Genomic DNA, 72,089 nt, shown 5'->3' with positions numbered 1-72,089 from the left:
ACAACATGTAGCTGGACCTGTCTGGCTCCTGAGTCTCCCCTGGCTGCTGAGGGGAAATGTCCTGTTTTTCACACACCCCTCCAGCCAGATATTCTGTGCAATTCACTGACTGTTCTATTTTTCTGGATTCTACTCCTCCCCTGCTTTTTCCCTTCAAGCTGGGAGTCATCGCGGTGATGGAATTTCAAATGGCTTCAGGAAGGGCAGAGACTGATTAATAATGTTTATTCATTCTGGAGGGAGGAGAGGCCTTTAGAGCCATCATTTCGAGCAGAGGTCAGCGAGCGCGTCCTATAAAGGGCCAGAGAGTGAATCCTTTAGGATTCTTGGGCCACAGAGTTTCTGAGCAGTGGGTTATTCAACTCTGCTGCTGTAGCAGCCACAGGCAATATGTCAATGAGGAATGCCCACTGTGTCCCAATAAAACTTTATTTACAAAATCAGGCAACACAGGGGACTTGGCTTGCAGACTAATGTACAGAGCCTGGACTCAAGGGTGAGGGGCGGGGGGAAGAAAGAATCTTCAAGGAGGTGTGTTTGCAGGTAGTGTAGAGGAGTCACCTTGGAGGGGAGGGTGATGATCATCAAGCAAACATGGGTGCAAGACCGTTGTAGTGAATTGACATCCACATGCCCCCCACAGGGAGGAGAAGGGCCACGTAATGGTGGAGTCAACAGCCTGCTGCATTTTCTTCTTTGAGACCATCCACTGTGTCACGCTAGACTGTCAGCTCCTTGGGGAGGAGGAAGGAAGGAAAGCCCATGTGTGCTCTGTGTTGGGATATGTGCTCCTTCCGAGATGCATGTTGCTAACCCATTTCACATGAGAGTAAATGGAGGCTCCCAGAGGTAGAATAGACTGCCCACAGGTGCTCTCTTCAGGCTCTTTCCATGGCAAGGTCACCTTGAACTCTTCATGCACCTAGTGGAGCTCTTGACTTGCATGGAGGGCCTTGTAGCTGCCTGTGGGAGCTGGATCTTTCCCTGTGCTGCAGACGCCTTCTGATGGGGAGCCCCTAGAACCATGGCTTGCTCTCCCCAGTGCTGCTGTGTGTCTGTAGGCTTCAGGTTTGGCCCAGGGGAGGATGGGGTGGGGGTGCAGTGGTTGGAAGAGCAGAAGTAGGGGAGGGAAAGGCCTGGGCATGTGTTCCACTCTCTGCCTTGAGCTGGGTCTCCTCTGGGGGTGCAATTCTCTGGGGGAGAAGCCTCTGTGGTAACTCCAACCTGGGCTTGGGAAATACCCATCTTCCCCTTCCCCCCAGCCCTCTGAGGTTACAGCTTTCTGCTCTTGCAAATTTCTAGGCTGCCTCGATATCCCCTCTTCGGCTTTTACTTACTGACTGACCCTGGTTGGACTCTGTCTGATGTAGGGCCTGTTATTTTAAGGCTCCACGTATTTGTAAGTATAACACCTCTTCTAGGTAAAATTTGCCTTTTAGGTCTAAACCTTGATCCAGGGAAGTCAGTTTAACAAAACCACGTGTGGTTTGTTTTTGGATAAGGCTGTGGAGAGGACGTGTGCCAGCAGAGACGCTCTTCAAGCCTGGGCACCCATAAACCATACCGACCTTTGAAAATATCACAGGGCCATGCCCCGTGGCACCTCACATTAATTGTCTATGGTCTTCTTAGTCAATTAAAATTGTAAAAAATCCCCTCCTTCTCTCCAAGAAATAAAAATTGTACGGCTGTCATTAAAAAAACAAACGACCCATGAAGAATATGAACCTGAGGAATTGTTTATTCTGCTTCTGATTTCGCTATCATTTGACTTCTCGTCTATAGGAGGGGAAACTTTTTTAGGTTGTCATTACAACAACCTAAAAATGTCCAAAAACTTTTCCCCCATTTTTGCTTTTTAATATCTGTGAATTGAAAAAGAACATTCCAGTGCAGGGAAAAATGTGACCTAAAACTTCTTGGCGTTGTGATATGGCTCATTCCACCCCTTCTGTGTATTTCCTTCTGAGTTGGAACCCAAAGAGAAGCAGAGACATCACGGGCCCATAATTATAGAGCCCTGGGGACAGCCTGTCCTTCTTGTATTCGGAGTGTGCTTCAGCTGGAGTAGGCCAGACAATGCCTGTCGTGCCGGCCAACCCTATCATTTGAAAGACATCCACACTGTGGTAGACAATGAAGAAGCTGGGCTCTTAGGTGCCTGGGATCGTCGTGACTTTCCCCGAAGGCCCTTCTGTCGCTGTGGCCTGCCTAAGTGGCCGGTGCTCATGTGCACATGCACTGGAGCGTGGTGCGAACTTGGGCCCAGACACGTGTGTGCGTGTGTGTCCACTCCCGATCGAGACTAGAGGGCTGCTCTCTGTTTGCTGCTCCTGGCAGACAAAATAAAGCCCAGGAAAGGCTGCATGAACTTCCGAGATTTTTGGTGCTGGCGAAACTCAGAGTTAAAGAGAGTGTGAGAGAGAAACAAGAAGCAGGAGGAGGAACAGACCCGGCGCTGGGGAGAGGGGCTGCCTTTTTTTTTTTTTCTTGAGATAGTGAATAATGTCATCGTTGATTTAATTAGCAAATTCTAGATGTGCTGACAAAGGAGATTTTCTTGGGAGATGCACTGGGTTGTGTCAATGCTCTAAATGAATAGGCAGGGCCGAGTTCCTGGTAATAACAGATGAACAACACAACTCGCCAAACCTCAAACAGTGCATAAATCAATTTGCTGGGAATTAACCACTCGCTTCAAAATTAGGGGTTACTTGACAGGGTTTCAGTGATTAGGTTGTCAGGGACCTGTATTTCTAGCTGGGATTTATCTCTCATTGATATAAGTGCATCTCCTCCTGGGCTGCAGACTGACTCCCGTCGCCGCTCGCAGGCCCAGCCCGGGAGGTGAAGACGTGGCCGCCTCCCGCGGGACAGAGGTGGATGGCCGGGGAGAGCCCGCGTCTCCAAGGGAAGTCGGTGGCTTCTCCAGCTCTTCATGAAGGCCCTGGCATTCGCAGGACGGCTGCAAAGGAGGGGACGTATTTTAGAGTCCTTCCCACGTCACCCGACCCCTCGGACAGCAAGCAGAGCACAGCGGTTTGTGGAACAAGACCCCACAAATGCGTGCAGTTGCCCAGAGAAACACCCGGAAGGCAGGGAGGTGTCAGAAGGTCACTCAGGTCAGGGTGGAGGGCCAGGATCGGGGTGTCCCCTTGGGGGGCAGGTAGGAGGAAAGGAGGTGGCCCAGGCCTCACCTTAGAGGCAGATGCCCCAGTCCACTGGAGGTAGGTCAGTACTCTCCTGCCCCTGAGGACCACGCATCCCCACCTGACAAACCCCTGCCCCAGAAGAACAATCTAGAAATTCTCTCATGTTCAATCTGTTCCACTCTTTGCTCCTCACCAAGCTGGGCCCAGCACCACCGGGAGAGGTGAGAGGTGGTGTCTGGTCCCCCTGCCCCTGCCGTGGTGACCTGGGCCAGGACTCCCGTCAACCCCAAGTTGCTTCCACTCTTCCCTGCGTCCCCTCAGCTCTGGGATGCCCTCCAGTTCCCAACTGGGGCATCTGAAAGCAGTTTGGCAAGTTCAGTCTGTCCTCCTCAGGCAGGTGACACCCCTGGGGGAACTGGGCCCTTCCCTCTGCTTACCTGATGGCAGCGCCTCGCAGCCACGGTGCTGGAAGCTTCTGAGATGGGCTTCCCTGGGTTCTCAGATGCCCCGCCGGCAAGCGTCAATGTCACCCGACAGGGGGTGACTTCACCTTTCTGGGGGTAGAATAAAATATCCCTCCCTCAATCACTAGAACATTTTGCCGCGGTCGCTGCTGCAGACTCAGTATCTCCTCTTAGGGATTGGTTCTCACGTTAACCAGTTCTCAGATCTCTTCCTCTTCATCTGCTGCCCATTAATTTATCACCGAAGCCATCCTCAGTCGCCCCGAGCCCTCAGCTTACTTACTCTGATGTCCTCCCCAGGCGGATGTTTGTGACCTTGTCCTTCTTCCTCTTCCCTTACGAAACAAATGGAGCCATCAATTTCTGTGTGTTGTCCCCCAGGCTCCCCAAAGTCCTCCTCACTTTGGCCACATCCATGCTCTACTGGGGAAAACGCTTTCAAATCTAAACTCTTTTTTAAGAAGAGATGTATTAAAGTCTAATTTATATTTTATGAAATTTACCTGTTTCAAGTATACAACTCAGTGAATTTTTGTAAATTTATAGGCTTGTGCAGCCATCACCATAATCTAACCTCAGAACGTCTCTGTCACCCGCCTCCTCCACAAGAAACTCCACACCCAGTCCTCCCCATTTCCATCCCGCACTTCCAGTAGCCCCCGGCAACTGGGACTGTACTTCCTTCCTTTACAGATTTGCCCATCCTGAACATTCTGTATAAATTGGATCATACAATCTGTGGTCTTTCATTACTGGCTTCCTTCACTTAGTAGAAGGTTCGGGAGGTTCATCTGTGTTATAGCCTGTATCACACTTCATTATTTTTCGTAACTGAGTAGTATTCTCTCTCTCTCTCTCGTATTCTATAAGCTGCCTTTGTTTATCTACTCCCCTGTTGACAGACATTTGGGTTTTCCCAATCTAAGCTACAATTTTTTACCTGGGCCCGACTATCCAAACAGGTCCATGTTAAGGATCCTTCTTTCTCTGTCAATTTCCAAGCAGCCCAGAGGTCCTTAACATATTTACTCAATATGTTATCCTCCCTGATCCAAATATCCTTTACATAATCCTCTTCCTGTCTTCAGTTTGTGGCCTATCATTAATTCAGTCAACCAATTGATGTATTTTATATAGAAAGGCAAGCAAATAAAAATTGTTTCCTTGATTTGAATTTGGTCCAAGAAAGGGACAGAAACAGTTGAGGCAACCCTAAGCTCAACTCCTATTTTCTCGCTGGAACATCTTTGCCCACTGACCAAGTGGACCTTCTTAAGTTCTAAATACCAGCACATCTGTAGTGTGGCAGGCTCCTCAAAGCTCAGGACAGTGACTCTCTTGAAACTTTGGACCTGTGTTATTTTGGGCCTACCCCACTTCGCCTTCAGACACGTAGCCTTCCGCTCAGTTTTTAAAGAAGATGGCCCTGTGTCCTGTCTTATAGTTTGGGTTTATTAGGACCTGAATATTTTTCCAATAAAGGAAACAACATATTCTGGGGTAGCTATGTATTTTGGAGAGTTGAATGTTTGAGAAACATTTGTGTGGTGTCTTCTCACATCTAACAAGAAAGTTGCTCCTAGGATGAACAGGTTTCACTTGCTGCTTCGGGAGACAGAGTCCTGTCAAAGTTCCTCCTTCTGAGCCTCCAGCCCCTCTGTCTAAGGGAACTTGCTTTCTGCTGTACGCTTCCCCTTCTGGATCACCTGTTTGCTCCCTTCTGGAATTCCTCTGGGGCCAATCTAGAATGTTCTCTGTCCCACAGGAGGACATAATGCAAGCAACAGTAACGGAAGATGGGATTTCGCTTTTTGTTCTCCTCAATCACATCAAGGTCACAAAAATTGCAACAGAAAATTCCTCATGAAAAAAAAAAAAAAAAAAAAAAAAAAGAAAATTCCTCATGAGAAGGGAACTGCTCTCTGCCCGCCTCCCCGTGAGACACGCATGAGGACTCACTGCTTGAAGATCCGCAGCTGAGGTGGTGTCTCTTCCTTCCCATGGAGGAGTCTCTTCTCTCGTGCTGAAAATGGCCACAGGAACAAAAATGGCTCGAAATGAAGCCATTCTCATGACAAAGACTGTAATGAGGACAAAAATGGCACAAAATCAATTTATTCTCGTGACAACCTCAAGATTGTAATGAGGACAAGAAAAACAGTCTGAAATTTATCAATTCTTGTGACAATCTTGAGACAGTAATGAAAGCAGCAAATGGTAAGAAATTGGCCTCCTCTCCTGACAGACAGTGAAACAAAACCGGAAAACAGCACCATGTTTATCTACCTCCTTGACAACCCAGGGGCTGCATTGAGAACAGAAAAGGTGACACGATTAACCCATTCCTGTCAACAGTAATCTTGAAAGGGTGGTCTCCACGTGTCTTTTAAAGATGACACCTCCCCCCCGCCCCAAGTGAGTTCCATGTGTGAACATCGCATCTTGCTGTGGGATGGCATTCTTTCTGCCTTCACTTCTCAAGTCATGGTCATGCATCCTTCTGGAACACAAAATGAATGTGTGCTAATCCTGCAGACCAGGCAAGGGGGACATCGTTTCTCCATCAGCTTTTATCTGGTGGTCTCAGAGTGCTCTGGCCATGGGGGCTTATTAAAAAACAGCTTGCAAGGTGCATATGCATTAAAATGGTGGTATCAACTCTCATTCTGGAAACATCCATGAGGCCTTCAAGCGGCCTCAACGAAACACACTGTGGTAGCTTATTTCTTAGAAGAATAGAGTTTTTTGGCTTGTGATCACTGAACCCATCTCTAGGGTCCCCCATCTGCATGTGACCTCCCCGATGTTGTTGAGCATGTCACTGAAGGAGAAGAAAATGTGGGCAGAATGAGGGCTCGCTGCAGTGTTTCTCAGCTGCTTGGAATCACCTGGGTGCTGACTGATAAATCAGAGGTATCTTCAGTAGGTCTGGAAGTGGGGGCTGGGAATGTGCATTTCAACAAGGGAGGGTCACGCCTGCACACACGAAAGTTTGAGAAGCATTGATTTACTGTGTGCAGAGGTGGTGGTTTGAAGAACCTGGATTTATGATCCCAAATCAAAGGCCCCCCCTTACTAATTCCTTCCTGCTAAAACTGCCATGTTCCATCCTTGACATCACTGATGAATAAGCAGTGGAGGGCCAAGTTTTGATGTCAATGCAGGTGCCAGTCTTTCACTGGGCTTCTAATAATTATTGATGACTGATGAATGACAATGACTAGGAATAATGGTTTGCTCTGCTTGGCTGGCAACTCTCAGATAATAAAGGGACAGAAGCCCCTCCAGTGTGATTGGTGGTTCTCATGAGGAATGCGAGGCTCCCCGGTCTTCCTCTTTGTCTTTCTATTGACATCTCCAGTTGATGTGCCAGGTGCCAAGTGATAGGGAAGGAGAACATTTTCTGTTTGCCTTTTGCGAGTAGGTCAGTTTCTTCAGGATCTCATTTATTAAATCCTTGGATACTAAGCTGAATTTGAGCATTTCTAGTGGAGTTTCTACATTTTCTCCCAGCTCTTTTGGTGGTGGCAGGCCTCTTGTATTTTTTGCAGAGCTCAGAGGGTTGGATTTCAATTATAAGGTTTTGTCTGATGCTCTGGATTCAACGTCTTTCATCCTCACCTTGTTTTAGAATGAGCCGGTCGCATGATCACTGTGCTAGCATTTCACATTATTTCCCAACGTCCCCTCCCTGGATTCCTCTCTCTCTGTATCAGTGGCCTTAAGGGTCTGAATATTCTCAGTCAAGGTCAAGTCAGGCCATTGCTGGAGGAGCCACTACAGAAGTGGGTAAAAAGGAATATATAGGGATGGCTTTTAGGTTAACACGAATTTTGTCATCTGACAACTTTGCACGATTCTGTATTTTACTCTCGCAATTCCAGGTGGCCCTGGGAGCCAGGAAATTGGATACAAGGTTGGGGATTTTCAGATCAATGTCAGCAGACATGCAAGAGGTTGAAGGGAGTTTAAGGTGGTGGAAGAGGCAACTTGCCAGTAGGTAACCTCAATTTGGGGTCCAGCAAAGTCATGAGGCTAATAGTTTGGTTGAGTTGGGAGGGGTTGAGTGATAGGTAAGGACAGTGTCTTGTTTGCTGGGGTGGGAGAGGCGGGCAGCGCACTAGCATGCCAGCAAGTAAGAGGAAGAGAAAGAGACAGGGACCAAGATCCACACACAAATACCATCATAAATTGAAGACAACAATTAAGTCACTCTTCGGTGTTCTCTTTTTTTAGTCTAAATTATCTCGAGTGTCTTTTAGCCTTTGTTCAAGGAACCCGGCTTCTTCTTAATCATTTTTGTCATGCTTTTCCAAGTGCTCTCCAGGTTTCCCATGAGTTCACGAGTGTTATCTCATTTCTTTTCACGTCTTACCCGCGAGGTAACTAAGGGTCATTGCCAAACTCAGATTCACAGATTGAGTGAAAGGGAGGCATGCGGTGAGTGGGCAATTTCTCAAGGTCAGACTGCAAGGAGGTGTCAGGGCCAGACTTGGAGCAGGGCCTCAGATTCTCCCCCACCTGCTCCTGGGAGCCATCACGCTCAATTTCAGAACTCCTTGTAAGGGACTTTGGGTTTGTTTCATTCAGAATTATATTTGCAAAAAGTTACGGGAAGATGTCAAAAGCACTGACGATGTGGATGCTGGTCCCTGTTTCTTCTGTACACTTACCGAGGCCGTGTTTGCTTTTGCTCGCCCACAGATGCTTGGGAATACAGGTTAGACAAATGGTTAAGTTTCACATTTCTCGGTAGCAAATGATCCCTAATGAATTTGGATGGCCCTGTGATTCTTTTCACACTGGTTTGTGGGTATGTTGTTCAGGAAAGACCGAGACAAGATACCAAGTCTGAGGTGGTGAGGGACGATGTTCCATCTCAGATCTGCACACAATCCAGACACGGAGGAAGGCCCAGTTTCACGTGCATGTTGAACATCTCCTTGTTCCAAAATTCTTCTCTAATGATTTCCAGTCCAGGAGTAATGTCGATGTAGAGAATAACTAGGGAATTGTCCAGATTTTTTTCCTGTAATGAAATGTTGCTGTCTTGGAAACCGTATGGCATGTAGCTAGTTGTCAGGCCCGCATCCTGTGGGGCTTACGGCAGTGATGTGTTGTCAAAATGGGCTTTGCTAAAGCTAAGCGGCCATGTCCAATATAATCCCTAGTACATAGGTGATACTCAATGAACTGTTAAGAAATACTTAGCCCACGTTCATCTGTTGTGTCTAAATGGGCAGAAGACACATACTTTTTTGGGTGTTTGAGTGATTCCTTGTCTAATGTTTCTTTCCCTGAGTATCTAATGAACTCCATCAGGAAGGGAGTATTTCTGTTTTGCCTATCGTTGTATCATTATGCTGAGCATTGAGCTCTGCACATAGTAGATTCTCAACAAATTGTTGTTCAAAGGATTAATTTCTTAATGAAAGAACAAATACATGAGCCTACCTCTCTTCTTCTCCAGATTTGGAGGGAAGAGAGGCAAATCTGATCTTGTTAGGCCCTGCCTAAAAGTCTTTAAGCTTTTTATAGCGTTTGGATACATTACATTCATTCATTCATTCATTCATTCATTCATTCATGGAAAACTTACTAGTTACTATTCACTCATGGTGTGCCCCATGCTAAACCAAAAAGAAGGAGGAAAAGGAAGAAAGACAGAAGAGGAGGAGGGGAGAACAGGCACCCTGTCATTGGTCACCATCTACCAGATGGGACCAGTGCCGCTGAGTGACATGTGGGCAAGGACACAATGGTACATTTAGGGGAGAAATGAGACCAGGCCAGTTCAAAGGGCTCACAACAGATGAGGTTGCATTAATCCTGTAAGCTGGTGGGCAGAGGTGAGTGGGTGTGGGGGGACTGGGGCATAGAGGAAGCACATATTTCAGGAAGGAGGGCAGGCAGAAATGAAGGAGAGGCAGCAGGACCCTCTTGGAGGCACAATCCAACCCATGGTTTGGCTCACACCACCTCTGCAGCTGGGCTTCCACTGGCCTTCCCAGCTCCACCTTGCCTGAAGCTCTCCCTGCCTGGGTCATGCTTTGCTCAAGCCATGGCAAACCACTTATCCTCCCATAGTCCCTGGAGCCCTGAATGCCTGTGCACCTCCTCCTCCTCCCACATGACTGCCCCAGCCCTTCCAGTATCTAGCCAGCTCCTGACAGTCCTTTCAGACTGGTTTATGGGCTCCTCTGAGATGTCCGTTCTGACCCCTCACCCGGTTTATGTTCCCCTTGCTGTATCTCCTGGGCTTTGTGCATGCGTCTTGGAAGTGGTGCCTGTTATCGGTTGACTTGGTGTACTAACCAGGTAATTTTTTAGTGAGTAAATAAATGAGACACCTAGTGTGGGTGGGAAAGTGAACTGCCTTCCAGTTGTGTGCTCCAGTCACAGGTAAGTTCACAGACATTCATCTTCTCAACATGGGAGCACCATCCGCACATTGAGAACCAGGGCAGCTTCTGGAAAGTGAAGGTCATGGCTTAGTCTGTGTGATGTAAGTGATAGACTGGTTGGCCAGCAACAAAACCCACATCACCACGCAAAGGTTGTTCTTTGCCAAGTAATCACCTTGATAAGTATGAAGCTTTCAATGACTGCATTGCCAGGATAGTCCCTGCTGAGGACCTTCAGCCCATTGCCAGCGCCTCCACCTATGAACTCGAGCATGCTTTGCTTTTCTCATCTTAGTGGAAGAATTTCTCTGCTTGGCAGGTTTGCAATATAATGCTGAATCTGAACTGAAATATTCTTTATCCTCTTACAGGAACTGCCTTCAGAATCTGTGACAAGTCCCAAGGAGGATGGATTCTTTTGATTTTTGACAAAGCCAAGCGCGATCTATGGATAATTATTAAATGAGATGAAAGACTAATCTATTATCACATTTTCTCCTTCTGTTCCTCATCTTTTTTTTTTTTTTTCCACAAAGGGTAGGTTCGCACAAATGCAAGCAGGACCAGCCTTGGGCAGTAGCTACATGCCACTGAACTGGGATGCGGGAGACTTGAGGCTCTGGTTGAAGCCCTAGGGCTGATTCCCTCTGTGCCTTACCAGTCACAGGACCATTGATGCCAACCATCTGCCCTCTTGGGACCGACTTGATAATGGACACGGCTGGGTGACAGGTCTAGGCAGCTTCGCATCTCAGCGAATGCACAGGAATGTAATCACGGCAGCAGAGATTGCTGCGGTTTGTTCCCCACTCCTTACTATTCTCAGGTTTTCTCTGATTTTCCGCACGCTGTATACCCAAAGTGCTAGATTGTGTGAAGCTGGGGCCTAGGGGACCGAGGAGTTATTTATAAAACATTTCTTCTGAAAGATCAATAATATTAGTGAGACACAAGAAAAACATCCAACTCCTCTAATGGTTTGGAAGAGCCTAATTCAGTACATAGCACAAAAATGTGTATATTTATTGGTAGTATTCTTTTTCTCTTTTCCTTCAAAATCTCCAAATTGTGAAACTTAAAAAAAAAAATCCCACTGATTGCAGGGTTGAAAATCAGCGGCTGTTAGAAAAACTAGTTGGACGTGAGCATAACTGGTAAGAAGGGGGCTCAAATGAGAGTCTTGTGAGAACCTCGCCTGTGCCTGAGGAGGTCCCTTCCCTTCTTGCCCCAGCAGGGAAAGTGGGCTGGCTGTATTCCCTTTCTGGACAGGGAGTGTGGCCACCAAATGACAAAGGATGGGTGCTGCAGAGGGAGGGCCATGCTTCTGTGGCCCTGTGGTCTCTCATCCTCAGTCCGGAGGCAGCCGTGCTCCTGTGGTAGGATTGCACTTCCAGCTCCTCCCTGCTCCGGCCAACTCCCCCTGTCCTAGACCTGGGCAGTTGGGGCCAGTGTCATGCTTGCCACTGGCCAGTGCTCACCTTGACCCAGCTCTGTTGTCCCCAGAGTTGGACATCTCTACCTAAAAGACCATTTTCAACCGTACGGTTCTACACATCTATGATTTTCTCACACAGGCAGTTCCAAAATAGGAATTCCAATTATATTTTGAGCAAAGACAACAGTGCCGAAACCTGCCAATATGCCTCCTTGGAAGGAAGCAATAGTCACTTAGCAGTGTAGCTCCTGGGATCTGGCAATTACTATATATTCAAAACAATTTGTGACTTTATTTTTTAGGAATGGAATTAGGGAGCATTACCAATTCCAGCTCATAAATAATAAATAAAGACCCCAAAGTTAAATTTCAGTGGCCCACACTTTGTGAACACGCTGATAAATTTTCATAACCCTCCCTAATAAACAATGGCATTTACTCACCAGGGATCGAACGTTGAGTTGTCCCTTTTGCTTCGTGACAAATGTGATTTCTGGGTGTGTGTGTGTGTGGCTGTGTTGTATTTACCCAAGTGAAATCCAGGAAGGATGAGCAAGATAAGAAAATCATTTTAAAGCCTCCTGTTATTGAAGTCAGCATTTCCCAGTGTGAATGAACTGGCCTTTGAGAAGTGTTCATGCTTAACCTCGGTGCAGCAGGGGCACGGGGAGACCCGGGCTGGCTCACAGAGGACCAAGGGGGTCAGAGTGACAGCCCGCATAGAGAGGGCCTTCCTGCACGTGCTTCTCTGAATTTCTCAGCACCTTGCTAGTGGCCTTTCCCAAATTTCTCACTCTCCCTCTGTCTGTCTGGGAGAGAATGGTGGTAGAGCCTCGCTTCTTCTTTTACCAAAAACTTTCCCAAGAGGTGAAAGCGAACGAAGTTAATGTCTAATGTTTAGATGTTTGCATAGAATCATGTGCATGTTTTGAACTATGCAAACAGTTCCAGGGTCCGTGGGTCAAGGTAAGGGACTCTCCTCCTTGCTTTCAGTGCCCAGATTGAAAATCAGATCTCTCAATTCCCTTCCTAACTCAAAGGGGACACTACACACATGAGCAACTAGGAGAGACCTAAACCTGCACTGAGATCCATAGGGTAGCATGTAAATGTAGGCAATTTGTCTTTCCTTTTTTTTCTTTGGATTTTAGCTGCATTTTTTTTTCCTAAGAGAGAAAGAGGAAGAAAAAAAACCCCACCCCAACCCATTGTTGCAATCACCAGGGCCCCGCTCTGCCCCCCGCTAATGTGCTTCTGGAGGAGCAGTTTTTAAATGAGAAGTTACGGGTGCTGTTCTGATTGAAACAAACTAGTGTTGATTGCTGATCAGCCATCTGTAAAGGAGGCCACCTAGAAAGGATATGAGCTAATGAAAAAATGGGCCTGATTTGGGAGTGTGATGGGCTTCATGCCACCGGCCAGTGTGAGTGGCATGAGATTATAGCAGTGCTCGGAGAGGTAGATTGAGAATAAGTAACTTCTGTCTTAAAGATTAAATGGCGAATTTGCTATTAAATGTGAAAGACATAAAATGGAATTATGGCTCCGAGGATGCTAGCTGTGGCCATACACACGCACCCAGCAGACGGCACAGTGTCCTGTGCTCCTGCCGTCAACCACTCATCTTCCTGTTGTGGCTCAATTAATACTGATCCCCAAGTGCCAATTACAGACGCCGAGAGCGGAGTGGTGACCCTTTGCATGAGCCCGCACAGCACCTTCCGTGCTGGGGTGCTTCCCTTGGCTCTCCTCTCTCCGGTGACCTTCGGAACTGGTAAACGTTATTGATGAAGTCATTAGGTGTCCCAGAAAGCCAATTGATAATTCTCAGGGATGTCGATGCTTGCAGGGTGGGGTGTGAGGGGCTGCCTGGGGCCTGGAGACCCAGTCAGGGAGCTCACACTCTATTGAGAGCTGGAAATGTTGGGGCCCAGGCGCCTTGAAGCAGGGCCCATGGGGTCTCCCCTGCACGGTGGAAGGCTTAGGACTTGGGTGAAGGACCCCATGAAAAACTCTTGAAAGAACAGAACAAAAGGCCCACCATGCCCTGAGTTAGACGTAGAGCTGGGCCCTGCCTGCCCAGCTCTTCCCTCCGAGGCCCTCGTGTGCTGGGCCTGCTTGTGCACCAGTTGTAGGCCAAGTGTCCTCTGGTCTGCACACCCTGTATGTAAGTCTACGGGGGTGTGTCTGGAACTTTAGTCTTGTCTCTCTGATAGCTGCCAATTTTCTGCAATATCAGAAAATACAAAGGAGCCAATTCTAACATGTCTGGTTCTGCTTTTCAGCTCAATCCAGGCCCAAACCCCTGTCGTTGAATTGTGCCCCATTCCCTGATGCCCAGAGCCAAAGGCTCCACCGGTGATGGCTGTGACATGCTGCTGGGTCCCTCGTAGCTGGGCAGAGAGCCCCAGTGGCTCTTGGAGGTCAGACCTGAACAGCCTGGTTTCCCTGTCTTGTCCCACCTTGGATGGGGGCTGTATGCTGCCCAGCACCTGCTGAGGTGCGCTCTCCCCAGTCCTGTGTGGGGCTCGGGCTCACCTTCCCAGTCACCTAGATTCACTGCAGACCTTGGTCTATCTGCATTGACTGCAACCCACAGTCTGGCATCCTAGAGCTGTGCTGGCTTCCCAGGGCAACCTTGACACACTTGATGGATGAGCGAATGTGTGAGTGAGAGAGCCCGCTGCCGTTCCTTGTGACCTGTCCGAAGCCCATCCTGAGCCCCCAGCCTCTGGGCCCTGGATTCTGCTCTCAGGGAGCCAGTGTGTGCCTGCAGAGATGGGAAGTGGCACCTGGTCTTTCAATCATGTCTGTGCTCCCGGGAGCACACAGGCCAGCTCGGAGGTGACGGGCTGTACCACGAGGCACTTTATTGTGTAAAGTCTCATGTTCTGCTATATTGCATCATTTTATATGCTTATGTGACTTAAGATTATAGGGCACAATCAATGAAATGAAACACGAGTAGTGAAATAAAGTGGATAGCACTATCTTTTAGATTGGATATGCATCATTAATCCCCCCCCCCCTTTAAAATTTGCCCTAGGAATTTACTGCACACAAAATCAAAGGACTAAAGCCACCAGCCTGTGTCCTTTCTGTAGTGTGGGGACTGCTGTCTGAAATCTTTCCTACCTGCCCCGGTGTGGCCTGGATCTGCCACCATGCCCCGCAGCATCGCGTTTGAGGCTCTCCTGACACGGCCTGGTGGCGATGCCAAATAGGATGATAGTTTTGTGATGACGACAGTGTCAACAGGGATCAGAGTGAGAGAACCAAGCTCATTTTCACTTTTGACCCAAGAAGGGACTCATTCCCAGATTTTCAGATGTGAAGAGCTCATGCACTAATTAGCACTGTCTCTTGCCCTCAGCATCAATTTTGAAAGTCACCAGTTCAAACTGAACATCCAGGAACTTGGCAATATAATCCAGAGGATATCCAAACAGATTTCAAATTAATCAGCTTATGCATCCAATTTGCCAGCTATAATAAGACTTTATATTTACATGACACTTTTTTTTTTCTATTATTGTGCTTACAGCTAATAATGCTGGAATAAATATTGATTAAATATAGTTCTGCACATAACAAAGACACGACTCCCACCCTCAAGATGGAAATGTTTCAGGCTGGCTATCTCATTAATTCTCGAACGTCTCCATTAGGAAGCCACTGAGTGTGCTTGGGACTTCTCTACCACCTGGTGTTGGTTGTTAAAGAGGAAACAATCTCTTGCCCTTCAAACACTGGATTTGCTCCTCTTCCCTAAACTGTTCTCCCTTTGGGACTAGTTTCTACACTGCACCAGGTCTGGGCATCTTCTGTTTCCCTCTTTTGTTTTGGTTGCTGCATCGCACTGTGGTCCTGTTATGTCTAGGTGGTCCCCCTGCACCATGCTCTCCTGACGTGGCCTCATCCACATGCTTCCTGGCCTCTGTTTTGACTCTGTCTTGGGTCCTGGTGCCTGGCTGCCTTTTGTGCTGGCTGGTCGCTGGTGTCCTTCAGGACTCCTCTGTGACCTGAAGGTTCGTGTTCTAAGACTTTGCCTGAGGAACTCACCATGGCCCTGTGGAAGCTTCTAGGGTCCGATCACCCCTCTGTCTTAATCTCTGCCCCAGAGAGGAAGGGGCTCAGACCCTGGTTGGACTGATCCTCCTCCTTATAACGGGAACGTTTTTGCAGTGACACTTCTTACGAAGTTGTTTACGGTGCCCTGTGAGAGATGATTGCACAGACTAGGCCTCCAGATCCTCTGAGCGGGGTCGTGATCTTACTATAGGGACATGAGGACATGGGGAGGCCTGGTAGGGGGGCTGTGATGATGCAGGGGAGGGGATGAGATGGCCAGACGAGGCTGGTGGCCATGGTGGGAGACAGAGTAAAGGCTATGAGAAGATCCACACTAAAGAGCTCTGTTCAACTTTGATTTCTTTTTTAAAGATTTTATTTATTTATTCATGAGAGACCCAGAGAGAATGGCAGAAACATAGCCAGAGGGAGAAGCAGGTTCCTTGCAGGGAGCCTGATGCGAGACTCAATCCCGGACCCTGGGATCACGACCTGAGGCAAAGGCAGACGCTCAACTGCTGAGCCACCCAGGTGTCCCTCAACTTTGATGTCCTCAGCAAGTTCTGAAAGTAGCCAGGCACAACCCTTGCTTTGTGCGCAACCTTCTCTGATGTCCCATGGCTCTGGTGTTTCACAGGACACAGTGGAAAAGACTCACTTTGCATGCATTTTTATAACATTTAAAGCAGAGAATTCTTACTTTTGATATGAGGACTTGCAGAATTGTTGCAAAGCATCCAATTGGAGTACGACCCTGTCCAGACAACAAAGTGCTTCCCTTGGAGGTGGGGGAGGGGGTGCTTGGCCCTGCCCTGCTCTGGCTGGTCCTGCCCTGATCTGATCCTGCCCTGCCCAGGCTCCAGCATAGCCTCAGGCCGGAAGATCTCTGCCTCAGCCCTGGAGTCTGGCTAACCAAGGCTGAGGCCTTACTCCCCATATCCAGTGGTGCTTTTGTCCCAGCTTTGGAGGTAGCTCCCTCACCTCGTTGGCAGGAGCCAAGGACCAGCCTGCTTTAACACCCCCACCCTGAGGCCCTGCACGCCCTATGTTCCTCTCCTCAGCTCTCTGGAGCACTGTCCTGGGGGGTGTTAATGGCTTTGGTCTTGGATCCAGACAGGCCTGGGTTCAAGTCTTTGGCAAGTAGCTGTGGACCACTAAGACCCATCCTCAGGTCTCCAACAAGCATGGTGATAGCCATGGCGCGAAGGCTGCTTGGATAGTTGTTGAATGTCCCAGGGTTTTGGTTTTCACTGAGGTTATTAATGGACTTGAATATTTTCCCAAGCCCATGATTCAGTGTGGGTGGAACACACGTTGCACTTTCTGGACATCGCTATGGTCATTTAGCGCGACGACAACCTTCTGGCAGAGAAACGGGTGTAGATGAGGCCACGGCACTGCTACCTGAGGGTTGGGTGAGCGGCGGCCTTGCACAGAAGGCACTTCCAGGAGGAACAGGGAGAAAGAACAGTGTCCTGCACGGCTCGGTGGCTAATGGAACTGCCACAGCTTCTTTGTGGTTGGGTCTGTTTGGAGTAGTTTTGAAAGCGAGGCTCTTTAATCATGACTTGTGTACACCTCTTGGGTAGGGTGTTTCATTTGTGCGTTCAGCCGTTTGCCGTCTGGGACTCTACTCATTATTCCATAAAACCCATTGTCAGTCAACAGCCATCAATCATGCAAAATTCACGAGTACCACAGATCTGTCAGGAAATCAAAAGACTGTTAGCGTTGTTGTGATTACCCATTCATGAGCCATTTTGACTGGAAACTTCGCAGACCTGCCCTCTTGCTGCAAAGAGGGGGGAAAGTTAAAATCAATCACTTAAACAATTTGTCAGCCAGGTCTAGTGCTCGCTGGGAGGAATCCACCTCTCCCACCACCACTGCCGGGGCTTTGGCCTCAGCCAACGAGTCTTTGCCTCTTCCGAGGACCAGAGCCCTAAGGTCAACGGTCGGCAGGGACACCTGAACGTTGGGGACCTGGGGGCCGGCTCTGTTCACCCTGCCCGCACCCCTGGACCCACAGACTGCCGGAGAGAGGACGGGGGGGGAGGGAGGTGACACGCTTTCCTTGAGGGGCCTCCCTGCTTGCCCAGGTCAGCTTTTTTTTTTTTTTTTTTTTAAGATTTTATTTATATATTCACGAGAGACACAGAGATAGGCAGAGACACAGGCAGAGGGAGAAGCAGGCTCCCTGCAGGACTCGATCCCAGGACCCCGGGATCATAATCTGAGCCGAAGGCAGACAGACACTCAACCACAGAGCCCCCCAGGGGCCCCTGCCCATCAGGTCTGTCTGTGTGACAGGTGCACCTGCCGGCCGTGGGGCGCTGTGAGCGGGTGTGACCTGAGGGGTGCAGAGGGCCCCCCAGCTCCTCACAGGGCTCTGCCATTGCCTGAGCAACACTGCTAAGGGCACATCTGCTTTTCTGAGAATCACTCTGTGTCTCGTGCTTTCCCTTGTCTTTCTTTGAGTCAGGCCAACTCACAGAAATTCTGGAAGAGGAGCAGCTCTGGATCCTGGGACTGTCCTGAGGAGGGCTTCTGGCGCTCAGGGTTGACAAACGTGCCAGGCTGGGTGGCTGGTCGGCACCCTGGGGCCACCTGGTGTCATCTGAGAGCGCACAGGTGCGGCCCTCCAGCACGCAGAGGGAGTGGTGAGGTGTCGGGACCCCCAAACCATGTCCTCACGGGGGAGAGGCAGGTAGGGAGACAGAATGCTGAGCAAATGCAAAGCCGTCGGCCAACCAGCCAACAAATGGGGAGAATCTTCCAAGCGACCAAGAGGAAATGATGGGATTAGAAGGAAACACCATCGAATAAAATGAGCTCAGAAACAGCAAATGATTCTGATCACACGAGTCTCAAGCACTTTCTCTGGGAGGCCCCGGGGTTGGCCGCCGGCGTCTAGAAGCCCCCAACGATGTAGTCCCCGCATCACTGGGAGGAGCCTCGGCCCCGTGCAGCTGATCTCATCCATGCTTTGTCCTCCCGCCGCCCCCGGACACCTGCCACAGTTACCCGATATCTCAACCTGGGTGTCAGGTGGGGGTGTGAGCCCCTCCCCGGGCTGGCGCCCGCACCCTCATGGCCCCTGCCCGCCCCGCCCAGCCCCGGCCCCGGCCCCCAGTGGCCTGCCCTGAGTACCGCAGCCAACTGTAGCTGGGCCTTGCGTGCACCTGCAGCTCGGGAGATGGCCATGTGCCAACCCACGGCTCCCGCCCGCAGTTGGCAATGAATCTCAGAGTGAGGGGGCATCCATGCCCTCGATACCTCCTGACCTGCCTAAAATGCCACTCCCGTCTGCCGACTACTGGAAGCCACCCCTGGATACTTGTGTGTATTTTAAATTCGGGGAAACACACCAGAAGCTGCGGGGAAAAAACACAATTTCTGGAACCTGAGTCTTGCATAGCAAGTGCAGCCAGGCTTGGAGGGAAGAAGAGATTGCTGCAAAGGGCCCTCTGTGGTCCGCCTGACCACATCTGTACCCAAACCGAGGCTGATGTGTCAAGGGCGGGCCAAGAGGAGTCCTGCAAGGCAGAGCATTTGGGGGTGCTGGCCCTGGATTCGGTATCTTCAGTAATCAACAGACGCTTTGCAGAAGCGACCCCATCCCAAGTCAGAAGGGAGGCGATTTAAAAATAAATTAATAAAATAGAAAGGGAGCTGGGTAGGGGGATGGGGTGACTGTGCAATGGGCATGAAGGAAGGCACGTGATGCAATGAGCACTGGGTGTTACCTGCACCTGATGAATCACTAAATTCTACCCCTGAAACTAGTAATAGTAAATTACTAGTAATACTAGTAATTTCGTGTTACCTAAATTGAATTTTAAAACAGGGTTTTTTTTTTTTTAAAAAGAAAAAAGTAAATTAATAAAATAAACTCAAAAGGCCCAGCAGCTAAATAAGAGGAAAATCCTGGGTGGGGTTGGAGCTCTATGACCATGAGCTACCGTCTGAGTCTTCTCCAGGATTCTAAGTACAGACCTTGGTGAAAATAGGAAGTCCTTGCCTGTGCCCTCTGTGTTGCTAAACTCTTGTCTCTGGAAATGGCAGGAACACCCAAAGCGGCCGGCCACACAGACGAGCCTCCAGGTCGTGGTTAGCTGACACCGTGAGCCACTTTCATACATTCAGGGGACACCAGGGCCTTGCTCTTTACTTTGGCAGCATTTGGGCTGGAAATAGTTTGGGTGCCAGTGCTACCAAGCCTGGATCCCATATCACCGTGTAACCTGGGGGAGCTGGGCACCCTGGCCTCATGTGCCGTTTGGGTCCAATTGTGGAGACATCGGGTTCACCCTTGATAAAGAATCAGAAATGTCATTTATAGTTTTCAAAGTGATGCATCCCTGTGGTTCTTGGCAGTGGATGACACAGACTTCCCTGAGCCTCGGGGGCCGGAGTCCTGCTTACTGTCACTTCTCCTCTGTCTTCTTGAGTATTCTCCTCTAGTGAATTAATTCATCAACCACCATTTTGGGTTTTTTTTTGTATTGAAAAGCTCATTATTTCAGAGGAAGTGCTCTGTGGATGAAAAAAAAACCAGTTATAATTAGATCTCTGGGATGGGAGAGGGCCTCTTGGTGTTAAAATTTTTTGTAATATTAGTAGGAAGGGAAGAGAAATTCTCTCTCCTTCCCTGCATTAAAATCTGGAGATGCTGCTCAAGGAATCATGCTGAAAGACTCTCATGCTGAGTTGTGAATAAAGCCGGTGCTGCATCAAGTTTGAAGACTGCACTTTTAGGTAAGGGTTGCTATGTGACCAATGTGATTTTGTCTTCGTGGCTCGCTGTAGAAACTCTCCCAGGATGTCACCCACTGAAGGAGGCTGATGTGGGGTGCAGTGTGAGCTGCTGCTCACCGGTGCCCGGGTCAGTGCAGCCACCCTGACCCGTCTCCCACGTTACGCCAGCTGGGCTCTGGTGAGCAACACCAGGAGAGGAGTGGGGGAGAGCCTGGCAGCTGGCCTCCCCTGCCCGCATCCGACGGGATCTCGAAATGCGTTTGCAGAGAGAATTTAATGAACCGTTGATCGATCCGGAAGTGTCTGTGAATGGACCAGTGAGATCTCCTGCTCCCTTCTGGGTTAGATGATCCTGAGAAGGACACTGTGCATCATCGGTGAACCACACACTTTTCTTATTTAAAAATGAGTAGAACGAAACCTCACGCAGGACAGAGCAGTGTTTCTCAAACTAACGTGTCCTCAGTAACTAGCCACTTGCTCATCAGTTATATGGTTCGTGGGTCTAGAGTGGGGTCTGGGGCTCCCAGGAGATGCAGATGAGGCCGGGGGGTGGGGGTGGACCACTCCCTGGGACAAGGTCCTCCAGGGGATGCAGGTTTGGTCCTTTCAGCTGCGCATCTCCAAGTGTGACTCCATGCAGCTCTCCCCTCGCAGGGCTGAGACGCTACCAGGGATTCTTTACAATTCAATTTTGGAATATGGTCTATGAATACCATGTGTTTCTGAATGCTTGACTTTTTTTTTAATCTTCGTGAAACTCCCTTTACATAAATACTATTTATGCTACTCATTTGCACAGAAAACCTGTGCAATAGATAATGCTGATGTAAATTCTATCTCAACCTCAAACAAATCCTTCAAAAATTCTTAATTTTTTTAAATTTTAATCCCATTCATTATAGGGGGTGTTGCAGTCAAAGATGTTTAGGTCCTGGGCAGCCCAGGTGGTTCAGTGGTTTAGCGCCTGCCTTCGGCCTGGGGCGTGATCCTGGAGACCTGGGGTCGAGTCCCACATGGAGCTCCCTGCATGGAGCCTGCTTCTCCCTCTGCCTGTGTCTCTTCCTGCATCTCTCTCTCTCTCTCTCTCTCTCTCTCTGTATAAATAAATATAAATAATGAATATTTATAGGAATGAATAAATAAATAACATATTTAAAAACAAAAGATGTTTAGGTCCTGAAAGGGCACATCCACGTAGACCTGGCAGGTACCCTGAGGTGGAGTCTTTTACAACTTGTAAGACTCCTCCTCTTCTCACACAGCTTGGAAGATGGGGAATAGGGATGCAGTCTACTTGCATGGGGGAAAAATGTTTTTGTCTTATGTATTTCCATGGTGGTTTTAACTGAATTATCTCATGGTACTGTATTGTTTTAAAATAAAAAAGGGGAGAAAACCTAAATACTTTCTTTGGATTGCTTTATCTCTCCATCAGCAACCAAAATACTTGTAGACACACTTAGAATAAGTTATGTTGAACATTCTGCCCTTGATATACTAAAAAAAAACCAAACATTTATGGTGGTATGGTTAATATCTAAAAAGCCATACATATTTAATGTATGAGCTTGGAAATAACAACACACATGTGAAGCCACCACCACACCATGAATGCCATACACCTATCACCTCCAAAAAATTTCCTTTGCTCCTATTATTTTAATTTTTATGATAAGAACATTTAACATAAGATCTGCCTCTTAGCAAATTTTAAGTCCTTGACACAGAGTACTGTGACCTATAGATGCATTATGCTGTATAGCAGATTCATCTTGTATAACTAAAACTCTGTAACCTGGGACCAAGACCATCCTATTTCGTCTCCCCCAGCCTCTAGCAAACATGAGCCTCCTCGGCTTCAGAGTTTTGGATTCCTCGTATAAGTGTGATAATGCTGTAGTTTAAATACCAACTTAATTGCACTGAAACCAAAGAGCGTGTCTTAGTGAGGCCGGGAGGGTTCAGTGACTCAAGTTGGATAGGAAGCCAAGTTCGCCTTCCCTGCCTCTCTCGTTCCTTCTTACTAAGTCTAGGAAGAACACAGAAATAACTGCATTAGAGCATATGGAAACAAATAATTTCTTTAGTATCTTGTGCCCCATAAACGCTGAAACAAGTGATGACTATTATTAATCATTTTGATATCATATAGGTCTACTCAAGTGAAAAGTTCACCTATGGTACACATGTATGACTCAACACTATGACAATCTACAAAAGGCAAAACTATGGAGACAGTGGTAAAAGGATCAGTGGTTGTCAGGGGTTGGGGGCAGGAGAGATGAACAGGCGGAGGACAGAGGGTTTATAGGGTAGTGAAACTACTCTGTGTGATACCATAATGGTGGATGTGTGCCATTACAAATTTGTCCAAACCCATAGAGTGTACGGCCCCAAGAGTGAGCCCTAATGCAAAGTGTGGACTTTGGGAGATAATGTGTCAATGTAGGTTCATCACTTTTAATAAATGGACCCCTCTGGTGGGGATGTCAGTAGCGGGAAGGCCATACATGCATGGGGACAGGGAGTGCATGGGAACTCTCTGTTCTTTCCTCTTGGTTTTGCTGTGAATCTAAAATTGCCTAAAGAAATACTCTTATAATAATAATAATAATAATAATAATAATAATAATTCACTGATGTAGCTTGTGTGGCTCTCATCTGGTGTGTGTGTGTATTTAAAAAAAAATCTCCCTGTTTCAGAGGTCAAGTGTTTGATCAAAGTTCTTTTATATAGAAGCTATTAGATATGGAAAGATAAAATCAGTAGGAGTTGGTTATCTACAATGTTCTGGAAACTGTAGCGAGTGTTTCTCAGGATGTAGTAGATACCCTGTAAGTTCCTAGTGAATGTCTTTGCTTATCTAGTAGATTCCCTTTTCAGGGAACTTGGTCCATGGAATCTTTCACTAGAGAAATCTTTCAGTGGCCTATACTCTGGTGTGTGAACAGACCAGTAAACAACTAGCCGTGTGAGCAGATGGACCCAACTAAATGATGTACTGGAAGGGCAGGTGCTGGGCTGGGAATGCAGAGAAGAGAATCATGGTGGCCAGCAATACTTTGCATTATCTCCCAAAGTCCACACTTTGCATTAGGGCTCACTCTTGGGGCTGTACACTCTATGGGTTTGGACAAATTTGTAATGGCACACATCCACCATTATGGTATCATGCAGAGTAGTTTCTGGGGAGGAGGCACAGGACTGGAGAACCCTCATGAAGGCACTCGATAAGCAGAAGTTTATATGAATATCACATGGCAGGGTGGAAAATGTACTATTGGGTGCCTCTAGCAGGAGTATAGCCTGTAATAGAAGTCCAGGAGTCATGTAACTGCCCCAAATTCTGGGTAGACAGTGTGGACTTTATTCTGTAGGCAAATGGGAGCCATTGATGTTCGTTGAGAAGGAAGTGCCTTCCTTCTTGTCCAGTAATGAGTGAGAAGTCACCAGCAAAGCAAAAATCATGTGCTTATTGCTGGGCTCAAGCTGCTAGCGATCTCAGCTCCTTTTTGTCAGTAAATGGGAAGAGCTGTTGGTCTAGAAATCAGTTCATTAATTCTACATACCCTCTGCGGTATCTTATTTTTCAACAAAATATTTCTGTGGAATCATTATAGCAGAACCAAGCTTACTGGGCAAATGCGGGAGAATTCTGCTGCAGGTCAGCCTCTTCATAGACTGCTCAGTCGATGATACAGGAACTGGTTATTTATTTAAAGTACTCTCAGACTTACATCAAAGTCCCAGGAGGAGTGGTATAAAGTGTCCACGTACTCATTGCTCAGGGGCCCTTTCGGATGTCAACAACAGCCCCACTAGTGCTCGATGCAAGCTCACAAGTTGCATTCAGATGTCTGTCTCTCTAGGGTCCTATGACAGGCGACAGTCTCCTCAGCTTTCATGACCTGGATACTTCTGAAGATTATAGGCTACTTATTTTTGTAGGTCACCCCTCAGTTTGGATTTGTCTCATGTTTCTTCACCGTGAGACCCGAGCCATGCACCCTGGACAGGAATGTCACAGAAGTGATGAACTGTGTTCTCCCTGCCTCTTACCCAGCGGCACAGGTATAAGCGCATCCCATTGCTGCTGACTCCCCTCTGCCAAACTGTGTCACTAAAAAGTCACTTATGTCCTTCATTGTAATTACCAAGCCCTTTCTGGAGAGATACTTGGAGGATCTGTAAAGCCTTTCTTGACCCATGTTCATGCCTTATCTTTAGCACCCAATGATGGTTCTCACCGGAATTTATTAATGTGATGGTTGCCAAATGGTGATATTCTAATTACATCGTTGTGATCCCACATTTATTAGCTGGCTTTTTATTATTAAGAAGAGTTCTTTTCATCTTCCCATTTATTCATTTATTTATCCAGATGGTCACTTAGATTTATCCGCATGGTCACTATTTTATCCAATAGGATATCATCCATTTACAATTAATTTTGGCTTCCTAGTGATTCCAGGTTGGGGTAGTGGTAATACTCTAAAGCTCACTTCTATGTCCCTTTAACATATTCTGATCATTATTTGGGCAGCTTCTTTCCTCTGGCACAATAAATGATTCCAAGCTCATCTTGTTCTTTTCCTACTCTATCTGATATCAGCCATTTCTCCAAAGAAATTTCATTCTTTTTAGAGGAGAATTTCTTTAAAAAAAGAAGAACTAGCTGGTTAGCATAATCATTTCTAGGCAGAATGTTGCCCCTAGGTCCTCAAAGCTAGAAAATAAATGTATTTCTGAAAATATGAAAGCATATATGTAAAATATAGGCATATATACACGCACATTTCTGTCTTTCTATGTCTATGAATCCACCTGCCCATCCATTATCTCTGTGTGTGTGTGTGTGTGTGTGTGTGTGTGTATGTACAATCTATCCATCATCCACCTGTCGAGCTATTTATCTAACAAGGGCTCAGAATGTACGCCCATCACTCTAATTTGAATCCAACACTACAGGGTTCATTATAGCTTCCTCTTTTTTTCACATCTGCACATCTTGTCCAACAGTCCAAGCACTGGCTCCTGTTATGTTGATGTAAATGAGGATACATTAACATAGGTACTCACTCCCCATATGGGTCCAGTCTCCCAGCCCTGCCTGCTGCTTCCTACCCACCTGACATCATCCCAGGTAGCATCCACTGCTGTTGGTCTGTGTCTTCACAGACCCTTCTGAAGCTGTGTAATGGACTTTTACCTGAAACCAAAAGGAGGAAGGGTGGAAGGAAGGAAGGAAGGAAGGAAGGAAGGAAGGAAGGAAGGAGAAGGAAAAAAGGTAGGTAGGTATCCCCAGGAATGTTCATCTCAGAACACCTCCCTTTCCAAGTTAGTAATTTAGTAATCAGGGCAGGTAAACACAGCCTCCTTTACCTGTTGTCATGGTCGTTGCCCGTGGAAGGATCACCCGTCTTGGGACTGACTTTGGTTCTCAACAGAGAGGTAGCCAGTGCCAAGCATGGTTGGCCTATTTGTGTGTCTGTGCCTGGGAGTGCCTATGTGTGTCTTGACAAATGGAAGCAGCAGGTGTGTAGACACCACAGCATAACTCTCCATAGAACGCGCTTCTTTAAATCCAGATTAAATATACAATTTGAAGCCTGACCTTTCCGAGTAATTAAAGATTTCTATTTTATGGTTTTTATAGACATGGTAGGGTGGAGGCAAGAAGAAACCTCTTTAATGATTAAGGTGGATAGAGTGTGGAGGGTTTTTTTTTTCTTTCTTTCTTTCTGCTTGAGATTTAAAGGGACAAATGCTGGGCAGAATGTGGGCAGGTGGCTGTGGTGGTTTTGGTGACTGTGGTCAGGGTGGAAATAGAGCGTGGCTCATGGGAGGAGAGGCCTGAGGGGAGCTCTAGCTGTCCCTGGGTTACAGAAGAGGGGGTTAAGGTGGCCTGGCCAGGGCACAGCATGACGGGATCCTGTGAGGGGTGGCAGGGTGCTGGGGGGCCGGGCGGCGAGATAGAATGGCATCCAGTGGGCACCCTTGCTGAAGCCCACCACCTTCTCTGTCTCTTCCCTCAGTGCCCTGGATGAGCACTGCGGCCGTATTCTTTCCACATTAAAGGTTTGGGAAAGGGTCTGTGAAGCCTCTCACCAGGGCGAGGGGACCCATGCAGAATGATGCCACCAGGGCCACGCAGGGACAAGCGCAGCAAATATGCTGCCAACCATGTGTCTTTCTCCCTGTGTGCCTCAGTCACACCAGTAACACCAACTGGTTGGACACCCATCCAGCTCTGACAGTCTGGGATTTTCTGCGCTGGTGTGGATTAGAATTCAGTGGATCCCATCCAGGCAGAGACCTTCCATAAAGAGGAGAGATGCTAGTTTGCTGCTGGGTGGAGGACTTTGGGGACTATGTCCTGGGATTGCATGGGGGCACCTGTAGCTCAGTCCTGTCACCCCTTGCTAGACCCTGCCCACGCTCACTGTCCTAGAAATATGGAGCTGTGTCTGTGCTTCTGCCCAGAAACCCTGAGTGCTGAGGCCACTGGACCCTTCCTTTGGCAGTAATTTTCCATGCAGAGCCACTCTGGTGCCTTCTGCCCCCACAAGTGTCCTGACAGCAGTCACCCAGGAAGGCAGCAATGGATCCCACCTTGGTGGAGCAGTGTTGGGACAGGTCCATCACTTCTGGCTTCCCTTGCTCTTGCCCCACTGGGGGTTATTCTCCCCCTTCCCATCAGTGCTCAAATGTTTCTCCACCTGCCCCAAAACCAAACAACTCTTTCTCAGGTCCAGAAATCAGCATGTTGCCCGGTCGTGTCAGTGGGGTCAATGCATTACCTCTGCTGTGCCCTTTATATCTGACTATCAAATAGAGGGTGAATTTGTTATTTAAAGAGTTAAACTTATTGTCTTGTAGACTTGTGAGGCATCCTCACACAGGCAGAAGTGCTATTTTAAGGACGGTGGTCCTCTTGGCTTCTACAGGGGCACAGGGAACATGTGCCTCCCGCCCCGGGCTGAAGAGCAAGGCCAGAGGAGCCCATGAGAGTAAGATCCAGGATAATCCAGAACAATGCCAAGGCTTCTGGAGCTAGAACCATGTGTTTCTAGAATGCCTTCTACTGGGCTTTTCCTCTTCTTGCTTGGTCTCTGTTCATGAAAGAGAATGTTACGTTTAAAGGGGATGTCATGTCAGGCACCAGAGCCAGAGAGAGGAAGTGGGTAATTGAAGCCCTGTATCTGTTATACCAAGTTCTGTGATGGTTGACATCAGTAATGACAAGAGGCACCGTCATTAAGGAAGGGACAAAGGGGACACAAGCCTCACCATCATTAGCACGTCACAGAAGTGCACCCAAGCCCGATAAATCCTGAAGTTCAGACTATGATCTCCATTTTGCATTTCACAATGACCCTGTTTGGAGGTGACACTCATCAACTCACCTTTAACAAACTACCAATATTAATAGGACCATCATGACTCTGATCTGAAGATGAACTGCATTTTATCTCCACATCCTCCTCAAATCCTTTTTTCTAGAACAATCCTTTAGGAAAGTCAGATTTACTCACCAAGAGAAAAATAGATTGTAAATGAGGTAAATAAGAGAGTGATGATTTAGGATGTGGTCGATCTGCAAATAAGCCAAAAGAAAAATATTGAATCAAACGTCAGGTCATCACAGCTTCCTTCTTAAATTCAAACCAAGTCTTCTTCAGATTCAGGCCCCAGTGTGGGCTAACGGGTCTGTTCAGTGCACACCGTGTCTTAAACTTCATTCTACCATTTTAGGAACTTTTCCCAGGGGAAGGGATTGCTCCCATGCTTCTCATGCCTGAGTACGTTGATCCCTTTGCTGTCAATGACCCTATTTGGTAGCACATTATTTTAAACATCCATTACTATTAACATTAGCTAATGGTTAATTACAACAGAATTCCTATCGAAGTGCATAAGAGAGTCATATGAATGCCAAATGAGTACATTAATGATTGGTGTTATCACAATGAATACGAAATGATTTCATAATGACTGGGGAGGTAATATATAATAAAAAAGGATTGCTCCCACTTTTATACACTTATCACAGATTTAAAACCCATTCTTGGCCTCCATTCAGAAGCCATGAGTTACCTGAGAGCTTTTCTCTGAAGATTTCTAGGAACCTCTACATCTTCAATCAAAATCTAAACACTGTTACTCACCCCGGTGTTCAACTTTGAGGATAAACGTCATTGTGTTTGTCCTTACAAAGAGCTTTAGAAATGCTACCTCATTGTCATAAGTAAATTCAGTTCATTCATGTATTCATCCAATTAGCCTGTAAACATTCTCAAACACATATGATGCTCTTGGCATTGCACTGGGTACAAGGGCTGCAAAGAGAAGAAGAGAGAATTCTTATCATTGACAAACCCAAATGGGAGAAGATGAGCAAGAACATAATTACAACGATGTGTTTCGTGTGTTGTAACAAGAGAGAGAGTGAGTGCGCATAGAGTGCTGGGAGGGGAGGAAGAGCCATCACACACATTGCCAGGGCTTTTGTAGGAAAGTGTCACAGATAAGGAGACCTCTGAAGTGGACTTTAGTGAGACAGTCATATGGGAGCACATTGATAAAGGTTGGGAGCGTTAAAGGTCATTTCTAATAGAAATCACAGTGGGAGCAGAAGCAGAGAGGCATGAACTCATGCACCATACTTGGAGAAGGGAATGCAGGAGACAGGAGATAGGGTGCTTGGAAGTAAAGCCACAGATACAGAATGAAGCCTAAAATATTTGTCATGGCTTTCTAAAAAGTTTTGCAGTCCTCGTGACTCACATTTTGTGAGAAAGTGTCCATTTACAAACCTAAGAAACTCGGCAGACCTCAAGCAGGGTAATCAAAGGAGACGGCACATAGCCACATCAAGGCCAAACTTCTCGAACATCAAGGAAAAGATGAAATGTTGAAGCAGCCTGAGGAAAAGAGGTATCACACTCTGCAGAACAATGATCCAGATGACAGCTGAGTGCTCGTTAAAAGCAACGAGGCTAGAAGGGGACAGAGTGACTTATTTGAAGGGTTAGAAGGGAACACTGCTAGCCAGCATTCTATAGCTAGCACAACTATCCCTCAAAATGAAGATGAAGTAGAAACATCTCAGAGAACTGAAGATGGAGAGAATTTGCTACCAGCAGATTCATACAACAGAGAAAGCTGCTCTTCAGGCTGAAGGAAATGACATCAGACAAAAAGTGGATACTCAGAAAGAAGGAAGAGTGCCAGAAATGGTAAATGTGGGTAAGATACATGCAGTGCATACATATTTGTGTGTGTATACATACATGCATGCATACATGCTTTGTGTTATTTCTTTTCTTAATTCTGTAAGATATAGGATGTTTATTTCTTATCTTTTAAAGATTTAATTTATTTATTCATGAGAGACACAGAGAGAGGCAGAGACACAGGCAGACAGAGAAGCAGGCTCCCTGTGGGGAGGCTGACAGAGGACTGGTCCCAGGACCCCAGGGTCACAATCTGAGCCAAAGGCAGATGCTCAACCACTGGGCCACCCAATGCCTGAGATACAGGATGTTTAAAGCAAGTTATAATATCATATTGTGGGAGTGAGAGCACATATAGATAGAGGGTTATTTGTGGCAACAAGAGCATAAACAACTGGACACTTGGACACTAAATATAATTCTACTGTTGGGAGCTTAGGATTTTTTTGTGCATTTCTGTGCAATATTACCTCTGACTAGACTGGATATGTTCATGGTGCATATGAATTCCTTAGAACTACTCCTAAAAATTCTGCCAGGAGTATAGCTGGAATGCCTAGAGGAACCTCAAGATACCCTGCTAAAAATAATGGATTAACCCAACACAGGACAGAAAAGGAAGAACAGAGGGACCAAAGGAGATGGATAATAGGAAATTAAAAAACAAACAATAAAAACTCAGTAAACCTAAGCAAGATCATATGAATGGGATAGTGGTGGCTTCCTGCCGACATACTGCTGAATTACTTCACTTCCCAGCTCTTACCTCACCTTTGTAACTAATTCCTCGCATTTAATCTGTTTTAAATAGAGTGATCTTAGTTTTCTGTTTTGATCCTTGTTGTTAGATACCCAGTGCAGAGGGGTTGCTTGACTGAATAATGTGCTGATTATAAAATGGAATATCCTGTAGCAAGTGAACCTGATGTAGGGAAAGCATCATGGCAACTGTATAGTTAACAGAACAGCAGGCTCTTTGACGGAAATTTCTAATATTCACCCACATATTAATAGTAGTTAATTCTGGCTGTGAAGATCACAAGGAATATTTGTTCTTGTCTTTGGATTTTCTTTGTGTTGGATTTTTTTCTATTGAAATGAATTACATTTGTAGTTAGAAAAATGAAGTAAAGAGAAGAACTTGGTGAAGACTGATTGGAGGTGATGGTGGGGGGCATGAAGGAGATCCCTGGACCAGAGCTAAGGTGTATCATGAGCCTGAGGACATGGAGAAGGGATGATGAGGTGTCAAGGGTGGTCACTGCCTGGGAAATAGGATGACGGTGTCAGCAGAGGCAAAGGAGGAAGAGTCGAGGTTCATGCCAACTCTACTCTCTGTGCAGATTTCCGAGAGGCAATGGGACAGGGTTCTGGCATTTGGGAAAGAGGTCAAAACCAGAGATACAGAACTCACAGCTATTCGCATCTTGAAATAGCTCACTGAAGCCCAAAGAAGTGAACATACTGTCAGGAGAAGAACACAGGATAGAACAAAAGATGAGAAAGGCACCCCTTCATTTTGTGGTAAAATGCCAATATTTGAAGAGTTGGTGAAGGAGGACAATCCAGCCCAAGAGATGAAATCAGAAGACTCAGAATGATAGAAGAAAGCATAGAATGTCTAAAAGCATCTTTGAATGCTCACATCCAATAACTTTCCAGAACTCTCATATCACGTCTTATGCTGTCTGTGAGATAGGATTTGGGAAGATTGGAGAGTAATCCCCTAAAATGGCATCTATGTTTATCTTTGGGTGTGGGAACACCAAAGAATTTCAGCTATTTTGTGCTCTTTACTATTGTACCAAATATTCTATAATTTACATATACTGCCTGGGCAAGTAGAAGAAAAACAGTCAATGTGATTTTTGAAAGGGATTTGTTGGGGACAAGTCGACAGGACTTAATGAAGTGGTTCACTACTGGGAAGTTTCTTTAAAGTGGGTTACTGGGATCAGAAAGCCATCAGAGCTGAGGACGCCCACTACAGAGGGAGGGGGAGAAAAGCCTCCACGAGGGTGGCAGGTCAGGTGGGCCCAGGGGCTGAGTCTGGTGGGAAGGTTGAGGAAGGCATGTGCCAGGGGACCAGAGGAGCTTGATGGGACGTCTGAGGGAATCAGCTCAGGAGTTGGTGGTCCGCTCTTACTGAATCCTCTCTGTGTGCAGGCTGATGGGGTGGGGGGGGATCCCTAAATCATGTTTTCCATGAATGTGACACTTGCACATGGCCATGGGGCAGAGCTGGACATCTCGGCTTGGGGATGGGGGGTTGTCCATCAGACTTTGGTGACAGTGAAGGTCCCAGACGCGTTGCCCATAGCTTCCTCCTGAAATACCCTGTTTCACAGTAACCAGAGGGCCAGAACTTTCTGGAAGCAGACCTGTTTCAAAGACAGGCCAAGGGGCTTCTTGTTTCTCTGCCAAGATTTACTAGCCTGCTTAAACTTAAAGTAGAACCTTTAAACACTCATCGAAATTTAGATGCGGTCAGGAAGGAATTAGATACAGATAATGTTGTTGCGGATAACCATAGGACTTGACAGACCTCTCCCGGGTATCCACAATCAGGGGTAGTGACCCCACTTGAGCCAGAAAGAAGCTTCTCTTCCTGTTGAGGTTGGGGGGATGGCACAGGCCTTGTGTGGTGGCCATTCTGGAGTTAAACATGCTCCGAAGGAGAAAGGACATCAGAGGGATTTCAAGCACCCGCACGGGCTGTCCTTCAGCCTCCAGAAGAGAGGAAGGAGAGGGTCCCTGAGCGTCCCCTACCCTCCTGCAAACCAGCCTTGAGGCGAGGCCAGGAGAGCAGCCAGGGGAGGAGTGGGTCTAGGCTCCATGGGCGAGGGGGGCTGAATGGGCTGCATCTCCCATCCTGGGCCCTTCACCCTGAGGGCCTTACTCCCACTCCTGGTAAAGCCTCCGTGGAAGGGCGAGCAAAGGTGAGACCCCTGGAGACACGGCCCTCACTTTGAGCACCCGCCACCCGGCCGCAATCGAGCTGTTTGGCTGTCGCCGTTGTGCTTAATAAAGAACCTCTTTTATGGGATGGAGCTAACAGGCTGTTGTTAATGGCTGAGACTTTTTTTTTTTGAAAAACATTCCTGCAGCATTCCCTGGAGTGAGACTCGGGACAATATTAAATCCAATGAATCACCCAGCCTTCAGGAGGGCAGGGCTGCAGCCGCGCAGCCGCCTGGAGTGATGGCTCAGCCGGGTGTCCCCGGGGGCTGCGACGCCTGCCTCTCGTTAGTGAGGGGAGCCGCCTGTGCCAAATCGCCTTGCCTCTCTATCTCATTTTTGGGGGGTCGTGTAATTCTTTCTGGCAGTTCGGGAAGAAGCCGGCTGGACACCACTGTCAGCTTATTATGCAAAGCGTTCGGACAAACTATTGCCAAGCTATTGTCATGGTTGACACTTGACTTTTTATTTCTTTTTTTTGTTTTAGGATCTGGGGTCTATTTTTTAAAGTTTATTATTTATTCATGAGGGACACAGGGAGAGAGGCAGAGACACAGGTAGAGGGAGAAACAGGCTCCATGCAGGGAGCCCGATGTGGGACTTGATCCCGAGACCCCAGGATCATGCCCTGAGCCAAAGGTAGACGCTCACCCATGGAGTCACCCCAGCATCCCAACACCTGACTTTTTGATTTGACGATTACCCTCCTGATTGTACCTTGCTTCCATGTCAGGCTCGACCAACACAATCAGAATTGAGCAGCTGGGGAGGGAGAGGTTCACGGACGGGCCTGCACAAGTTTGCTGTGGGTGAGTGGTGCTTGCCAGGCTCGACCACACCCCACCACCCTTCATCTCCAGGGACCTTCTGCTCTGTGCCTCACCACCCACTGGTCTGCTTCTGTGAGGGCCCCGAAGGCCACTCTCCCAAAAGTGGGCCTGAGTCCTGGGCTGGCTGAGGGGCCTGCTGCTCCAGATCTTTTCTGGAGGATTTTGATTCCATTCACCTCCATTGGGATGGTGCCTCGCTCATAAGACTTAATATGATTGTACTCATAGGATTTAGTTAGTTCGTCCGCCCCATGATAAGGACCCAGGGAGAAGGAATCGAAGTGTTAAGGTTCTGGAGCTGCTCCCAGGGTGCTCCGCAGGCTGGTAGCCAGGAGCACTGCCTGGGACTTGTTAGTCCCACCTAGACCTGGGGATCAGAACCCCCCTTAACTAGGTGACTCCTTTGCACGTTCAAGTCTGAGAAGCGCTACCTTCCGGGACGTGTCCAGGATCGGCCGGGGAATCAAACATCCCTGCCCCTGATTCACGGTGTGCCACCGTAGCAGGGGGCTCTCCTGCTCCCCCAGACACACAGGCTCTCCACAGAGGCACACAGCCCACAGAAACCGTTTCTCAAATGCCCAGTTGTCCAAACACTTTTCCAGCTGTGACTCATGTGCATGCAAGCCTTCCAGCCATGAGTCATCATTTATTCTTCACGAGGTGTCGTCGAAGCCTGCTGATGCCACGTGCAGGGCTGATTCATTGACGATGCAGAGATTAACCCCACTCGTCCCGATGTGAGTGGCACAGGAGCGGTTTCCACAGAGCCCTGTGTCGACAGCGCTGAGCCTTCCCGCTGCACGGTGCCCTAGGACGGGTGCAGGCACGGGGAGATCCAGCCTCCACAGGGGCCCCGGGAGTGACCAGACCTGGCCACCGGATCTAATCTCCCTTCTCTGCCAGCAAAGGAGCCTGCCACATCTGGGTGTGGTGTCCTGGCCACCTCTCTGTGCGTAAGGAGGAGGACATTACAGGGACAAGTGAACTGAAGAAGTGGCTCCCAAGAGTTTAATTTTTAAAAAAAAATGATACCGAGGGCGCCCGGATGGCTCTGCTAGTTAAGCCCTGGACACTCGGTTTTGGCTCAGGTCATGATCTCAGGGTGGGGCCCAGCACTCAGCAAGGAGTCTGCTTGAGATTCTCTCTCCCTCCCCTCCCACTTGCACGTGCAGGCTCTGTCTCTGTCTCTCTGTCTCTGTCTCTCTCTTTCTCTCAAATAAACAGGTAAATCTTTAAAATGAATGGTGCTGAGTGCCTGTCCCTGAGCTAGCAGTTCACCTCTGTGATCATGGGCGATGGTCTCACGGTTGTGCCGGATGTGAGACAGCAGCAGGTGACCGTGACCCCAGGGGATGAAAGACAAAACAAACTGCTTCATCAGTAATGAGAACTTTGTGTGTGTTTAATTAGAATCGTCATTGTAATCTTTTTTTAAATCCAAGGTTCGTGCTTGCGGGCTGCGGAATAGGCAGGCACGCTCCCGTCCCTCCGCCTTGACCTAGAGCCCTGCAGGCGGCTCGCGGGGGCACCTGCCCCGGCGTCGGGACCCTGCTCACCCCGGTGGCTCTTCGGGTTCGCGGCCAGCACGACCACGCCGGACGAGCCACCCCGGCGGCCGAGGGGGGCTGGCCGCAGACTTTGTTGAACTGCCTTAACTTTGAGTGTCCTTGCCTCTGTCAGGAGGTGTCACAACCTTGGACGCAGCTCGTGTGGGTGTTAATTATTTCCTTTTCGTTTCCAGCTGGCGCAGAGCGTTAGCACCTTAAGTGGCTCAATTTGATCCCTGCTCTCGGGAACAAGGTAATTAAGTCAGCTGCGACTTAAGGAGCCGGCCCCGCCTCGACTTGTCGCCCGTCTTCAGACAGCGCTCCATCCTAAATCATTTGATAATGTAAGAGGCTCGGTGCAGTTCTCTACTTGACGGAGGGTGAGTTCATTAGGTCACAAATCAGTAATTGATTCTCAGTGTGTCTCTGCTGGTTTTATTACAGTAATGAGGACTATCTTTTTTTCTCATCTCCTCTAATATGTTACCCAAACCATCAGCTTCTCAGTTTGGTGTCAGGATGACTTTGACAGGTTGTTAGCAACTATATGAAGTACAGAACATCACAGAAATGTCTCAAACTGTGTTGCTGTGTACTGCGCGGAGCCTTAGGTGGTCCCGAAATCAGCAAAGCACTTGCAAGGAAAGAAGTTACAGCAGCGATTGAAAACATGACTACGGGCTTGATGTCCTAATGAAGTTCTTTGCACCATCAGATACGTTTCACTCACAGGGCAGATTTCGCGGGGCCGGGTGGCCTCTGCCACTCTCCTCCAGAATGTTCCCAAGCAGAAACACGGAGGAGCGAAGCTCAAGAGCAGAGCAGACACTCTCGCTGCGAAAGTTACAGGCTCCTCTTTCTCTCCTTGCGGCTCTTTGTAAAAAGTGAGCCACCATTTTTGCTAATGTCTATACAGTCGGATGTCGTTGTGTTGTAGAAAGGGAAAATCCACTGTATGACGTTCACTGGGAGAGAAAGATGGGTGTTATTTACGGTAATTCTCTCGCCGGCCTAGTGACTTCTAACAGGAGTTACACAGACAAAAGGGAGGAAAAGACATTTTCTTTTTGTGTGTGATTTAATCAGAATGTTTGAAGAAAATTGAATATTTATTTTTTTTATCCAATGCACGTGTTTTTGAATTTGCACTTTCCAAGGGCACCTGGGTGGCTCAGCGGTTGAGCGTCTGCCTTCAGCTCAGGGTGTGATCCCAGGGTCCTGGGATCGAGTCCCACGTCAGGCTCCCTGCATGGGGCCTGCTTCTCCCTCTGCCTATGTTTCTGCCTCTCTCTCTGTGTCTCCCATGAATAAATAAATAAAATATTTTAAGAAAAGCTTTCTAGATTTTTCTGTTTTGTTTTTTATTTTTGTTTATTTGTTTATTTTTGAGGTGTTGGATTTTGCTCACAAGAGTTAGCACTGTTTGATGATATCAGGAATTTCAAGTTCAGGATAGCAAGGAGTCTTGGAATCATTCTCTGACAAGGCCAGACCCTGAGACCAAAGGCCACAGAAATAGTGATGTCTAATGGACTGTTTCTTGCAGCCTTTCCCTGTCCTGTAGGAGGAACTACAACTCAAAGTCAATATTTATGAACCATCACAAAGAACCAACACCAAAACAATAGACCAGGCAACGCTCCTTTAAAATCAGAACTCATGAGACCACTGGGTAGGGAACAAACAACCCAGGGGTGTGGCTGTTCAGCCTCAAGGGTGATTTTTGTTACACAGCAAAACATCTTGCTGATTAAGTCACCAATGATGATCCTGGGGAGTTGACACCATGTGATGCATCCCAATTTAAGATTCACAAGCAGTGAAGACACACATTTCTCACTCCATGCTTGACATAGAGGAACTGAGGCCTGATGCCCGGCTTTGCCTCACCGATGTCAAAGGTGACATTGTGAACTGGCTCCAGCCTGTGGCAGCCACTTCTGGAACTGTCCATTTATCCCGTGTTTGCAGCTTGAGATCATGAAAAGCTTTTATCAACACTAAAAATAATATTTAGCAAGGCTCATCGATCCTTCTTTAAATAAAGCACCTATTTTAGGTGAGGTTAGCAATTTTATTCATAGGATTAATTTCATCCCACAAACTGCTGTGCAATGTCTGACAAAGATCTTTTTATAAATTCAACTCTGGAAAATAAGTCATAATCCCATCTGCTCCCTTCATTTCTCTCCACTCTGTAGAAGAAATTCAACAATACAAGGTCTCCTGCAGACTGAGACAGGTGAAACTGATATTAATAAATCACCAGCAAATATATAGATGAAGGTGACAGTGGCTATAAGAAATCGAATCATTACACTTGTCCTGCTGCTCACAGCTGAGTGACTGGTTTTTGGCATAGAGCTCGGACACCAGAGCATCTGAGTTTCCCAATGACCCTGGTCCCCAAGGCCTTCTGAGGTTCCAGTTTCAACACTGCTCTGTCTCTCTCACCTCCGACGCGGGAAGCCCAAATCCCCCAAGAGAGGGAAGTACATCTGAAAACAAACAGTGCTTAGAAGGCTTCTCGGTGTCCTTATTCTGAGTCCCTGCAATAGCTGAGTGCAGGCAACTCCGCTATAAAAAGGAAGGAAGGGAGAGAAAGCACTTGCAAATTAAAAGTAAGCCCTTAAATAAAATAGCAAATTACTATGTAAAACCTAAGTCGAGCAAGATTTCTATTTGCCAGCCTTCAACTGGGTTTTGAAGGAAAGGGAATCCCCGCAGCACATACTAAGAATATTTTGCCGCCTGCTGCTTTTTCTGGCAGGATCTGCTTGGTTTGTGGGAAGACTGCCGGTCTGATATTGGACTCTGCTGGGAATCAGGTGGCAATGTTAGTGTGGTGACCATCATGTGAGAGGGCACCAGGGTTTGGAAGCAACCTTGCACCCGGACATACGGGCCCTCACGCTGCTCTCACATTCGATGCCAACAGACAGTCCTGGCTTCTGTGGGCCACAAAGCTGGTTCCCCAGTGACGTGACACAGAGATGCCCATGGTCCCCAAAGGCCACACTCTGAAGGCCGGGTCTCAGGAACCCCTGGAGATGTCTCACCCAACACACTCGGCAGATTCCTTGTTGATACCTGTTCCCAGATCAGAAATAAGTTTTTTTTTTTTTTGGTCCCTTTTTTTTTTTGCTGTGCTTTCTACCCAGAATGTCCTCTTGCTTCTACTTTTATTCAAATCCCCACTGTTTTTCAAATCCCCACTGTTTTTCAAATCCAGGGCAGTCTAACTGTCTTAGTTGGCTAGGGCCGCTCTAACCAAACACCACAGCCTGGGACGCTTACACAACAGACATTTCTCACAGTTCTGGCGGCTGGAAGCCCAAAATCGAAGTGCTGGCAGATTCGGTTCCCGGTGAGATCCAATTCTTGGCTTGTAGACCACTACCTTCTAGCTGTGTCCTCACATGGCAGAGGGAGGTGGGGGGCGGGGAGAGGAAGCTGGAGTGGGGTGGGAAGACAGATGGGGGGAGAGAGGGAGCGAGCTCTGGTCTATGTCCCCTGTAATAGGGGCATTAACCTCATCGTGGTGTCCACTTTAAGACTTCATCTAAATCCAGTCATCTCCCAAAGGCCCCATCTTCAGACACCATCACATCGGGGGCTAGGGTTCAACATATGAATTTGGGAAGACACATACTCAGTCCATATCACTCACCAAATCCATAAACTTTCTGGTTCAGAGATAGCATCTCCGTTCTCTCCCTCCTGGGCCTCCTCCTGTCTGGACACCAGGACATACTAGGACTGGTAACTGGTGATGCCTGGGCTCCAGTTGGCACTATTTGGCCACTCTGCCTAATGACATGTCCCTCGGGCACCTTGCATCCAGGAAGTATGAGATGGAACCAAGCAGACTTGTCTCTGAAATTCTCCCTCGACTCTCACCTTTGCCTCCAAAATCCCAGCAAGTGAAAGACACTTGTTTGTCCCAACTTTTCTCTTTGCACCAAACCCAATCCATCCCCAGGTCCTGCCACTGCAAACTCAGAATACCTTTGACTCTGCTTTTATCTCTGCTGATGGTCTCCTCTGAAACTACCCTGTTCTCACCGATGCTTTCTGAGTTGTGTGTTAGTTAGAGAAGACACAGGGCTATCAGCCTGCCTCTGATCTTGCCCTTCCAATGACCCTGTGAGTTGCTCCCGAAACTTCTCATAGAGCAGGGATTCAGAGTAGGGATCCATTGTGACTCAGGTATTTAAAACCCTTCAATGTCTCCCCAGTGCTCTCACAATGAGGCCAGACACATAAGGCCATTTATGGTGTGGTGTGATGTGTTTACCCTTGAAACTCATTCCTCAGCATCTCTTGCCTCCTTCCTCCTCCACTGCCCAACCCCTGCTTTGCGATCTACATTCCAGCCAGCTTGAACAGAGCACACTCCACAGTTTCTAGAATATGCCAGGCTCCCTCTGGTTTCAGGATCTTTGTATAAGGTCATTTCTTGATTTAGGATTCCTCCGTTTCCTTGGTCCTATCCTCCAACACTTGCATTACAGCATCCGCATTATGTAGAATGGGGATGGGTAAATTGTAGGCACTTAAAATACATTTAACGAATTAATGAAATTAATTCAACACATAGATATTCAAACAAGTGCTGTACTCTGCAGACTATTTCCTTTAGGAAAAAAAAAATTATTTTGCAAAGAATCAAATTCCTGCCTGAAATCTGCTAAGGATAGCTTCTTAGAGTCTCTCCTCTCCTCCTTTCTCTCTCTCTCTCTCTCTCTCTCTCTCTCTCACACACACACACACACACACACACACACACACACTCAATGAGATTATCTAGTATGGCTATCTGCATTTATTCCCGGATGGGTTCAAGGTTAGTACTGATTATAGAAATAAAATTTATTACCAAACAATGACAAATTTTTAGCAATGAGAAGGTACACACAATGTGCCTTGGTCTCAAAATGTATTTTCTTCAATATTGAGTTATTTTTTTCTTTTTATTGAATAAGCCTATATTGGCTGGGCACTTGCTGTATGCCATGGTCTATGCTGGGGCCTCAGGTGGGGGGCCTTTTCTGACAACATGCTTTGATATGTCTGCTGTCCCCTGGTGCTTCTCTTCAATCAGAGAAAAAAAGGAGAAGAAGGGGGCCCTGGAGACAGAGGTCAAGAGAAGACAACCCAAGTCACCACTGAGGCTGGGGGGGGCAGCAAACTTTTGGGGAACAGAAATGGGTAATGAGAATTTGTTGGGTTGCCTTACAAGTGGTGGGGATGGAGAACCTCTAGCTCACCAGCCTCATGTGCAACCACTCAGCACTAAGACAGCCAAGTGCTCCTTGCTGTCATCCAGTTCCTGTTTTTGAAGGCAGTTAGAACAGGAAGATGAGGAGCCCGTGGCATTCGATGTATACAAATGTGGCATCTTAATGGTTTAAAATCCTAAGCCAACTTCCATGCATAATCACCAGTGTAATGATGACTTCACATTTCCGTAACCATGTCCCTATTGATGGAAACGTGGTTGTTTGCAGATTTTAATGGGGATACGGCATTCCATTTTATGAATCTTTCATAATTCATTAAGCTATTCTCTTACTGATAGATATTTGGGGAGTGGGCAATGTTCCCTATGACAAACAGTACTCGATCAGCATCCTTGTGCATGTCTCTTTATATTTTTATTTTTTATTTTCTGATGGAATCATAAAAGTGAGATTCTCTGGTCAAAGGGCATGCAAATGTCATGTTTTACCAGATAATGCTAAATTGACCCTCAAAAGTTTTTACCGGCTGGTTGTTCCTGCCAGAAATTAGGACAGTGCATATTTCATCCTATCCTTGGTAGCAGTAGGTGCTGGCAATATATTTACAACTGTACAATCTGACTTCAGAAAAGGGTATTTTATTGTCACTTCCACATCCCTTAATCAGAAATGTGTTTGAGCATCTTCTCGTAGACATTTACTGCTCGTACTAATTCCCGCCTGCATGTACTCCTTGTCCCTTTGAGGGACTGGTCATTTCTCTTTGATCTGTTGGATTTACTTGAATATGAGATAGTAATACTTAGATGTCAACGCTTCCCCTCCACGGTCTGTCACTTGTCTTTTAATTTTGTGCAGTCTGGTTTTCATTGGGGAAAAAGGTTATAGGTCATGTTATCCATTTGTTTCATTTTGTTTACTCGCATTGTGAGATCACACAAATATTCTCCTATCTTTTCTTTCAATGCTCCTTTGGTCCTACTTTTTACATTTAGGCCTTTGATTTAACAAGAATATATTTTTGTTTGTGGTATAAAATAGGGGTGTTAATTTTTTTCCAAATGGGTAGTCAATTGTTTCCAGCCTAGTTATTTTTACAAAACTCTTTCTGCACTAATTGGAAGGGCCACCTTGATCATAGATTGCAGACGTAAATATCCTCAAATTGATTTTGGAGCCATCTTTTAGTCCCATGGGTGGATTTGTCTGGTTCGGGACCCGTGTATTTCTGGCATCCTTATTGGTGGTTGGGAGGCCTGTCAACCCAACCCCCTCCTGTTCCCCAGAAGGTAGAGCTCACTGCAGTGCTTTTGTTAAGAGAGACTTCAGATTCTCACATATTCTGGGGGAAATTATTATACTAATTAAGTGAAACTCCAGGTTACCAAATCACTCCTAATGGGGCAGAAAGGTCTCCCAGAATTTAAGTTCTCCTTCATGCACCTCATTTGCGTTTCCATGCAGATAGCATCCTCTTCGGAGAGGGGAAGAAGCCAGTCTTGGAATGGCTTCATTTACTGTTCTGGTTTCTGCTTCCAGAGAAGGGAGTGCCTGTTCCTGTTAAATCTTCAGATCTTACAGGGCAGTGGGAAACTTCACATTCCCGCAGCAGGAGAGCTGAAACTGGAGTGTGGGTGTAAATCTCAGGCTGCTGATTGTTGGAACCCACAAGCTCTACCTTGTAAATAATTCACTTCGGTGCAGGAAATCTGCATATGAGGATGAAATGTCATTTATAACTCATAGGATATCGGCTTGGCTGGGAACGACTTTCCCATTCCTCCAACTCATTAGGCACTGCTAAGGAAGAGAGAACGCAGATGATGTAGAATAAACTCCCCACAGTAAGCCCATGACTGGTACAGACTAGTTAGCAATACTCTACCTGAAAAGAAAACTCGAGGATCTGCCCCATACTCATTCAGCTCTCCATGAACCTGGCACTCAGGGCTTAGCTTGGCTGTCCCTCCCTTTCCCTGGTGCTCCCCAGGCCCACCCTCCACCGAAATTCCTATGCAGACCAGGAGGAGGTCTGGCTGAGGTGTGTCCTGGGGAAGGGTGCATGCTCACTGTCTGCAGAGAGAGTATGTAATGTTCCAATTAAGAACTCAGCTCCCTGAAATTCTGGAATCTCACATTGATGACTTATGGAGAAACAAGAGGGTCTTGGTAATGAGATCCTTTTCTCTCTTTATTAAATATTGATTGAATATGGAAGAAATTCAATTTCCAATGGAGTTGAAATCTTATTTCTAGGGTGTTGGTAATAAGACTTTTATTTTTTCATTTGTTTGTTTGTTTCAAACATCTCCAGAGCCAAAGAAATAAGGGAGACTTGGCTCGGTTCTCACTGCTGGTAGCTGAAATGTGGCTGCCCCTAAGATAGAGTGTTGCTGTGGTGTTTGTTTGTTTGTCGTTGGTTTGTTTTTGAGTGAAGCTAGGTGCATTGAAAAACCCCAAAAGCCTGGCTGTGGGAGGAGGGAGAGGGAGGACTTTTTATCTGTGGAAGAAAAAATAAAATTGATGTTGCCTCCCCACTCCATAAGTTTGACACTAAACCTCTGAAAACATTTCCAGCTAACTGTGCACCTAGCTGATACTCAGAGACCTTAATTACACACGACAGTAATCACTCTAGAAATAAACTCAGAGAAGGGCTGAGGTTTCTTGGCCTTCTTCCCAAGAGACTTATTTACAAAAGGACCAGGAGGGACTCATTATGAAATGGTTTACCTATTAGAAGGTCCCATGTCACTGGCTCTGAGAGGCAATTAGAGCTCTGTGGGCCCTTGTGGAGGATGTGCTGGCTGCCTGGAGGAGAGCTCGGTAGAAGGAGGCCACTGCAGGCCCCATAGTCCATTCTGCTCATCCACATGGCCTCATGCTCCATTAGGAAGGATATTAACTTCTTCTGGCCCAATTCCCCTTTTACAAAATGATTCGGTATCTCAGTATCCCTACTCTACTAGGCGGTTGCAAATTGCTTGATGAATGTTCTAGAATTTTTTTTTGAAATTGCTAAGATTATCCTTTACCGTCTTTCAAAAGGTGTGCAGATGCTACATTTATCCGTTTCTGATCTCCAGAGACCGCCTGTGTTCTCCTGACTCCCCCACAGCCACGCTCCTACGGGAAAGGACTGCGACTGTGAAGAAACACGAATGTGGTGTTCATTTTCAAAACTCGCAAAAGGAAATAATTACGGTTGCTGTTTAAGTGTGGCTTTACAGCTTTGTCGTATAAGAACTCTTTGTTCAAATACATAAGAAGTTGATATATTTAAAGTCATGCTTCAGAAGAAAAAAAAAGTAAAAATAGGATCACTTTTTATTGAGTCGTAAAATAGGTGAGGAAAAGGTAATGCACCTGAGATAGCAGGGACCTAACTTTCAGGGTTTTTTACGTGTCGGTGTCAAGAGGCAGGTTTACCGACAGTTCTATGGGACAAACTCCGTATGATGTTGAGGGCACAGCATCACATTGTTTCTCAGGTTTCTTATCCCTTTACAGTAAAGTCAGTCAAGGCCTAATGAGTTATCAAAGAGAGCTGTGATCCATCTGACTCTCATGCTCCCACAGGATTTCAGCATATAGATCACTGACTGAATTTTTTAGTTTTCAAAAATATTTTTGCCAATGTTCTGGGAAAAGTGTCCCTGATCCTACCATGTGTCATCAGTTTGGCAGAAGTAACAACTCACATATAAGAAGCTTTGTGAATTTTATCCCAAACTTAGGTGTCCTAAGAAACCACATTGACCAACAATTGGTTGGAAGATTGGTAACGAGAGGATTCTACTGGTGGCAGTTGACCTGGTTGGGGAAATGGCCAACGTTGGAGCTGCAGGAGCCCAGAGCAAAGTTTCATTTAGTGGAAAGAGAAAAAGAAACAACAAGCAAGTTTAGGATATGGCTTCAAAAGCAGCTTTCCCTAACTATTCTCTTTCTCTGGCTGAGGAATTTTTTCTACATTTTCGAGAAGTGGGAAAATTAAAGAAAATGATTTTTTAAAATAATAACTTTATTTTTTATTGGTGTTCAATTTGCCAACATACAGAAAAACACCCAGTGCTCATCCTGTCGAGTGCCCCCCTCAGTGCCTGTCACCCATTCCCCCCCACCCCCCGCCCTCCTCCCCTTCCACCACCCCTAGTTGGTTTCCCAGAGTTAGGAGTCTTCATGTTCTGTCTCCCTTTCTGATATTTCCTACCCATTTCTTCTCCCTTCCCTTCTATTCCCTTTCACTATTATTTATTTTCCCCAAATGAATGAGAACATATAATGTTTGTCCTTCTCCAATTGACTTACTTCACTCAGCATAATACCCTCCAGTTCCATCCACGTGGAAGCAAATGGTGGGTATTTGTCGTTTCTAATGGCTGAGGACTATTCCATTGTATACATAGACCACATCTTCTTTATCCATTCATCTTTCGATGGACACCGAGGCTCCTTCCACAGTTTGGCTATTGTGGGCATTGCTATAAAGAACTTATTAAACTCAACACCAAAGAAACAAACAATCCAATCATGAAATGGGCAAAAGACATGAAGAAAAATCTCACAGAGGAAGACATAGACATGGCCAACAAGCACATGAGGAAATGTTCCTCATCACTTGCCATCAGGGAAATACAAATCAAAACCACAATGAGATACCACCTCACCCCAGTGAGAATGGGGAAAATTAACAAGGCAGGAAACCACAAATGTTGGAGAGGATGCGGAGAAAAGGGAACCCTCTTGCACTGTTGGTGGGAATGTGAACTGGTGCAGCCACTCTGGAAAACTGTGTGGAGGTTCCTCAAAGAGTTAAAAATAGACCTGCCCTACGACCCAGCAATTGCACTGTTGGGGATTTACCCCAAAGATACAAATGCAATGAAACGCTGGGACACCGGCACCCCGATGTTTATAGCAGAAAATGATTTTCTTAAAAGGAACTGATGAATGAGAAAATAGTTAATATGGGGTTTTATTCTTCATGTGGCTGATGGCTCTCACTGGTAGCAGGTTATGTGCACAGGGAAGGATATCACTTCCTCAGTGTTATTAGGGGCACCAAGATATGGAAAGGAGGACTCACTATTACCTGCTATTAACTAGATGAAGCTGATGTATCTTATCAGTCATTTGAGAGAGGCCCCCACCCCTGTGTCCACCTGCATGGGGAGGTGGGACTAGGGCATCATGACTAATTTACAGTCTAGCTTCTCCTGAGTGGGAAGCACTCGTCCTTAGGGCCAGAATGACTGCAGCTGGGGGCAACTGCATGGTATGTCCTCAGCCATCTCGTCTCAGGGATGGACCTACCTGGGCCGCCTTTCATTTTCTTCTTTTTTTTATTTATTGATTTTTTAAATTGGAGTTCGATTTGCCAACATATAGCATAACACCCAGTGCTCATCCCATTTTCATTTTATTTTATTTTTTTTTCCATTTTCATTTTAATAGTCCACCTGTTGCTAATTGGCCTCCAGCCTTGAGACAGTCAAGTGTTTACCAAAAGGAAAACGATGGGATTTCTTAACACAGCTGACATTTTTATTATAGTTATAAGAAGGCGGGATTGGTGACTTAATTATTGTTGAAATATATGTCATCGAGTCCATCTAGAGACATTTGGACTCATTGTGGACCCAATTACTATCTAGAGACACAAGATACTAAACATCTGGTAAGGAACACCTTCCAGAAACATAGTTTTTAACAAGGAATTAAATGTGAAGTTCTTTTTTTAAAATATTTTATTTATTTATTCATGAAAGACACAGAGAGAGAGAGAGAGAAGCAGAGACACAGGCAGAGGGAGAAGCTAGCTCCATGCAGGGAGCCGGACGTGGGATTCGGTCCTGGGTCTCCAGGATCAGGCCCTGAGCTGAAGGCGACGCTAAACCACTAAGCCACCCGGGCTACCCCTGAATGTGAAGTTCTGATGTTCTTATTCATTTGGGGAATATAAATAATAGTGAAAGGGAATATAAGGGAAGGGAGAAGAAATGGGTGGGAAATCTCAGAAAGGGAGACAGAAAAAAAAAAAAAAAAAGAAAGGGAGACAGAATGTAAAGACTCCTAACTCTGGGAAACGAACTAGGGGTGGTAGAAGTGGAGGAGGGCAGGGGTGGGAGTGAATGGGTGACGGGCACTGGGGGTTATTCTGTATGTTGGTAAATTGAACACCAATAAAAAATAAATTAAAAAAAATAAAATTGTTCCTGAAATAAATAAATAAATAAATAAATAAATAAATAAATAAATAAATAATAAATAAAAATGGTTCTTGAACCAGTGAGCGCTGGTCAGAAGACAAAAAATAGGAAGTCCTTTTCTCCTGCTTGGAATGTTAGAGGACAGAGTTCACACTAGTTTCACACCCAGGATTGGCTTTCGAGGCACTGTGATGACTGGTGTCTATGCTACATGATCCGTGAAGGGATGGGGTCTGTGCATACCCCAAACATGTTCCCACTGGCTGCCAAGCTTCACCGTCTCTGATTTATTATTAAGTGTTGTTTTACTTGCCAGCATTTTGTGCTTCAATGGCCCACCTGAGTGTGAATTAGTTTATCAACTGGCTTTCTTATGAAAAGACTGATGATGCTACCTGAAAATGCTTAGCACAAGGGTAGGAAGCAGCTGATGAAAACAGAAGAAAGGCTCTGAAGATGAGCTCTTTTGCCTCGGAAACTTTGCCCAGGCTCATCACTCAGCTGATTCAGTAGGTTCCTGATCTAAGCGAGTCTCTTTGTCCTCAGGGTGACCTCAGACTTGAAGAACGACGGGAGAAGTGAGGAGTGTGGGAAGGAAGGACACACACAGGCATGTGCCTGTGAGCCCCCGAATGAGGGGTGCTGCCTCCTTCAGCTCAGGGTCTTCGCCTCCTGTAGCGCCTGGCTGAGCTGGTGCATCTTGGCATGTGACATGAGGTGCCACCTCGAGCCTGTCCCTGATCATGGACCCTTCCCCACCTTCTGCGGCCTGGACCCTAAACTAGTGAGCTTTAGGGGTCACACATGCTCCGCCAGCTTCCACTTGCTCAGATGTTGGCTGATGAAGTTTGTGGTGTGACAGGGACTTCAGTTCCCTTCACCCTCATATGAGGACCAGCTACACTTAGTTTGGGACCCGAGCACTTTAGGTCTTTACCTTTATGATGTGACGAGGGAAAGGAATGGAGGGCAAGACGGAGGAAGGAGAGGAGGCTGCCGGCGACCTTCAGATCTTTCCCTGCTCAGAAACTCTGCACAAAGCCCTTGTGCTGTAGGAGCATGGAGCAGGCACCTGCTCTTTTCGCAGTGAACCAGATAGAGAGGGGATTTTGCAGAAATTTTGTCTTGGGACTTCTATCTTAATTGATAGCTCGCTGGCCATAAGCTTCCCTGCCAGAAACTATTTGTCACCCTCATCACCTCCGCCAATAGGTTGCCCATAGGGTGGTCTGTAGCCAGCACATAGGCTGTTCGTTGATGAATGTGGACAATAAAGGTAGAAATCTGTTGCAACTTTGACTCTGCCCTGTAATGAAGAAGAAACTTTCTTTCAGGATACAGCTTGAGCTCCTCCAAGTCGGTTGATCCTGTAGATGTGACAGCTGCCCCCGGATGGCATCTCGGTTGGGCTCTGCAGAGTTGGACGTGCAAGAGGGGCAGTCCAGAAGGCAGGGGCCCAGGAGGGCTCTGGGGTGGGGGTTGGCTGGCAGACATCTGTGTCATGAGCCAATCTTAAGGCCCAGACACTAAATGTGGTGACCCGTTCACCTCCATGGACGCTTCCTTCGTGTTTATTTCCCTCGGCTACCCAGCCCTTCCTGCGGAGTCCTGTTCAAATACCCCAGCTGCTCTCGGCTGCTCTCAGCTCTGGGCAGTCGGGAGCTGTGTGCACTTGCTAGTCTGTGCGGTGGCCGCAGCAGCGACCAGTGGGACAGCTTCCTGATCTGACTCTGAGGATATAAGAGCTGATGTCACAGCATCTGGTGTCCCATTCCTGTGGCGTTTTCCTCTTTGTTGCCAGCCTCAGAGGATCTGGGTATCATTTTATGAAAGTGATAGAATTTTCTTGTCTTAGTGTGTCTGGGTTGCAGTAACAGAGCAACTTAGCCTGGGTGGCTTATAAACAATCCAACTTTATTTCTCATGGTTCAGGAAACTGTAAGTCTGAGATCAGGGTGCCAGTCTTATGGGGTTCTGGTCACAGCCTTCTTCGAAAAGGGCAAATTTGACTTCTCATGGTGTCACATGGTAGAAGGGTTGAGAGGTCTCTTGGAGCCTCTTTTATAAGCCAGGAATACCATTCCTGAGGGGATCCCTTATGACTGAATGGTCTCCTGAAGGCCCCACCTCCAGATCCATCATATCCATTGTTAGGATTTAACATAGGAATTTTAGGGGACACACACATTCAGACCATAGCACTTCCCAAACACATAGAGTTCTGAGGTTTATCAACCTGTTCTCTGACCCACTGATGCCATGTGAAAATGTCTCCAGAACACAAGCTTTGGGTGTGATGGCAATGCTTTTGTGAACTTCTTCCTGAATAAAAATAAATACTGCAATATATACTTTAATGAAAACGAATAATCTAGTATTCTTCTTTGGCTCTAGGCAGTGCATAAACATTTTCCCGCATCAGACTTTTGAGTGTTCTCCTTAGCCTAATGAAACACTCCATAGGAGTCCAACATTTTGTTCACTGAATTTCAAATGTAGGGTTCCTGGGTTGTTCATTTAACTTAAACTGAGAGAGGTTCTAATGGAAGAAGAAACACACGGAGCTGTGAGGCGCTAGGCTGAATGAGCGAGATTGCTTTAGACCCATCATCTTAGGAGAAAGCCTGAGTGCAAGACTCAGGGAGGGAATGGTAACCATTAGATGCACATGGTGGCCTCTTGGAGTTCTTGTAAAACCTCATGTAAATTTTCACGTGGATTTCATAGAAAATGGGATCTAATGTGTACCCAAAATGCTTGCTACATCATCTTCATAATAAATACATATACATAAATATACATTTCTTCAAGGCACCTGCCAAAGACACATTCACACACAGTCTTGGCCTGTAGAAGCTTATGATGAACATAGAATAGCGTCAGCTGCTGAGAAAAAGTGCCCAGGGAAGTGCTTACTATGCTAGACATGCAGCAGGTGCCTAAGAAAGGATTTGTTATTAAATGAACAGTGAATATGTGTATTAAATAAAAATCAAAAGCTCAATAGCTCAGGGGTGTGGTTTGGCACAAAAACAAGCAACATGGTCTTGCCCTCATCAGGTTTTCTCATCTACTTAGAAGACAAGTCTCATCAACCAGAAAAGAATGAACCATGGTAAGCAGAGTCACATCGATGCTACAGACAAGCAAAGAACAAGGACAGATGGCAGGTGGTGTCCTGAGAAAGAGAAAGAGTGCTGTAGATTCTAAGTTGTGACCGCTGATAGAAGCACATCTATGCAGGATAATATCTAGGATTCTCAACCTTCCCTTTCCAGAGTTGGTGACTCAGAGAAAAGAAAAAACTATCTAAAAATTAATCCTTAATTTCCCATAGATGCTCAAAGCTTGAACTGCTGAAAGATGATGGTAGTTGAATGGACTAGACCCAATTCAGTGAAACACATGGTCCCATCTGTGACAGTTGGGATCGGTGTTGAAAAAGGATGAAGTTGCTCTCTGCTAAGTAGGTTTAAATACTTTTTTTTAAAATTTATTTATTTACGATAGTCACAGAGAGAGAGAGAGAGAGGCAGAGACACAGGCAGAGGGAGAAGCAGGCTCCATGCACCGGGAGCCCGACGTGGGACTCGATCCCGGGTCTCCAGGATCGCGCCCTGGGCCAAAGGCAGGCGCCAAACCGCTGCGCCACCCAGGGATCCCCCTGCCAAGTAGGTTTAGAGGAAGGAAAGACTAAATCATATTTTCTTGAAGATCATAGGCAAATCAGGTCACTAATACAAAAACACAGTAATTCTTTTTTTGTGGAGAAGACAACAGGAAGTTAAAAGTCATGACCAATAGAATGGCTAAAATTAATAAGTCAGAAAATGACAGATGTTGGCGAGGATGTGGAGAAAGGGGAATCCTCTTAAACTTGGTAGGAATACAAGCTGGTACAGCCACTTGTAGGTTTCTCAAAAAGATGAAAATAGAACTACCCTTGACCCACCACTGCACTTCTAGTAATTTACCCCAAAGATACAAATGTGACCTGAACCCCAATGTTTATAGCAGCCATGTCCACAATAACCAAACTATGGAAAGAGCCCAGACGTCCACTGACAGATGAATGGATAAATAAGATGTGGTCTATATATACAATAGAATAGTACTCAGTCATTAAAGAAATGAAATCTTGCCATTTGCAATGACGTGGATGGAATAGAGGGTATTATGCTGACTGAAATAAGTCAATGAGAGAAAAACAATTATCATATGATCTCACTCATCTGTCGAATTTAAGAAAACAGAGGATCATAAGGGAAGGGAGGGAAAAATAAAACCAGATACAATCAGAGAGGGAGACAAACCATAAGAAATTCTTGAGTCTGGGGAACAAACTGATGGTCACTGGAAGGGGATGGGGTAACTGGGTGACAGGCATTAAGTAGGGCATGTGATGCGATGAGTGCTGGGTGTTATGTACAACTAATGAATCACTGACCTCTACCTCTGAAACTAATAATACACTATATGTTAATTAATCAAATTTAAATTAAAAAATAGTGTACAGATAAAGTAAAAAAAAATAGCCTTAAGCAGCAAGATCAAATATTATCTGCTCTTAAATGAGTTTGCTCCTGTGTCCCTTCATGGGTGACCATTAGTACTGTTTGTTCCTTCAAACTGCAGTTCATTTGACTTATTTTGCTGGAATTCTTTTGGGGATGGTAGAACTATAAAATGAGAGTAGCTTTAAAAAAAATCATGAGTAAGAGCCAAAAAAAAAAAAAAAGATATAATTTTCCAGTTTTCCAAAGAGCTTGGAGTTTATGCCAAGACATGTCTGGGATCTGGTATTGCTTTTCTGCCTCTTTGTATACGTCTGCAGTCCTGGGGAAAGAATGTGATGACCCAGAGGCCAGGTGAAGGTGATAGAATTCCACCCCTGAGCAGCTCACCTAACCTTGGACAGCTCACCTAACCTCTCTGGGCCTGAGTTTTCATTCCTACAGTTTGGGCAGGATTGCCAGGAGGCCGAAGTGACATGACAAGATGTGACCTTGCATGGTGAGATAATAAACAGCATTCACTGGGAAAAGATGGGTGTTTCTGAAAGAATCCTTGAGCACGGTTCTCTGTGGATTAACAATGGGAAATGGGGTTTTAATTCCAGAGAGCTTTGTGAATCAAATGGAGCGCAAGACCAGAACAAAGGTGACCAGAAATTTCAGAAAGTTCATTCCAAACAACTAGAAATTGTACAGAGATGTTTGCCCGATGATGTTTAGCACATCTCCCAAAAATTCTTTTTGAAAACTTAGGCCACATCATGTGTTAAGCCAGGCCTGTCCCATTCCGATGTGAAGTCCACTGCTGAGGCCAGGCCCTGGGTCAGATGAGGGCACACAAGGTTTGCTGGGTGATGGTCTCCAGCATTTTCCAGCTTTCTAACCTCCCTTCCCCTCCTCCTTCTCTGCTGGCGTTCCTGGGTTGGATGTCTGTGGTCCTCACACTGTCAGAGTCCTGGGATCTGTGCTGAAGCCTCTGTGACTGGACCAGGCTGGATGAGTTAGGAGAAATTCCTTCACACATGGCGAAGTGAACGTTAAAAAGACCACTCCTCCAGCGCTGGTTGTGCTTAGGAGAGCACCATAACCATATGTAGGTGTTTAAAAATGCCACTTGGTGATTTTTATTATGTCGTGCTACAATCTTCCTATGTCAGTTGGGCTCCTCCCATGCCTATTAGGAGGCATGAGAATGAAAGATCCCACAATTTATGAGCCGAGTAGCAATGGAGGATTAATAATCAGGGGCCTTTCATTAAAGCCTTAGTTAGATTAACCCCTGTTTTGTCCCTGGCTATGCTCTATGGAGAGGATTCATTCTTTTGAAGGAGGTCCAGGTTTTTCTGTTAACCTGCTTGATTGGAGAATATTGCTGCCATATTTAAGGATTAGTGACACCACAAAGGCTTTTGCTTTCCAACTTCCTCTTCTCATTTTTTTAATTCCTTAAAAATAAAGAATGGGGCACGTGGGCAGCTCAGTGGTTGAGTGTCTGCCTTTGGCTCAGGACGTGATCCCAGGGTCCTGAGATCGAGTCCCTCATCGGGCTCTCCACAGGGAGCCTGCTTCTCCCTCTGCCTGTGTCTCTGACTTCTCTGTGTCTCATGAATAAATAAATAAAATCTTATAAAAATAAAATAAAGAATACACCAGGGGCACCTGGATGGCTCAGTCAGTGAAGCGTCTGCCTTTGGCTCAGGTCATGATTTCAGGGTCCTGGGATCGAGCCCCACATCAGGCTCCCTGTTCAACGAGGAGTCTGCTTCTCCCTCTCCCTCTGCCCTTCCCTCCCACTCATGCTCACTCTCAAATAAATAAATGAAATCTTAAAGAACATAAAAAAGAAACCTGGTTTTCTCTCTTCTGTGAAAGAAAAGTTGTTCTCTATACTGCCACAGCAAAGGAGACTTTCCAAGCATGGGGGGATTAGGTCAGTTGGGTGTTGTGAGAGAGCCTGCCGTCACCCTCATCCTCCACCGATGGGTCTGCAACGTCCCAGGCAATCCAGAGAAATGGAAACCACCGCCTGATGTTTCTGAAGGGACGATGGCACGGTCCTCGGAAAGGTAGATCATTGGTTGATGGAGATGATTCATAGACTCTATGGGTGTGTGCATGTCAGAGACCAGTGGTGGTCTTTTAAGGACTGAGCTAAGGAGAGCAGGAGGGTTAGTAGGACAGCTGAGCTGATCCCACCTGGCTAGACGGGGTCTGCTGTGCACACTCTCACTCTGTGTCACTCACTGTTTTCAGGTAAGTTTACTCATGACTCCCTGCTCTCGATTTTTCTTTATAGATTCTCACTGCACTTTGGTTGCCTGGTCTTCCTCCTGTCATCCTTCCAGACTCTGTTTTCTGAGTTTACAGATGCCATTCCAGCCATGGGCCCAAGTCCCTGTGGAGGTCCTGCATGCACACAGAGATGTGTTCACTGCTGGGGAGGCCTTGGCCCCCAGTTCTTCAGCAGCAGCATGGTCTTCCAGAACCTCGCCCACCACATCGGTGTCCTGCACTCCAAAGCTCCTTTACCTGACACCTCCCTCTAGACCATGACCATGGTTATGGGCCACACTTGGTTATTTTAGGTTTGTGTTTCCTTCTCTCACTCCTGAGCACCCCAATCAAGGTAGCCCCTGGAGGTGTCTCTCGCCGCCTACTTCCCCCTGCTTGTTCGCTCACTTCCATCTGACACATGTGGGTTTCCCTGCAGACCACATGCAAAGCTCTTCCTGGTGAGCCATGGAGCCATGTGAGCCTGACCCTCACACCCCACCACCTAGGACGTGCCATTTCCATATTCACCTCCACCTCTACCTTTCTGTGGTTTCTGTGTTTTTATTGATTGCACCTCCAGCGTTCCGGCCAGCTGATTGTTGTTCCTCACCCTTCTTCCTCCCCTCTACTCCCGCCGTTCTAACTTCACAGTGCTCTCTGCATCCTTCCTTATCTGCACCTGCAATTCCACTGTTCTGTCCCACCTGAGACCCTCAATACTGCCTGAAGGATACATGATTGCAATGCCTGCTCAAAAGTCTCTCCATCAAACCAACTACTTCTCCAGCATTACTTGATTCTTGCTTCTAAATCATGTTGTATTTATGCTCAGACAGCCCTCAGACCTTCCAGGGCTGCTCACTGGTTACAAAGCTAAGCCTAAATACCTTAAGTTAAGGGCCGTGCCTTAAATATCTGGTCCAGATCTACTTTGCAGTGATGTCAAACTTCACTCACCGTCATATAACCTCCCTCTGGTCCCTGGGTGCTTCTAGGGTTTCTCCCATTGTGTTATGTGCTTACATGAGTATTTCTGCCTGTAACAACAAACTCTTCTACCTGAATCCCAGCTCAAACACAATTTCCTCCAAGAAGCCTTTCTTGGTCTCTAGAAATACTTTTTCTTTGGGCTTCTCAAGCCCACTGCTGAGCTGTACCTCCTAGAGACATTTGCCAAGGTGTCTAAATGCCCTGAAGCTATTGTTGTTCTTAGATGCCTTGTTTTCTTCTCAACCCAAACACCACGGCATCCAGGACTTTTTCTTCATAATGCATGTATCCCTCTCTTTCTGTATGAACTTCCTTCTCTATGGTGAGCCCTGAAAAATGGTTTGTTTCATTCTCTTGGAAGTAAGAACAGAAGCCTGTCTAGGGACTGCCTAGCTTCCCTAAGGGGCATTTTATGCATCCATGACTCTGTGAAAATCCTTATAAGAATTTTCTCATTTAGGTGAGATTCCAGTCTATGGATTAGAAATTGAGGGGGTAGCATGAAAGATCTGCAAAACGTGAGTCTTCTTTGGGTATAATTTTTTGAGCAATTAAAAAAAATTCCATGTCCATTTCTTTTGATGCTTTCAAACCTTGAACTGGGGTAAACCTTCGGCCCTTTCTTTAAGGAGAAGAAACACCTAAACTTAAGAATTTGTGGTGGCTAAAATGCTTCTAATATGTAAGCTAACAGAATTAGTTCAAGAGCAATTATAAAAACCTTAAATATCCAGTAGTTAAGTGTAATTTGCATAATACCAGAATGGAATATGTTTGAGCTTTCAGGGGGAAAAAGACATAAAAACATCAGCATTTACTTATTTATTTTTAAAGATTTTATTTATTTATTCATGAGACACACACACAGAGACAGAGACAGAGAGAGAGAGAGGCAGAGACACAGGCAGAGGGAGAAGCAGGCTCCATGCAGGGAGCCTGATGCGGGACTCCATCCCGGGACTCCAGGTTCACACCTCAGGCCAAAGGCAAGGCATTAAACCACTGAGCCATCCAGGGATCCCCAAAAGATCAGCATTTATTGTTTCACTTTTTGATTGCTTCTGAAAAATTGTATGGTATTGCTTTGTATGAATAGGTCTCCATGAGTAAATTATGATCAAAATTCAAAGCCATCATAAATTAAATGTGTTTTTTTCCTGCTTTGGTATACAAGACTTTCCATTAAGCTAGCTCCATATAATATACCTTGGATGTGTTCAAGAAAGCCCTGTAAATTATAGTAAGTATTTAAAATGGTAAGTAGACATTGGAAAAGGCCACATTAGGATTAATGAATGAAAGGGTTGATACTGAAAATGCACTTGTAAATAAATAACATGAAAAGTAAAGATGACACATTGTTAGGTTAGAGTTACAAGTAGGGATGACTATAAATTGTAGGGTGGCAAAGAGTGTTCATGGAACTTCAGTTTCTGTGGAGAAGCATGTCTCATTTCTTTCTAGCAACAACTTCTCAGCTTCTTCTGGTCTGTATTCGACCCTGAGGTTTTCCTGTAACTTGTTTTCAGATTTTGGAAGCACCCGAGATTTCTCTCTCCCTTCCCACCAGAATTTGGTGGATTACTCATTCACTAGTTGAAGACAAGTAGGAGTGGAGTTGGCTTTGTGTAGGAAATTGCATTCTCTCAGCACCAGGAGCTAAATGGGCTAGGGAAGGAAGCAGACTCAGGATGCATGCATGCTACTGCTGACAAAAACGGGAACACCAAGTACACTCAGGCGGGGTATGTTTTAAATATACATGCTTGTTTTCCTCAAGGAAGGTTTGGGACAATCAACAGCACTTTGAGGAGAGAGTGAAATAGGACAACGTGTACTTGGAATGGTATTTTTAAAAATTTGTGTGGCTTTCTCCAATTGAGTTATTTCACTCAGCATAATACCCTCCAGTTCCATCCACGTCGAAGCAAATGGTGGGTATTTGTCATTTCTAATGGCTGAGTAATATTCCATTGTATACATAGACCACATCTCTTTATCCATTCATCTTTCGATGGACACCGAGGCTCCTTCCACAGTTTGGCTATTGTGGACATTGCTGCTATAAACATTGGGGTGCAGGTGTCCGGCGTTTCATTGCATCAGTATCTTTGGGGTAAATCCCCAACAGTGCAATTGCTGGGTCGTAGGGCAGATCTATTTTTAACTCTTTGAGGAACCTCCACACAATTTTCCAGAGTGGCTGCACCAGTTCACATTCCCACCAACAGTGCAAAGAGGGTTCCCCTTTCTCCACATCCTCTCCAACATTTGTGGTTTCCTGCCTTGTTAATGTTCCCCATTCTCACTGGTGTGAGGTGGTATCTCATTGTGGTTTTGATTTGTATTTCCCTGATGGCAAGTGATGCAGAGCATTTTCTCATGTGCGTGTTGGCCATGTCTATGTCTTCCTCTGTGAGATTTCTGTTCATGTCTTTTGCCCATTTCATGATTGGATTGTTTGTTTCTTTGCTGTTGAGTTTAATAAGTTCTTTATAGATCTTGGGAACTAGCCCTTTATCTGATACGTCATTTGAAAATATCTTCTCCCATTCTGTAGGTTGTCTTTGAGTTTTGTTGACTGTATCTTTTGCTGTGCAAAAGCGTCTTATCTTGATGAAGTCCCAATAGTTCATTTTTGCTTTTGTTTCTTTTGCCTTCGTGGATGTATCTTGCAAGAAGTTACTGTGGCCAAGTTCAAAAAGGGTGCTGCCTGTGTTCTCCTCTAGGATTTTGATGGAATCTTGTCTCACATTTAGATCTTTCATCCATTTTGAGTTTATCTTTGTATATGGTGCAAGAGTGTGGTCTAGTTTCATTCTTCTGCATGTGGATGTCCAATTTTCCCAGCACCATTTATTGAAGAGACTGTCTTTTTCCGGTGGATAGTCTTTCCTCCTTTGTCGAATATTAGTTTACCATAAAATTGAGGGTCCACTTCTGGATTCTTTATTCTGTCCCATTGATCTATGTGTCTGTTTTTGTGCCAGTACCACACTGTTCATTCATTTGGGGAATATAAAAAATAGTGAAAGGGAATAAAGGGGAAAGGAGAAAAAATAAGTGGGAAATATCAGAAAGGGAGACAGAACATGAAAGACTTCTAACTCTGGGAAACGAATTGGGGGTGGTGGAAGGGGAGGTGGGCGGGGGGTGGGAGTGACTGGGTGACGGGCACTGAGGTGGGCACTTGACAGGATGAGCACTGGGTGTTATTCTATATGTTGACAAATGAACACCAATAAAAAATAAATTTATTAAAAAATTTGTGTGGCTTTGATGGAATAGAGTGGAGACGCTTGGAAAAGTATCTTGAGTATATTAAAGTTATGGCACAAACTTTTAACAGTCTCCTTTGGTGCATGATCTTGAAGCTTATTTGAACTCTGGTTTCCTAAATTATCCATACATATACATGAATATGCATATATGATGAAAGGAGAGAGATTTCCTCCTGAGAAGTTCATTTGCTCCAGCACCCAAGTCTGCATAGCTCCAATTATGTGATTTGCATACTTATTAGATTTCTCATTTGCTAAAGAAGTAACTTGAACTTGAACCAATAGAAATACTCTTTTAAGAATTTATGCCCAGGTGCTTCACTCAAGAGAGTCATAAGCATAAGTAGAAGAGTGAAGGCTGGACTGTGTATCATAGAGAGAATAATAAATGTAGATGGAAAGTGTAGAGTGTCATGAAAAGAACTGACTGGAAGCCTAAAGTTCTAAGGGATGATGAGAATTTCTAGATTTAAAATGATTATCAGAGAAATTCAATTTCTGACAGTGATGGCATAGCTTACACCAGAATAACTCTTCTACAGGTAATGAAATATAAAAACACTTTCACGGCACTGGAGAATGATGGAAAGCTGGCAGAAATGGGAGGACACTCAACCTACGAATGAGAGAAACTCAATGGACATTATTTGCACATATTTTGTTTGTTTATTTATTTTGACAGAGGGTACTCCCAAATCTGCATGGGGCAACATGGCTAGAACTCAGGGAGAAATTCATACCCTAGTTGGCTTAAGAAGTCATCAGGCATAGTTTGGGTATGGTAATGGTTGGAAAGTGAAGAGAGAATTTTAGAAATCAGGAAACCACAGAAGACATACCTCCCAAATCTGTGTAGACACTCTTTAATTCTGGTTGGCTGATGAACTAAATATGCTTAGGGGAGACTGTAAGATTTCTAGCAAAAGGTAACAGATGTAGGACTAGAAGGGCTGAAAATTTTCCATTGCAGCCCACTTCAAGAAAGAGTTTGGAGTTCAGTCAAGTTGATTGCCCAGTAGAACAAAGATCAGTGTGCTTTTGAGGGACATATAATCCTGTCTCTAGATTTGGCATTCACAAGGTCTAGTGTAATAAAAAAAGATTACTTGACATCGCAGAAACCAGAAAATTTGGCTCAGAGTCGGAAGATTTTAATACCAATAAGATCTAGATGTTGGATTCAGCAATTCAGGACCTTAAAACAACATTTATAAATATGTTTAAGGATGTAAAGGAAAATATGGTTTTAATAAGTGAACATATCAGGAATCTCAGCAGAGAAATAAAAGCTGAAAATAAATGGAAATTCCAGAATGGAGACATGTAATTCCTGAAATTAAAAAAAAAAAAAAGGTTGTTGAGTGGATAAAAGAAGTGATGGAATTAGGAATCCACATTAGGGGATGAAAGTCAGATGAGGAACAAGTGTTTTGTAGCCTCAGAATATCCCTGCAAATTACTTATCAATTATAAATGGAGAAATAATAACTTTACAGTTCAGAAACCTAGGGAATGTTTCAAAGCAATCAAAGGCAACATTGCTAATATTGGAACAGAGGGATATCATGTGGCTCCTCCTACAATGTGATGAGGACACAGTCCTTCTGTGGAATTTCTGCCAAAAGGGCATAACTTGAATCCAATTATAAGGAAATACCCTTAAACCCCAGTTCAGGGACATTTATGAAGTAAGTGGCCTATAGTCTTCTAAATATTAGGATAAAGAAAGACAATGGCTCAGCAATAGCTCCCGATGAAGGAACCCTAAGGAGACTTGAAAACAAAATGCATTATGAGATCCTGGACTGGCTTCTGGACCTGGGGTAGGATATTTAAAGAACACTACTGGGGTAGTTGACACGATTTGAATATAAACTGTGGCATAGATAACAGAACTGTTTCAAGTTAAATTTTCTGGTTTTGATCATTGTTCTATAGGTATGTGAGAGAAAGTCTTTGTTCTTAGTGAATATACTTTCAGGTATTTAGGGGTAAAGGAGCCTAATGTTGCCAAATTATTCTCAAAAAGTTCAGAAAAAAATGTGCAGAAGATGAGAGCAGAGAGGTAGTGAGGACAAAGGTGAGCTCCTGTAACTTATGGGTGACACATGGGTCAGAGAAGGCATTTGGTATTTACTTTGGGTGAAATGGAAAGCCATTGGGACTTCTAAGCTGAGCAATGACATGATCTCATGTATATATGAAACAGGCACTCTGGAAACTGTGGGAAGTACATTAGAGAAGCCATGGTCAGAGGTGACTGCAATGCTCCAGGCCTAGATGTTGGTTGTTGGAGCATTGTAGGAGCAATGCAAGTGGCAAGAAGTGGCTAAGTTCTGGACTTATTTGGAAGGAAGAGCAAATAAGATTTGCTGATTTACCCCACATGCATTGGAAGTGAAGGACACCCTCAGGATGGTGACAAGGGGTCTGATATGAGTAAGAGGAAGAACGATGATAGGGAAGATGTAAGAGGGGATATGAAAAGCTCAGTTTGGGACATGTTAAGTTTGAGACAGCTATTAAATAGGCAAGTGGAGATGTCATGGTGAGGGTTAAGGTTTTAAGTGTGGAGTTCAGAGCAGGTGCTCAGGCTGAATGAACAAATTTGGGGGTCATCGGCATGCAGGTGCTCTCTAAAAGCAGGTGACTACAGGAGGTACCAGCAGGCTGAGTCTAAGTGGAGAGTAGAAGACAGTTAAAGACCGAGCCCTGGGCAGGCCAACCAAGGTCATGATTCCCACTTAACAGTAGAATTTGTGATGCTACTCAGGGGATAGATTGGGGAAGAGGCAGGACACTTGACTCACTGGCTTTCCCTGAGACTGACTCTATCCTGACTAAGGGCACCAGAAAGAATTTGCAAGATCTCTCCCCTTTCAAGGAGGCCCTCTGCAAATGTTGGAGCCAAAAATGATAAGCTAATCTGCATGCACCCACTTTTGCATTTCTAAATAAAGGTGCCTGTTGGGCAGGTAGAGACATTAGAGACAGAAGACGACATCTGAGTTATCAGTAAGAAATCCTCTAATTGTCTACGATTCCCAAACAGGCCCACCCTGGGGATCACAGAGGCAAACAATAGTTTCTGGAGGCCCTCACTTCAGTCATTGGAACTGACCCCTGCAGGATCCCCCCCAAGGACTTTGGAGTAACTCCAGAGTTTGCCAGTTTTCCCACACTGCTTCTTGGGAGATCGGATGCTGGCTCACAATTTTGGCATGTGAATGTCTATCTGCAGATGTTCACCTGTCTCCCTCGCCCTTCAGAATGAAGTAAATATACACAGATACAAGATGCAATAAGAGATATTGAGCAAATTAAGTTAAAAAATGCTCCCTAACACTCTAGAGGCCCAGACACTAAACATATTTTTCCATTTGAGCAGGTTTTTGTGCTGAGTTATTAGGAAAAATGCACTAAACATTACTTCACCTTCAGCGTCACCTTCATTCTGTCCCCGTTGAACTAGGCTAGTATTTATCTCATCAGGGAACTGAGTAAAATAAGTAACTAGGCAAGGAGGAGGAGATGAAATTCGGGGTTGAACACCATCGGCTTATTGATGGCATCACGTCCCCAAGTGTCCCATTATCCCTTGGAGCAGCCTCGCTCACATGCTAAATAGGAGAAGTGGTTATCCTGGGGGGTAATGTATGATCCCCTGGGGCTTTCTCCACAAGGAAATTGACCTTATATGGGCATCTATTGGCTCTCAAAAGGGACTGTATTTTATTCGTTTTCCTCCATCATATGATTGGGTGCAAATGAACCCACCCAATCCAGAATCCCTTTTGTCAGTTCTGCTCTCTGCTGATGATGCAAGGTTTTGTGTTTTGGGAATCTCCCCTTGAATGATGACCTTGATCATTTTAGGGGCAGGTGAGCTTCATTAGTTCTTGCTGATGGGGCTAATTTTTTTTTCCATTCAAATCCAAGGCCAGTTAGCTTTGATCTGTTCTATGGGCAACGTCATCACCCTGCGTGAACATGTTGGAACTTGTGGGTCAAGGGTCACAGGAGGGCCAGGAGAGAAATAGTGACAATGGTCCTTTATCCCCTGGAAAATGCCTTACTTTGGGCGCTGAGGGTGAGTAACATCCCTCCATGGGAAAGCAGCCCCTTTATTGTGATGAAAGCTCTACCAGAATGCCTTGGAAAGCACCTGTGGTGGGGGGGACCCATGGGGATGGGGACACGAGGGCTGATTTTAAGGAGGTTTCTCACTGTTTCAGGTAGGTTATTGCTGATTTGTCTGTTGCTACGTGTCTCTTCCATTTATTCTGAAGATTCACCCATCCAAGAGGCAAATCTTTCCACAGATCTGTGCCTCCTTAAGTAATTCAAAAAGCAGCCTTGGCAAGAGATTGAGTTTGAAATCGCCATTCCTCCAAACCTTTAGGAATCGCAAGGTAGGATGAGCCAATGAATGATAGACCTGATTAGGTAAGAACTGTACTTGCACGGCTCATTACACGTGTGGGGCTGATGTGAGCAGGGAGGAGACTGAGGGCGGGTCCCTCATGACCTCAGGGGCTCCCCTCCTTTCCAGCAACCCTCCTCCTCATTTCTTCTGTGTCTAAGCTCAAGACATTGTCTGGTTTCTGGCCTCTTCATCACCATTGCTCCAAATTCCTTAAAATAGCAATCTTTCCTCTTTCTTTGGTGTTCAAAAGTGTGAAGCAGGTAGTTCTAAAGAAATTCAAGTCACCACCATAAATCTTAAGTGATTTTAGAAAGATATATAAGACTCCTGAATGATGACATATTTCCAGAAGATCGGTAAAACATTTCTGAGTGATATATGGCTGGGCAGTTGTGTCTGCGCCGTGAACCTGAGGGAGAACATCCAGGGAGCACAGTATTTTATGAGTATTATTGGTCATATCTTTTGTTTTTAATCTGCCACAATTGCAACTAAGGAGGGCTGGCCACACAGAAAGTGGGCCTCTGGGATGCCAGGCCTGGCAGGGAGAAGCTCTGGGGTTTTTTATTTGCCACCAGGACAAAAGGTGGGTGGGCGCCTTGGTGTGTGTGACAGGAAGTGGGAAGTGGGGGACCTCCCGTGTCTGAGAAGTAAATGACAGTGTCTGAGAATGGCTCCAGCATTTAAAAATAATTATGGGGTGTGCTAAAGGGGGGGGGGTCACTGGATTTATTCACAAAGTCTGTTCTATATTAACTAAATTTGTGATTTTGATCACTGATACACAAGAAAACAGGGGTGCCTGGGTGGCTCAGTGGTTGAACATCTGCTTCAGCTTAGGTCATGATCCTGGGGTCCTGGGATCAAGTCTTGCATCAGGCTCCCTGCATGGAGCCTGCTTCTCCCTCTGCCTGTGTCTCTGCCTCTTTCCCTGTCTCTTCATGAATAAATAAAATCTTTTTTTTTTTTTAAAGAGAAAGCAATACATACACATGCATACACATATAGGGCTGCAAAATGCCCAGGGTGGCAGGCCTTTGCCTTCAAGCCCAGGACACCTCCCTCTCCAAGTGCTGGCGTGGGAAGGAGGGACCCAGACTCGCTGCAGCGGACAACTACATTCAGCACCAATCAAAACGCCGTTGTGTTAGGTGAGCTGGTCAAAATTATGCATTTATCTGGCCTCCAGGGCTAAGTATAGAAAGGCTAGGCTAGGAGGGAGGTCCTGCTGGTCACGCCGATGGAGATGAAAGGAAAGAATGTTTTCTCCCCTCCACTGGGAGCTAATGGGGCGTGCGGGGCTGCTCGCAGCCTCACCCGGGACTGCACTGGTGCATAGCATGTCTGGCAAAGCTACTGTGAAGCACGTTCCACCACCACCACCTCATGTGGATCTTCAGAAACAGCTTCTGAAAATAAGGGACAGTGTAGCTAAGTGTGCATGTTCCTGCAAGGTTCTGTTAAGTTAGCTGCAAGGCCTCCAGGATCAAGGATCCCGTTTATAAAACCACAGTTGTCTGGAGTGTCTCCACTTGGTCTCGCAGGGAGTTAACTGCTTTTGCAAGCTGGTAAGCAGCTCTTCCATGGCTACAGTGGCCCCGGGCACGAATAAGCCTCATCCTCCGAGAAAAAAAAAAAAAAATGATCAAGATCAAACCCAAGAGGGATGTTGTGGGGAGTAGATTACGTTATACCAAAAATGGAAAAATGAACTTCCAGGAAACCCACAGAGGAAAAGCTCCACAAATCATAGAGGTCTACCAGTAATATACCCCGAATTCAAACACCGGTGCAATTGTATTTGTTGTATGCAACTTTGCTACTCACCTAGTTTATGCACTTAACTGGAGTGATTTTCCACAGGGAAAAATTGAGTCATTGTGACAACCTGCTTCTCCAGAATACAAACAACACAAGAGTCATGTTCTTAGATCTGTCACGTGGAGCTTCTTGGGAGGCCTTCTAAGCCTCTGAGGCAGGACCGGAGATGCACTGGCCTGTGTCCCAAGTGCGTGGTGGGGGAAGTAGAAACGGTACATGTGAAGAGGGGTCTTTGAGGATACGCATTTAAAATGTCTCAGGAGTTCTGGATCAATATTGTCCAATAGCAAATGACTTATTACACATCTTATGTGTAAATTTAGAATTCTCAACCACCAGGGTCTTTCTTCCAGCTCCCTCCTATGATGGGTCTCCTATACTTTGCAGCACCAATCTCATTCATCATTCGGTCACCTTGAGACCCAGACACTCGCCTGGTACCTATGGCGTCTATTTCTGATTAGGCCATACCTTCCCTAAATTAGTTTGCTCTAACTAGAGAATAATGATATTGATGATAATTGAACAAGTCCTTCCCTTTTATGGGAACCATGGGAGCCTAGTGAAGGGTGATGGTGTCCATCTCCTGAGGCCAGGGGCTGCTTTGTGGTCCCCTGTGAATTGTATGCATCTAATTCCCCCTTCAAAGTTGTGGGGAGAAGGAAGGTCATCCTAAATGCTACATCCTACAATCCAGCGAAACACAGAGTTGGGTCGAACAGGAGGGATGGATAATTGTGGAATTAGAGGTAGTTCCCAGGAAAATCAAACCCCTACACACATCAAAGGTTCAGAGAAGTTTTTCTGCAATTTAGCTGCATAACACACAGGTTTTCTGAATCTCCATTCAGCTGTTTCAAATGCTGGCTTTAAAGGGTCCCCTGAGTCCTATAGCACACCCGTGATTATAAAAATATTTAAAGCCACAGAAAGAATATATAGCTGTGCAGACACATGTGTTGATTTATTGTGTACCATGGTTTGATACCACACTGGAAGGCAAGGTTTCAGGCTGACAAAAGCATCAGAGTAGCAGGCTTCAATCCATATATTACGGTACCAGCTCCAGAAAGGGAGCACGGTCTAAAACAAGGCTATAATATAGGGTTTCTGAAAACTCCTCTACATAAGCAGGAGACAACATAAAAAGTTACATGACTATTTATGTGACACAGAGTCGTATTCGTAGTGATATGACCACATAAATAGTATTGTGAATTTTTGGAATATGGAAATTAAAGAAAAATATTTCAAACCTAAACCATATATTATGAAAAATAACAAATCTTCCCAAATGCCGTCAAAGAAAAAGAGATGAGGTGGGAGAAGGGACAAAGTTCTAGAAATATCTACAAGTTTTCTTTATGGATGAAAACTTTTTTTAAAAAAACAATAACAAGATGCTTAAGATTTTATATACAGTAAATGTATTATGAGAGATTAGCTCACTTTTTTTTTTAAATGTCTTCCACAACTTAGTGCTAATGTTGAAATCTTACAAAATCTGTGAGTTTGTTTCTTGGCGTAGGTGTGCCGGGGGTACTTGCAGTTTCCTGTGTGGAGTGTTGGTCTAGGGAGCCCTTCATGGACCATTCCTCATCTTCCCTCTTCCCTCCTCTGTCTTTGCTCACTAATGCGCAGCTCCCCCCCTAGGCTTCTTCCTGTTTCTGACACCTGCCAAGCCTGTCTGGTTGAGGCCTCCACACTTCCTGTGTCTTAGTCTGGAATGTTTTGAGCTCAGAGCCTTGAGTCCACCAATCTTTCCCTGTATCTCCCTGGATTTTTCTAAGAAGCAACCAGCTGGCACATTCTTCCATGTGACTCCAAGAAAACCCAGCTATCTTTTTCAAAAAATCTTCCAAGATAACCCAGTTACCTTTTTCAATAAGCTTCCTCCCAAAAGGAAGATGCCGTGGTACATGAAGACAGACAGAGGGACCAAGAGGGTGGCCAGAGGGGCCCTATGATGTTTGAATTATTTTAGCAATAATCCAAGAACGGTGCTAGAAGATATATGGTACATGTGTGGGTTATGAGTTAACAAATTAATGAAGTTATAAAATAAATGAATGAATGTGTTCTGCTGATATGGAACACAAGGACTGCATTATGGAGAGTCTCTTGTAGGCTATTCTTATTAAAATCAATCATGAGTAGCCAAAATGGAATATGTGCAGAACAGAAAATAAACGCCTATTTTATGAGATATAACTGTATCTTTAATGTTCCTATCAGCATAATTAAAACCTTCAGAAAGCTTGAATTTGTAAACAGTGATCACAAATTGATATCATATATATTTATGAGCAGTGTTCAAAAAGTGTAGCAGGTTAATTACTGATACATTACACACAGTTCGATATTTTCATTAGTAGTATAATATCTGGTTGGAAGTAAGTGAGTAGCACAAAATCAATCCATCATTAACTATTTGTGAACTAGTATACTTAAAGATTCGAATGTCTGATGATTTTATACAAAAGAAGTGATTTTGGAACATTAAAAAAAAAGTTGCCATCCCCTAAAATCTATTGCCAGATCATTAAAGTTTGTGGAGAAGAGGTTATGAAAGGAGTTTCTGCCATTTTTTTCTTCTTTTTATAATTAGATTACTTAATAAAATATCACATGAACCAAATAAAATTATTGTTTCTATGAAAAGTTGGTTGAATTTTTTTTTAAAGACTCAGTAAAGTTGATACGCCATTGCTTCTGACTGAAGTGTGGACAAGCAAAGTACTCACTTTTGAAAAAAATTCTTTAAAGTCTAAGATCCTGCACCAAGATTGCTTTGCTAGTTTGCTTCTTTCTCTTTCCATTTTAAAGAAATGTATAAAGGGAAACACAGAAGTTGAACCATGGGTGTAGTTGATGCAAAAAAATAAAAAACAGAAAACAAATGATGATTAATCTAACTTGAAAAACAAATTTTGGCCCTCATTGGTGAATGAATGCAGGTCGGTAAATTTTGGTTAAAATTAAAAAAAATTAAGCGAGATGACATTTTTAATAACTTTCCTCATTATGGTATCTAAGATGACTTCAGCTGTACTTGCATAAACAGTAATAGATGATGAGAACTATTTGAGCATATCTTCCTGCAAATAAATGCAGGTAGGTCATTTGGTAATAAAGCAGGAAAGACAATGTGCCAGGATTTTTATGTTTATGACATTCATTGCCAAGGCAAATGATTTAATCAAGTTGTCTTACTTTGATAAAGCTAATAGTGGCAAAAAGTAAGAAAATGATGACTTGGAACAAGTTTCTTGGAAAAAATCAAATTGACATCAAATTGCCTTATTAGCGTGACTGGATGCTAAGTGACAATGTCAATATTTCAAAGTTCTGAGGGAAGAAAATTTGAACTTAAAATTTCAGACCAGTAAAACAAGTGATTAAGCATATGAATAAAAACACTACTTGGTTATAAAAGACTTGTAACATTTACTTTACCTAGAAAAGTCACTCTGGGAAAGCTGCCCCCAGATTGGAATTGGATACATTCACTTCCTCTTCTTTCCTCACAAGGAGTAACTAGATAATCTCTAAAATCTACAAATCAGCACAAATCAGCATTTTACACACTTTTGTACTATTTGGCATCGCAGTCATGTTTAGGCATTATTTGTATAATAATATTTAATTTTATAAAAAATGTTTTAAAGTATAGCAACATTTTTAAGTTCTATGGTACTTTACGGTTTACCGAGAAATTACACCCACGTTGTAAAAGTTACTTCTTTCTAATCTATCATTCTAGGAACTGAATAAAGTAGAGGGAAGAATAAGACTGCTTGTAAGAGAACTACAAACTTTAGGATCCTATTTTAAAATGTCTACTTATGGAAATGTTTTTTTGGAAAATGTGTGTAATAAGGCACTTAAAATTCCTCGACTTCATATTTCAGCTTACTAACAATTTCAAAGCCAACTTTTAAAAAAAAGAACACAAAATTGTGAAAGCTTAATTAAACACCAACGTCAATATTTAGGATAAGAAAAAGAAGTCACAAAAATTACAAAGCTATAAACACTTGAGAATATTACAGGCTCCAAAAAATGCTTTACAATTGCATATTTTATTAATCAAAAATCATGTGATTTTTGAATCGGAACTGGAGGCATTAGCATGAACTTGTGGCTTTAGTATACAGATGTGTACATGCACGCATTGTTAGTACACATACATAAATGCATTTCCCAGGTCTGTCTGCTGACAGGGCTGAGGAGAAATTACAACTCACAGCCATGAGCATATAGAGCCTGTATCTTGCTTTCTAAGTACCATCTCCAATAATAAAAGGTACCACAGCTCTTGGAGAGAGCAGTTGGTTCCAGAGCTGGGGTACAGGAAATACCACATGCCCCTGGCACATCTTGTGCGTCTGGAAGATAAGGGGTAGCTTGAAAAATGGTGGGGTTATGTCAAAAGGGCACAGGAACAAATGTGAAGAAACTCCCAATGGCTACAGTTGGAATGATTTGAGCAACAAAATTTTTTTAAAAAAATGTATTAGATTATAACCCATAGAATAAAATTAATATTCATGAGTCTACACCAACATAAAAAATGAATAAATGAATAAATGGGAGGGAAGTGACAAATATCCCCTACAGAAGAATTCAAATTAATAAATGTAAAAGAAATGAGGGAAATACAAGATCACCCGTAGGCAAAGCTCTTAGTAATAATGTGGGGAAGAACCACAGATGGCCACCAAACTCAATGGGCAACACTTGTAAGAGAAGTAATATGTATATGCATGTACTCAAAGCTCTTACCCCATGTATTTATAAACTACAAGGGAAGAATGATGATTTTACAGGAGAGGAATATGGTAGACAACACTTAAACCAAGTGATCAAGATTAACACCCCAAGTAATAAGAGATTTTGACATCTTATTCCCCGCTGGTAGGATACATTGAAAAGAACGCTACATCACTTCAATGGTATTCTTGCCCCAAATCATAACCTCAATCTAATCCTAAGCAAACACCAGACAAGCCAAATCAAGACGCATTCCACAAATGAACTGAGCAGGTCTCATCAAATGAACGAAGGTCATGAAAGACAAGGAAAGTGAAGAGCCATCACTGAGTGGAGTTGTTTAGGGAGATGAAACAAATACATACAACGTGCATTCTTGGATGGGATTCTGGAACAGAAAATGGACATTAGGGAACTTTGTGTAATATTTGTGTTTTAGTTAATAGCATTGTGCCCTATTAATGTCCTGATTATGAGCCCTGTATAGTGCTTGTATAAGTTGCTAATGTTGAAGCAGTTCTTTCCACCATGGGTGATCTTGTCCCTTGAGACATTTGCCAATGTCAGTAGCCATCGTGATTCTCGGCACTGGGGGAGGGCTGCTAATTGACATCTAGTGGGTGGAGGCCCCTGGATACTGCTGGGGGAAGCTGGGGGAGGGGAGTACGTGAACTCTCACACCATTCTTGTGAATTTTCTATGAATCTAAGTTATTTCCAAATTAAAGGTTAATATTAAAGGAGTGCCTGTGTGGCTCAGTGGTTGAGTGATCCTGGGGTCCTGGGATTGAGTCCCACCTCTGGCTCCCTGCAGGGACCCCACTTCTCCTTCCTATGTTTCTGCCTTTCTCTGTGTCTTTCTTGAATAAATAAATAAAATCCTTTATTTAATAAAATAAAAAAGCTAATGTTAAAAAAAAAAGTTTTCAGGAAATTCCGTAAGAGAAAATCCTTCAGATATTGGGTATTTTACTCTGAATTTTCTTTTTCAAAAGTATATCTTAACTCATTAAATTTTCATTGTCTTAGAAGTCCCAATTTTTCTCTTCCCCAGTATTGTGAGATTTCCAAAAAGTCAGCTAACCATACAAGTTCCATTGCTATCTTATTTAATAGCTCTATTGAGTTATCTTTTCATACCCTAAAATTCATTTACATATATAATTCAATAATTTTGTGTATTTACTAAATTGTGCAACCATCATCACCATGAATCCAGTTTTAGAATTTTTCTTCACTCCAATACATTTTTTCATACCCTTTTACAGTTAACCTATTTCCATCTCAGGCCCAGACAACCATTAGTTTATATACAATCTCTATTATAGATTTGTCTTTTCTGGATTTTTCATATAAATGCAATCATACAACGTGTGGTCCTTTGTGACGGAGTTCTTTCACTTAGAATAATGTTTTTGAGGTTCATCCATGTTGTAGCATGTATAGGTACTTTGTTTCCTTTTATTGCCAAGTAGTGTTTGTTGTATAGATAAACATGAGATTTTCTTTATCCATTCATCAGTTGATAGGTACTTGGATTGTTTCCACTTTTGGTTATGAATAATGCCTCTATGAACATTTGTGTACAAGTCTTTGTATGAACATATGTTTTCATTTTCCTTGGGTAGATACCTAGGAATAGAATTACTGGGTCATAGGATACATTTATGTCTAACTTGTTCAGAGACTACCACACTGATTTCCAGCAGGCCTATACCATTTTTCATTCTCACCAGCAATATATATAGGGATCAACATTTCCACATCTCACTGAAACTTAGTTTTGCTTGGTGTTTTAATTATAATAATCCTAGTGGATGTGAGGTGGTATCTTACTGTGGGTCTTATTCATGTTTATCCAGTGATTGATAGCATTAAACATCTATTCATGTGTTTATTGGCCATTTTGTGCATCTTCTTTGGGAAAATTTTTATTTAAATCTCTTGCTTATTTTTAATTGGAGGTAATGATCTTAGTACAGAATTGTAAGAATTCTTTATATACTCTGGATACAAATCCTTTTTAGGACATATAATTTGCAAATAGTTTGTCCCAGTCTTACCTTTTTAATTTTATTAATGGTATACTTTGAAGTGAAAAGGTTTTTAATTTTGATTAAATTCAATTGACCAACCTTTAGTTATATCACTTGTAATTTTGATGTTTGACTGAATAATTCTTAACCTAACTCAACATCACAAAGATATACTATATCTCTTTGAAGAATTTTATAGCTTTTGCTCTTACATTTAGATCCTTATCCATTTTGAATTAATGTTTGTGTATGGTGTGAGGGAGGGGTGTAGCTAAATCAATTTTTCCCCAGTGTAGGGGTGATGGAATCAATTCCATCCCCAATCGGATTGCCCCCACTGACTTTTCTAAGTTGGATTTTTTTCTAATATGTTATCCTGGCAGAAAGAGGACATTGACTGATTTTTTTTAAATATTTTATTTATTTATTCATAGACACACAGAGAGAGGCAGAGACACAAGCAGAGGGAGAGGGAGAAGCAGGCTCCATGTAGGGAGGCCGATGTGGGACTCGATCCCAGGTCTCCAGGATCACACCCCAGACTGCGCCAAACCGCTGCGCCACCGGGGCTGCCCGACATTGACTGATTTTTATTTTAACTTGTATTTAGTCACTTTGCTAAACAATCTAGTTTGATACTTTTTTTCTTTGTAGTAAAAATCATCTTCAACCGATGATGATTTCACATATTCCTTTCCAATAATTTTCTTCTGAATATATTTTTATCTTAACTGCATTGATTTGGAATTCCCAAGTGATATTGGGGAAAAAATAAAGCTAGTTGCTCTTACCATGTTTTGGCTTCACTGGAGTACTTCTAATGTTTCCCCATCTTCTACAAAATATTTGCTGTGAGTTTTGGAAGATCTATCACTTAGCAGGCTTGAGAACTTTCTATCCTAATTTACTACATATTAGTAAAAAACAGGAACAGCTGTTAAATTCTATTCAGCATCTCTGTTTCTTTCTCTGTCTCTTTTTTTGCATCTGATGAAATGCTTATGTAAATTTTTTATAACAATTAATGCAATAAATCATGTTAACAGACTTCCTACATTTGAATTATAGAATGGAATATACTTACTTCTTTAGAGTGTGTTATATTTTTTTATTTTGTGGGATTCACCAGGTTAATACTTGGAATTTCTTAAACCTATATGAATAAATGAGTTGAAACTGTGTTTTTTAGTTTCCTCTGTTTACCTGGCTCTGTTTTTTGTGTTAGCTTCATAAATTTGTCTGGGAAGTTCTGTCTGCTTTTCATGCTGTCAGGTAGTTTAAGTGACAGAAGGGACTATTGTGTCCCTTGAAAGTTGATAAATAATTCTGTGCCTGAAAACTTTCTGTGGTAGATACTTGAGAATCTTTGAATTTTCTTTTAAAATTATTAGTGTGATAGGTGTTTTTGTTTTACCATGTGTCCCTTTTGGAAGATAATTTTGGTGACATGTTTCCCTAAAAATAATCTATTTCATTTGTTTTGCACGTTCAGATGATTGGAATGACTCTGTGCATATGTTATTGTGTTATGATTTAAAAATTTTTATGTTTATCTGTTTACTACTCTCTTTTCCTGTATCTGTTGTTGGTGATATATATTTATATTCCCTCTCACTCTTTCTCTCAGTTTAGGCTGTCTGTTTTATTGGTCCTTTCAAAGA

At 44.7% G+C, this 72,089-nt stretch overlaps 3 long non-coding RNA genes across 3 annotated transcripts; 1 reads left to right on the top strand and 2 right to left on the bottom strand.

Annotated features, from left to right (window-relative positions):
* Positions 1–27,821: 27,821 nt before the first annotated feature.
* On the bottom strand, positions 27,822–39,044 carry LOC144301274 (uncharacterized). Its single transcript, XR_013368113.1, has 3 exons — positions 38,871–39,044; positions 28,457–28,627; positions 27,822–27,885 (listed from the first exon to the last, which is right to left on the bottom strand). It is a non-coding gene; the product is annotated as an uncharacterized LOC144301274 (long non-coding RNA).
* Positions 39,045–40,497: 1,453 nt separating this feature from the next.
* On the bottom strand, positions 40,498–42,188 carry LOC144301241 (uncharacterized). The gene is made up of 2 exons (XR_013368069.1): positions 41,991–42,188; positions 40,498–41,905 (listed from the first exon to the last, which is right to left on the bottom strand). It is a non-coding gene; the product is annotated as an uncharacterized LOC144301241 (long non-coding RNA).
* Positions 42,189–42,249: 61 nt separating this feature from the next.
* On the top strand, positions 42,250–44,124 carry LOC144322874 (uncharacterized). The gene is made up of 2 exons (XR_013388508.1): positions 42,250–42,368; positions 43,154–44,124. It is a non-coding gene; the product is annotated as an uncharacterized LOC144322874 (long non-coding RNA).
* Positions 44,125–72,089: the final 27,965 nt, after the last annotated feature.

This window comes from Canis aureus, chromosome 1 (assembly GCF_053574225.1).
Source record: "Canis aureus isolate CA01 chromosome 1, VMU_Caureus_v.1.0, whole genome shotgun sequence".
Classification (NCBI taxonomy): Eukaryota; Metazoa; Chordata; class Mammalia; order Carnivora; family Canidae; genus Canis; species Canis aureus.
Note: the sequence above shows the minus strand (reverse complement) of the source record. Positions and strands in the feature narration are given on the sequence as shown.